A 58,847-nucleotide genomic window follows, 5' to 3' on the forward strand; every position below is an offset into this window, starting at 1 on the left:
GAGGTTAATGCTTTGAATTGTAGGCGCCACTCGAATACTTGTTCAATTAATTCATTCCTCCATTTCTTGTCCACAGGGTGAATGAGTTGGTCCATGGTTTGAATAGAGTGGCCAATTGAATTTGTAGGTACTAAGGGCTATTGTTTGAACTACTCCAGGGGTCCACTGTGATGGCCATACCTGCACTTTATCCAACTTGACTCTGTGAGAACAAGGAAGGGGACTGGGAAAGTGAGGAAGGATGAAAGCTAGAATTTGAGATATTCTTGGTCATATTGTTTCTATATAAGAGGCCGTTGTTGTGGTACTAAAAGCAAATTCAAAATGTTACCATTAAATCAGTAGTTAAAAGATAGTGATAGTGGTAGCATTGTAATGATGTTTTTTAGCTCCACATCAACAAATATACACAAACCTTGCTCCACCCATGAATTCTTGACGCCATGTGAGCTGAAAAAGCTCATTGTGGTGATCTTATCACTATTTTGAGTTAAAATTTAGAACCGGATCTATTAAATAGGTGGGTTACAGCCACTTTGTTCTGGCCAATCCTTGTTGAAAATTTGGATTTAAGACAATTTGAGGCTAATTCATCTTCATTTTAGACTGGTTTTGGTCAATTATAATCTGATACTTCGAGACTGATTTAGATATAACGTTGGGTTTTAAATCATTAAAGGGTTGGCTTTGTTGGTAGTGTGACCAACACTTCTTAGTGAAGAAGTCATGATTCGACTCTCCTTGATGATATATATAATAATTTTTACCCAAAAATATATTAAATTCCCAACTCCAAAATAGACCATCAACGTGGATTTTGGTTCAATTGTAGATTTTATTTCATTGTAGTCAATTGGTCATAAGTTTGATTTGCAAAAACAATGTCAAGGTAAAACTATATACATAATGGTTCACCCCCCGAACCTTGTAATAGAATCTCATGTGAAAGGTGTCTTTATATTTTTTATTATGTTTATAGTGGATGTGCTTCTAGCATAATGGTGCTTGCCTCTTATGTAGAGACAATAAATCCAAAGAGGTTTTAAGTTCAAACTAGATATTGCTAGGTTGGTACATTTGATGTGGTTGTGTTTGTGGTGCCTAACATTGGATGGATGAACAAATGCACCAGCCAAGCAAGATCAGTTCAAACCTCTATCCGTTCACATCTCTCAATGTTTATAGCATTTAACGTATCCGTATATATTAGATTCCTTATTGGCCTTTCCTCTTAGTGAGTTTTTGCAGGAAGCCCACTTAAGTGGGCTAAAGTGCATGGCGCCCACTTTCATTGTTTTGCATAATTCCAAATTGCCAACCCTTAAGGGTCAAAGCTTTGACCGTTAAAGGTTTGTTGTTCAATGACTCATATACCCTTATAGTTGTAAAAAGACCAAGTTCCCTAAGATAAGTTTCCCTCCCATTTTGCTCCTTAGGTGACTGAAGGGATTCTCCCTTTACCCATATTCTTCCTATATCTCGCCGAAAACCCCACCACCACCCATCCCTTGCCGGCGACCACCGCCCTTCCCTTGCCGGAAAGTGCTGACTACCAAAAAATTTACAGCCCTTATGGTCGGAAATCCCTCTCTATTGCTTGGAATCTCCCCCGAGAGCTGGAAATCCATAAATTTCCCGCTTATTTACTCTTTCGTCTATCGGTCTCGGTAGTTCCTAGTTCTTATATTTTATTTCTTTCTTCGAGTATTTGGGCTAGGGTAAGGACTGGGTTTTTTATTTTCTCCACAATGGAAGAGATTACAGAGGGAATGAATAACATCACCATCATCAACTCACACAAGAAGAAAGAGATTCACCAAGGTAAAACCTAAATCTAAATTGCTTTTTGTCTACGATTGACAACTATGGAAAATATTTCTCTCTTTGTGCAAAAAGAATCGGATTCAGGTTTCCAACACTAAGAAGCCCCTTTTCTTCTATGTTAACCTCTCCAAGGTAAAACCTAAATCTAAACTACGTTTTATATATGATTGAAAATAGGAAAAATATTTCTCTCTTCCCCATCGTCGAGTTGCACAAGAAGAATAGAATTCAGGTTTCCAACACTAAGATGCCCTAAACTTCAAATCATTTGGCTATAAAAAAAAAGAAGACTAAGAATAATAGAGCAAATCTGCTTCCAACTCAAGGATTTTGGTGTTTTAGAGCAATACAGAGTGATTATTTGATGGGTTATTGTTTATTTTAGGCCGTCGAGCACAGGTTCCTTTTTTCTTTTGCGAAAAGAATCCCATCTCTAGAAATTCTTGTGTGTTTGAAGTGGGTTTTGTAGTAACTTGGTGGTAGTTCAATGGAAACAATTGATCTGAAGGGAGGCGGTGATCGTCTCCTTCGATTTTTGATTGGCAATGGTAGGAGTTAGAATCGAGAGATGAGAGATGGTGGTGGTGGTTGTCTTCTTTGTCTTCTCGCCGGCTGTAGAAGACAAAACCATGAGGCTAAGGAGTTTTTTTTTTTTTTTAAATTTGAAAATATTATGTGAGATTTTACCTTGGTGAGAGGGCGTTTTAGTCATTTTGCATGGTGAGTGAGTATATGAGTCATTTTTTTTTTTTGGAAGAAGTAGCTGATAATATTAATAAAAGAAAGACTAACATGAGATATAGACGGTAATAATGCAGAGGCGCACTATAAAAAGCTCGCCAACCGGCGGAAGAAGGTACAATCAAAGACCACCTCTCCGGCACGGAAAGAAACCGCCAAAAACAGCACAAGATTGACCTCCGAAAAATGCTTGAATAAACACCCGAAAGCGCGCCACCCCGATGCTCCACAATGCTACCGCCCCACGGCCGAGGACCCCAACACCACGCCCCGGTGGAAGAGCCGGAGATAATCACATGGGAAATGTGCTGGATAGCTTGAACCCCACCCCCGAGCTCGCCCATCGAAGAAAGCCTCCACCAAGCAACCGGAAATAGCAAAAAACACGACCGCGACCGCCAGTACCAAGCCGCCCACTCATCCTCACGGAACCACACAACAAAGATCCACCCAAGAGGCGGCCCCAAAACATGCAAGAGCCAAAGTAAACAACCAGACCACGATGGAAGAACCTAGAGAGGCAGCAAGAACGACCGGGAAAAGAGAACCCGGATCGAACCACAAGCGACCAGGACAACGGGGCCAGAAACCCGAGCCCCCCCAAACCCGAAAACAAAGCACCAAGCTAAACCCGAACGGAGAGAATCCCGAATGGAAAACCAGCGCCCCCCGCCGAACGCCAGAAATCCGAGACCAAGAGTAAGGAAATCACGCCAGGGCACGAAGGGCAAAGAAAAAGGCAGGCTCCATGGACCCGAGCACGGATCAAACACCACCCCAGCACCAACGGTGGGGTAACCCAGGAGGCCGCCGGGAAAAGCAAACCAGGTGAGTGAGGAAAACCAAACAATGTGTTCCAAGAACTTCCACCAGCGCCGAGGCCGCGGGAGCACCCCGGGAGGTAGCCAAGGGGGGCGGGGCCTGCAGCCTCTCCGCCATCCGTCGAGTATATGAGTCATTGAACAACAAACTTTAACTGTTGAAGCTCTCTGACATTTAAGGGTGGATAACTTGAAATTATGCAAAATGGTAAAAGTGGGCGCTGTACAATTTTATCAACTTAAGTGGGCCCCTTGCAAAAAACTATTGCTTTTAATACACTCTTTTACAGTTTTACCCTCGTTCATTCCGGAGGAAATGAGGGCCGCATTGGTATTGGGACCGGTGGAGCGGTGATTGAAAAGTTGCCGGTCCAAGCAAAATTGGCCGATCCAACCAGGATAATAAACCTGATTAAGGAGATATAAGTACACTTAACGATGCTCTTCACCGTTGATATCACGGGAGCTCCGAATTTCTATCCTACCAAGAGGTAAGAGCGCGAAAAGGAGCCGGCCTGAAAAACTAAAACCCTCAACCTCGAATTATAAACCCGCTTCTCTCAAAAGCTGTTCTCTCCTTGCAGTTTACAGGTATTTCCTCTGGTAACCACATTAGGGTTTCATTTCCGAGCTAACATTTTCATTTGCAAAGCTATTCCACTTGGATTTGATTTCATTTTCTTCTGCTTACTTGAGACCCTAATTTCTTGGTCGGTTGTTTTATTTTAGTTGACTGGCAGAATCTGAAACAATTTATCGGGAGTGTCTGATCTGCTAAAGTTTAGGTACTAAAGTTCAAGATGAGGTATGAAATAACTGGTATCTTTACATAGTTGACAGTTGCATACTTGCTCGGCTACCTGCTTTTCCTTTGAGCGTTTTTTCTTCTTCTTCTTTTCTTCTCCATGCATAAGTTATACCATATATAGGTTTTTTAATGGAATTTAGTACTAGCTGTGTGCCGCGATACGGTAGTTGATTCCAGTTATTGGGGAAATCGCGTGTGCTGAGCTCATATGATGTTTTATCCCTGCTATTCTACTTTAATTAGTGCCACAAGAAAGTGAATATGTTGTTTACATCTGTTAATAGCAAGGGTTTGGTCAGTGTTATTTGCCCACTAGTTGTGAATCCGAAGCGTTAATTTTGTTATGTGTCTATATATATACACACATAACAAGTTGCTTCAGTCGGATGGGAGGCCAGCCCAAATCAAGCTGGTCCTGTATGGAAACTACGGTTTAGTTTGGGGAGGAGGTTTCTGTTTTGGGTTAAATGGATCTTAGTTTTTGCTCTGCATTGTATGGTATTTGAGAACTGGTTGCTGATGCTAGTTCCAACTTTGAACCTGCTTTACCATTTGCTGTTATTTGCTAATGAAACTCTCCAACCTTTGACTTTGTGGGAAAGAAAGGTACATGTGCTGAATAGTGTTCTGGACAACAAACTTTGGAGAGATTCCACCTTGTCCTAATCCTCCTTATATGCTTCTAAATCAAGAGTTCTATGTCTATTACATTTGCATGTCGAAGAAGCTTCAGACTTTGGTGCTAGATGACAGGGTGACAAGCTTACAGTCAAGCTTGCACTTGAGGAATATAATAAGAAGACTGGTTCCAATTATATTGTCTGAATGGGTGTGCACTTTGGATAACTACTTTGAGTGGTTTGCCTTTTTTGAAGAGAGAAAGATGAAAATGGCGGATGTAACCAAGGAGGATGGGATTCGTGATGGTATAACACCTTCACTCTCAGTAAACTTTTAGGGTTTTGGGAATGGGATGGGAAGGTTTTGTGGGTCCTGGCAGCCTCTAATTAGGTTGATTCTGCTTGTCTAAGGTTTAGGGGAAGTTTGGGTTAACCGAAGCCTAGAATGGTTGAGAAGGAAAAAGAGTTAGGGTTTAACAAATTGGAGTGGGACTGGAATAGGGTTCAAAATTGAGCGAATGGAGCTAATGGAAGCTTGGCAAGGGTGGGGAGGCTTCTTGCTCAACCTTCTTTCTTCTTTCTCTTTCTTTCTTTTCTTGGTTGCACAAGGCTTTGGGTACTGTTTCTTGGGTTTTGAAGGTGAGGGATGGGCTGGGCTGGTACTGCTGGTCAAAGGGTTTGGGTAGTCTAAGAGGCTGAACTAGGTTGAATTCTTGGACCGAATATGGCCAGGAAGGTTCTTGATGGTTTCTTGATCTGAAATTGCAGAAATTAGCTGCCGCAGCGTAGAGGGAGATATGGAGAAGGAAAATAAATTAGGGTTGGGGTTAGGGAGGGTTTTTAACCTACTGATCTGCAGGTTCTTGACGAAGCAGGGGCTGGACTTGCTTGCTGGAGTGTACAGGTAGATCACAGGCTTCAAGAAAGCTTCCTTGGACAACTGCAGGGTCCTTTTCAAAACGAGCCTACTCGATACCTCTTGGCCGTAAATTCTTCATTCTTTCATTCATCAAAACTGATTGTTGCAGATGTGGACATGGGAATTTATAGACTCTACACAGATTCCAAATAGGACTCTACCTAGGAGACCCAAACTAGACTGATTTGGGACTCCCAATTAGACTAGACAACTACAACTTAAAATAAAAGATCAGTTGGGATTCTATAATTAATTAAGAACCCTACCAATAACATAACAAAATTAAAGAAAATAGACAAAAATACCGCTTAGGGGTTCCGCTGCTGGGCCCTCTTGCTGCTCTTTCTGTGGGCTTTTTGTTGCTTACATCAATGGCTCGTGCGAGGTTGATTGGACCAAAAAGGGAGTGATGTGTAAACATGAGGAAATATTGTACCATCAGTGTGGTGAACCTACCACATATGAGGAGACAAAAGAAATTTTGATGAACAACTAGTAATTCTCTTCCTCTCGGCAAAGTTCATGCAATCAGCTTGATACTATTCATGAAGGTTTGATCACCTTTGAAGTTATGATGGTCTAAAAAGAACAAAAGAAGGTAGACTTGGTGGACACATTAATTGACTCCATTTGGGAGATGATGGTGTGCGGATCCCAGGTTGGAGATGAATGGCTGTTGATTCTGCCATTCCAAAAAATTCCTTAAGTTAGATGTACAGAATGGTTTCAAAATTCATTTCAGGGTGCCTTATCATTATGTCATATCAAAATTTGTCATTTTCTTATACATTTTTATAGTACATGTGTAAACTGTGAATCTTTATTATTTTCCCCTCGTTTGGAAATAGAAATGGAATAGGGGTAAGAAAATAAGGTTGCAAACTTCCTGATACTTGAAGGGTGTAAACAAAAAAGAATCTCTACATATAAATGGGGGGGGGGGGGGGTTGGGGGTGGTGGGGAAGGGGAAGAGCCATTTGTATAGCTATTCGAGAAGCACCAATGAAAATGTCTTGGAAAGAGAGCATTTGACAAAAGACATGTTTAAAAAGACATCCGTAGAGTGGAGAAAGTGGAGTGGGCATTAAATGCTCATCATGACTGTAACATTCTCAACTGTTTTGAAGGAACTCGATCTTTAATTTTCAATTGGTGATATCATTTTCTAGGTGCTTCATTGTTGGGTGTGCTTCCTGATTTCTGGTTAACTTTATGGATGTGCTCAGCACAGAAAATGGAGTTTATTCTGGTACCAAATTGATGCCAGCTTGAAAGGGAGGATCCAAATTAAACTAATAAATGAAAGATTAGTTAGAAAAGACTTGTAAACTGTTCGAGAAAGACATTGGAAAAGGGAAAGTAAATGGATTGGGCATTTAGTGCTTGTCATCTTGACTAAATAAGTAAGAACTTTTAATATGGCTGATAAAGCAGCATGGTTCATAGTTTGCTATAAGCATTGTTATGTCTAGTTTGCTGGGTTAAGTTCAACAGAAGCTGTAAGTGTCTGCTTAAGGAATTCAAAACAGAAGTGATAAGTTTCTGCTTTTAAGGAATTCAACCTAACTATGTTTAGTTTCTTTATGATATGATGAAGTTTCTGCATTACCTTAAGATAATACATTTTTTTAAACATCTTTGCCTTGTGTAGCCTCCCCCATTTTGTAGAATGGATTAAAAAGACTCTTAACAATAGGGAAGTGTGACTTAAGACTGAGGACCTATGGATGTCACTTCTCAAGCTGAAAGGGATCATAGTTGTCTAAATAGGTTGTTCCAAAAGTCATGTTGCAATGTAGATTGTTTGTTCAGCTCAGGGGTGTTTTGGCCTTCACTCTGTTGTAGGCAATTTTAATCCTCCCCCCCCCCGGCGGGGGGGGGGGTCATCTTGTGTTAAATAGTTCCATTCAGGTTCTTCTGGGGTTGTATGTTCATTGATGATGTAACTTTTGGGGGAGCTGGGCATATCGTCTATGCATGAATGCATTTATTTGGTGTCATATAGACTTTTTTCTTAGTGGCATGGGTAGCTGATATGCAGAAATAGAAGTTAATGTATTTATCATATATTCTTCTGACCCTTTCTTTTTTCATTTCCTTTTTCTTGTTGCATTTCCAGTCGGCCTACAGAGGAGGATGTCACTGTAAGCTCTCTTGTCCGGCTATTTCTTCTGATTCTCCTTGTTATCTGTTCTATAATCTTGTGATTAGTTATACCTTACATCTGTTCCTTTTCATATTCTTTTGTTATGGCTTTATTTTGCGAGCCTCTCTTGTTATAAAATTTTTGTCGCTTTGATCGCCAGCATTATTTCTTCCATAAATTCCATATCATGTGTTATCAGGTATTGCAACTCTCAAACTAGTGAATTTCAGTGAGAGTTCAGCTTATGATGAGATCACAAAACTGAATTGAGGAAAAACCAGATAACTCTATTAAACAACTCAGTCATGTGTGAAATTCTGGTCTGATGGTTATTTGTCAAGAATGGTTCAGTTTCTGCTACACATGAAATCCAAGGGAGATTTGATTCCATGTGTTGCAGCATCTGTTATATGAGAATGGTTTTCATTCCGGGACTTGATCCCATTGTCAATGAGAAAGTGTCCTAATGTTTGATATAAAGGTCAGATTTGAAGATATTTTGATGTAAGCTAAATTATGGATGATTTAGCCCCAATAATACCCCCTAAATCAAAATGGTGACCAAGCTTTCACGGTGTCTAGGTGAGTCAAGGGGATTGAAAGTTTAAATAGGTTTGCAACACCGACAAGGCAACCAAAGTGACTAAGGTGGCATTGATAGCTGGGATGCCAAGGTCCTGTCTTGACAACTGTGATTAGCAACTAGGCTGAAACTAGGAAGTGAGACTCTCTAGCCAAACCAGTTGTGAGGACACCTTCAAAAGGCTTGGATGGAGTAGCAATGATGCTGAAATCTCACGTGACTTATTTTTGAATTGGAAAATCTGGCAGCAACTCTCAAGATAGAAACTAAAACCCTGTCAGCCATACAAGCCACCAGTTGGGGCTCAAATTTGAATCAAGTGGAGGCCTTGTGGTGGTGATGATCTGCTGCAAGTTCAGTGTAATTCTGATGGATATAATGGAATGTATAATGGTGGAGTTAAAAATAGAAGGTGGGTTCAGAATCAGAAGGTGATGACTGTGGAACATGGGTTCAGAATCAGAAGGTGATGACTGTGGAACAATCCATCTAGTTGTGGATGTTGGAGCTTGGGATTGAATGGTCTCCTTTGTGGCCTGATGCAACCCTCATAGGGCTCATCAATTGGAGGGTCCTCAATGGCTAACAGCAGAGAAGAAGAACAGGTCCCACTTCAGGGTTTAGGGAGGCTATTGATGGTTCAGATCAGCAAATGGAAGAATGGTCTCTGGTTCCAGCAACAGCTACCTTCGAATAGAAGTTTTCCAAGACTTGAATTAATCCAGCTGTAGCAGCCAACCAGAATTCCATTGCAAGGAAGGAGTCAAGGAGACACGAGAAAGAAGATAATAGATGGAAGATGGAAGGGGTAGGGGAATGGCTCTCTCAGCCTGGACCTCCAGCTATCCCAGCTGTTGAACCCCGGAGGATCTCCCATTATTCTGTTTCATGCATGGCAAGAAGTTCAAAAGCCTGTTAATAACTTAGGCTGGTTCAAACACTAAAACACTAAAAAGATCTAGAAGCTACTATGGCTTTTAAAACTTAAAATGAGGGGCCTGTTAATAACTTAGGCTGGTTCAAAAAGATATAGAAACTAGCATAGTTGTCAAGGCGTCGCCTAGGCGTCGCTTAATCGTCGCCTCGGCGTCTGGGCTCCTTCGGAGCGCCTCAAATTGGCGTCGCCTTATTTTTAGGCAATAAAGTGTCTGTTTTTTTTCTTTCTTTTTTAAATCACGAGAAAGATGCCTAATCGAAGGCTTATATTGAAATACTTATTAGATTCCGATTGTAAAGTATCTATTGTTTGAACCTATATGCATATGTATAATGACGCTACATGTGATCAAATGTTAAAATAAAAATAAAAACAAACAAAATTGAAAGAGATTAAGTTCTTGACTCAAGTCTCACACTCTCACTCTCACTCTAATCCCTAATCTCTTTCTCTCTTCTTTTCTTCCATTCGTGCAGCGACACTCCGGCAAGCAGTGGTCAGTGACAAGCAACTTCTTCTCTTCCTTTTTTCTTGCGACTTTTTATTTAGGACCTATTATGTGTGGTTTGTAGTATGTTGGATGACTTGAGGTAGTCTGATATTAGTCTTTTTATTATATAAGATATGATAGATTTAGAGTGAATGAGATGTACACTAAAAATTTCACTTAAAACGCCTCAAAAGCACCTCGGAGGGCGCCTCGTCGACTCATCGCCTCAATTAGCCTAAACCGCCTTGCATCGCCTCGTCGCCGTGACAACTATGGAAACTAGTAACCTAGCAATTAGTGACTAGAAATAGAACGAATTAAGATCTAGAAGCTACTATGGCTTTATATCTCTGGCTTCTAAAACAAAACAAGGGAGGAAAAGAAAACTCTCACACAGACAAAATTGTGCCTTCTAATAGTCTTCACATGATCTGTTCATGGGCTGCACAACCTTCTGGTAGCATTCAAGCCAAGGCAAAATTAGGGGCTGTGACACCATTCACGTGAACAGTATTTTCGCCCTTCCCCCCACCCAATTATCTTCATGTTTATCCTACATTTATGGGATATTCTGTGAATCACAACTTACTGAAATGGAAAGTCCAGATTTAGGGTCTTTCTGGTGTCACCTTTCATTCTGTTTTTGGCCCATTTAGGGAAAAGAAATTCATTACTGAAAACTCCATCAAAAAGTGGGAACTGTGTGGTAAACATCAGGCATAATAGAGTGTGAATGAAAAACTGTTTATGACTACCTAGGTGTAAATATTTTCGGAGAAGAAGTCCAAACCTTGGAAAGTTAAAAGGAGCCCAAAACACGTGTATGGAAGTTTTAGATGAAGGGATTCGTCCTTCACCAATCTTTAGTAATTTCTTCATGTAATGTCAGTGTACGGGGGTGGCTTTCCAGATTAAAAATGATTCCTAGGACCTTAATATTTTTAGGCGTTCATAAATCACAAGGCACTAAAACGTCTTGCCGGTCACCAACAACTAGAGCAACTGCAACTGCAAATTTGTTTGGAAGGGAAAGAGTACCTCAGTTGCAACTAACAGCCAAAGCATTGTTGTGGGTCGTCTGCAGCTGCAACCCTGAGGCCATCTGCAACCTGCAAGCACCAACCCCTGCACCCGCACAACCCACGCCCAGTTGCTGTGCGTCACTGTGAACTTATATTACAGCCACTGCAGCCCCTGTGCATAGTTTGCTGCAAGAGCAAACAGTGGCCTAAAATTTCTAGAGGATCTGCTGGACGGAACGTAAGTATTTTCATAAGTAAATTAATGCAAAGTCAAACTTGAGCCAGGAACCCACTGGAGATCAATTGCAGCCAGGATCAATATGATAATGAAAACCAAATTAAATAGTTAGAACTGTTTTCTTTTTTCCTTTTTTATATCACACCCTGCTGCACCCTTCCTCTCTTTCTCTCTCTTCCTTTTTCCTTTTGTTCTTCCCTGGCATGTTTACACATGAAAGACTGACATCAAATGATGAGAAGGAGAAGAGGAAGAGAGAGAAAGAGAGGAAGGGCCTCGAAACATCCAAAATCTTTGAATTTCATCCCATGCCTACAATTATCTCAGTTGTTGAACATTGATTTCTCTAACACGATGACGACATGGTCTGCAAATCTGATTTCTCCTGTTGCACATGAAGGGCCTAGTTATAGCTTGGCCACTGCTTTGCAAAATAAAGTCTCAAAAATAGAAACTTCATATGAACTTTTAAGCAGAACCTCCTAAAATTTTAACAAACTGAAATTATATACTACCTAAGATTGTATTCGATGAAATAGGATATGCTTTAAAGGGTTGAACCCAGTGACGAAGGCTTCTGCACAAGCAGTTCCCCCGGGGGGGGGCAAATTTCGTACACAATCTTACCTTAGCAATTTTTGCTGAGAGACTGTTTTGATAAATGAAATATACTTTCTAATTCTAAAACTAAAAATAGAAACCAAACTAATGGCAGCAGATTTTTACATTACATTCAGCCAATATCCAGCTGCTAATCTTCACATCAGATGTCTGTACTTGCTCCCAAATCACTGCTCATGTGAACTCACTCAGGTATGCTTCACATGAACAGTGATCTCCCTCTCTTTCTGTCTTGATAAATTCTCCTCTTTATACTGGTTTGTGTTAAGGGATGCTCCAGGGCATCAACAAAAAACTCGCCACATCATTGGACCGGGCTGCCTCTCACAGCATCCCACAACCTTGGGGGGTGGTTTTGGGGCTTGTTCCTAGGGGTGCATATGGACTATATAACATCAAAAATTTTCTAGAACGTTGCCCCAAAAAAAGAAAATGTATAACATTGAGCAACTGTGAATGGTAAGGCAGATCAGGTTCAAAATCAAATCTAGTAGATTTCATTCGGGGGTAATCAATCTGAAGCTTGAGAAAGATCTGCTCAGCAGGTTAGAAGTACGTTAAGATTGATGGTCAGGCTAAGTAAAAAAGCAGACCTGCCTCAAGCTCGAGTACGGAATGAATTGGTTCAAATAGATTGATCACTCATCACATCAAGCTCTTGCTGCAACCTGATACTCTTCTTACGATGTCATCATCAAACCCCAGCAAGAACCATCACTGAGTCACCCTGCTTGCAACCATTAGCACCATCAAGCATTTATTCTTCCTGCCAGCTGCTGAACCACTCTGGCTGAAATCCCCTTCTGAAATTTCTATTGCTGAAGCACATCATGCCCTCCAATGCAAGCCCTTGAACTCCTGCTCATGGAACCCATCTACCTTCCAAATAGCACCCAACTTCTAGCACAGGTCCAACCCTTGAAAACTCTCGTCTATCATCAATGGCAATATGTGAAAGAGATACCTGCAGGTTGAATTAACTGGGTCGAATTGTTCCATGCCTGGTAAACTAAAGGAATCCTTTACCAAGAAAGCCACACATGGCCGAAGAGCTTTAATAGCCAGGCACCAGTGGATTTTGGAAAAAAAAAAGAAGAGATAGAAATTCTGAGACGAGGGAATAAGAGAAAAAACACTGGGGTGAGGGTAGGTTTGTAAAAGTAGTTTTACTATTTTAGCCTTAGAAAAAGGTCTGTTCAGTGCTCGGGGCAATTAAATGCTACTGCAGAAATGATCAAAGTTGTTTTTGCCTATATTCCATAATATACTTTTGAGTGTATTATGGTTTCTGGTTTTTTCCCCCCCATTTATTTAAAGAAAACAAAGTTTGAATAATGATACCAAACAGAAAAAATAAATCTAAAAAAATTTCAGAAAATGAAAATGAAAGATGATACTGGAATGACCCTTAGTAACTAATAACTAGCAAAATAGAAAACGGGAACAAGAATTGCTTGCCAAACTCAAAATGATTACAAGGTTTGTAATAGGAAACTGAAGTGGCCAGAAATATCAGTGTGTTTGCAGAAATTAGTTACTTGCAGAAAGAGGGAAACAGATTCGAATATGGACAACCAATGTCGGCTAACAAATCAGCTAACAAGCAGAAGCTATATTTGAACCCCAAGACCCTCCCTTTATTTATAGAAATTACATAATTAGAATGGTGTCTTACAAGGTTAAGGAAAGTGCTATTTTGACTCACCTCGTGAAAATTGAAACAAAACACCTAATTTTGTGTTTCTCCAAATCCTTCTGATTTTGGTTTATAGAACTGGCTTATTACTATTTGGAAACCTAAAAGAGAGTGACCCCATGATCCGTATAACCCGTTGACTCAAAATTAAAGCCTATTTACCCATCTTTGTTCAGACAGACTCATCCAATGATCATGGCCTTTTGACGCCTCATATCTATGCACCACCGCAATCAGTGATAACAACTACATTTCCTGGTTCTCAAAATTGAGTTTTCGTAGGATTCAGTGATGTGTTATGAGTTATTAAATTTTTATTTTCAGTTTCATTTAGGTTTAACTTGTTGGAAATCAGCATGCCTTCCTATAGTTGTCAAGCCATGTTAGGCAGAGTTAAAAATTTCTGTATATCCTTGTTTGTGGTGAGCTTAGAAGGAGCTTTGAATTAATTGCATGCAGAGATCGAAGCAAAATCTAAGAATTTATTAGGGAAGCCTGCTGACAGATGTTCATGTTTGTGTGTTTCTACAAAATAGTTTAACTTGTATCAATTTTTCTTTTGGTTTTGCTCAAACAAAGGAATTTCACTGGATTGGCTGGTTAATTTGCTTCTGATATTTCAGATCCAGTTACCGTGATTTGCATTTGGCATTTGAGATTTTCCATTTTAACTCTTTCAAATTCTGATAACCACTGTAAATACCACAAATGTAGAAGGGTAATAGGTGGTCCTCCTATGGCTAAGTAGTAGATAGTAGTATTTTTGCCACTTTCCTGAGTTCTTGTTATGGTTATCTGTCATCAACTGTTTCAGTATGATGCTAAGATATTTCACTTGATAAAAATAGAAACTTTCTTTGGAAGGTTCTTTGGGTAAGCATGATATAATCTGCTTTACTCTCCCCTCTGCATTATCTGGCATTCAGTTTTTACTTTCATGAACTATATCACCTTTTGGTAGTGACAAGTTCGTCCTTCATGCTTGTGACTTTCTGTCACCTGAACCTTATTCATTTAAGAGCATAACAAAGGTGCATAGATTGGTAAGCGTGTACGAGATCCTATTCATAAAATCCACACGCTGAACCAGATAGAGGACTCTGTGAGATGAGAAGGAATGTGGATTGCTATTTCTATTTACTGTATATCATTCTTTGGCAATTGTGTAACTGGATTGACTATGATTTGGAACAAACATTTTGAACCTTTGGATGTATGTGGTCTCTTTGACCTTGCATGGTCCATTTGATGTGTCGAGTGTATGTAGGCATTATGATTTCATTGGATATCTGTGACACATTGATAATCCTATACTTGGCTTGCTATGGTTTAAAAAAAAATCATTTTCTTATTAAATTATCTGGTTACCCATTGTATTTTATTAATAGCATGTGTTACCCAACTGCTCCCAAGGGGGCCTTATGAAGGAAGAATCTATGTGTTGCCTGTGCTTGAAAATATACTTCTATTTGTTCAAAATTATCGCATTAATGATTGAAGTGCTTGCTCAAAATGTCTATGACAGGCCAAGAATGAAGAAGAGGAGTTTAACACAGGGCCTCTTTCTGTTTTGATGATGAGTGTCAAAAATAATACACAGGTAGGCAAGACTATATATCCTTGTACTGATTCAGGTTTTATGCCTGCTGATTCTTCCGATATGATATGATGCATAGACGCATACCTGAGGCTCGAGATTCATGCATGATTCATCAGTCTCGAAACCTTTTTGAAGTCTATTAGGTTTTCCGTTGTGCTGGATTGAACTTTTCTCTTCTGAATTTTCCTGTGTAGGTCCTTATTAATTGCCGAAACAACAAGAAACTGCTTGGCCGTGTGAGAGCGTTTGACCGGCACTGCAATATGGTTCTAGAAAATGTCAGGGAGATGTGGACTGAGGTTGGTAGATGGAATTGAGTTACCACACATCCCTATCTTGTTGCTTTCTTGACTATAATTGCAACTGACTAGATCATCTGGTTTTCTGAAGGTACCAAAGACAGGTAAAGGCAAGAAGAAAGCTCAACCAGTTAACAAGGATAGGTTCATCAGCAAAATGTTCCTTCGTGGAGACTCTGTTATTATTGTACTCAGGAATCCTAAGTGAGAGAGGTTATGGTGAAATTTCAAATTCCCAGACTCAATGGCGTTTCTCAGACTGGTAATGGTAAGAATTGGTTACTACACTTTCAGGTGGATTACACTGGGCTATAAGCAATCTTGTAAGACTTTTTGTTGGTGTGGTCGGTAATGTTAAGCAGAGTACATCTGCGTTAATCTTTTAGATACATTCTGGAATGTTTCTTGAATCTATTGTTGTAGACATGTAGCATTAAAAGTTTTCTTGACTAGAATCATGGTAGATGTTTATCATGCCCAAATTATTGTTATCACAAAATTTGTCTCAAGTAACCAAAAACCCTCCCGAAGATATCTTTTACGATGCACTGCTAAATAAGAATTTCCAACGGATGGTAAAGGACACCAGAAAGCGATATGTTTATGGTGGTTTGCTAGTTTGGAATGGTAGAACAAGATAACAACAAAAGCTGAACTGCTGAAGGGTCTGAATCGGTGAAATCTAAACCTTGGATCCTTGAAAAGGTGCAACGAAGGATGGTTGGTGTCTGGCTTTGCCATGTAAAGAAGGGAAACTCGCAACTCGCTTTAATGATTGTTCCTCGAGGTTGAGGCATGGCCACATTAGTATGGCCCAGCGATTCACATGGCCCATTTTTGTCATGGTCTGAAAAGTTCATTCAAATAATCTGTGGCTTGGGAGAAAACTCTGGCAGTACTTGCTACAAAAAAACTCACCAAAAGGGAGGTGCAAAAACCACGGTGAAACACAAGAAAGCGGACATTGATTTCATCAAAGCTTCTCCCGAGTCAAGTCTCACATGGATTTAACACATTTTAACAGCGATTGGGAGTTCTTACAGATGCCATAAAACCCAAAGAGATTGTATGAGATCATATATAAAAGCTGTGGCTATGACCCATTCATTGCTTGTATTTTTGTGGTGTTAGGACTCCAAAGCCACTTTGTCTGATTGGCATTGCAATACAAAACTAAGGAGCAAGGTTTAAAGTATCGGTATCAAGTATCGCATCGGTTGGTCAGGTGATTTTAAGAGACGATTACCTATCGTTCTGTATCGAGTATTGTATCGTTAATGTATTTTAGTGTAATTCAATGGAGAGTCGTATGGAGATATACCGTTTTTATCAAACATGGATACATACGGCTAGTATCGTATGGTATCGTGAGATACTTTAATCCTTGCCTAGGAGTGAAAAAAGAGTCATAAACAGAGAATGGATGAAGCTTGTTCGTCATGTGATGAACTCTCAAATTTACAAATGGAATCATGAATTGTTGTTTCTGGATAATCAAACACAAGAATTATGCAAACTGGCATTTGGGAGCATGCCATGGTAGCATGGCGCCACCTATATTGATGATATCTTAAAATCTCTGGAATGAAAGAACTACAGAATTACAAAAAAGATAAAACCACAAAAGAAAGAAGAGGGAAACCCATCCAAGATAAACAATAGAAAATTAGCACAAAGGGCAGCAGTCACTACTACAATGTTTCTTGAGAGAGGGATTGCCCAACTGAACTGAACATCTCTCTTTTGCTCTTAAATAATATATTCTGTTTTAGAACTATGAAGTGACGGTACTGTAGAAGATGATGAAGATATCAAGCTGCGGTAGACTGGGTGGAACCACCTTCCTTCTGGTCGCCGAAGATGCGCTGCCGGAAATCAGAAACCATACGAGGGAGACCTTTGCGTAGAGAAACCTTGGGCTCCCAGCCCAAAAGCTCCTTAGCCTTGTTGATGTCAGGCTTCCTCTTATGTGGATCATCCTCTGTATTGGGTCTGAACTCTATCTTTGCATTGGGATCTATAGTCTCCTGAACCACCTGAGCAAGCTCCAGCATTGTGAACTCCCCTGGGTTCCCAAGATTAAAGGGACCAACATGTTCCCCTTCCATTAGCCTTACCAACCCATCCACCTGTGTTCACAAAATCAAACACCACACAGCAACCAAAAAAATCCTCTTCAGCTACTAAGAACACCAAGAAAGACCCCAATTTTATTTTACTCTCTCTTGTGGGGCTTTAATAAGGTTAGCCCACAAACGACAGAAGGGGAGAGAAACGGGGCCCACAGTCCAGTCCCCACCTTCACCAGTCCATTCCAAAAATTAAGGAAAAAGACCCTTCCAATTATTTATTTTTTCCCCTAACATCCAACCTGCAAATATTGACTTTGCTTTGGCACACCATCCATAGATGGCAATTTGAAAAAAAAAAAAAAAAAAAAAAAAGCATAAACAGACAGAGATGAGAAAATGATGAAATCTCACCAGATCGGAGACGAATTGGAAACTCCGGGTTTGTTTTCCATCACCGTACACGGTCAAAGGCTCTTTCCTCAGAGCCTGCATTCATTAATGGAGTTATACTTATAATGAGCTTCTTCACTTAAACAAAATTCACTAAAAAGCAATCAAGGAGAAAGACAGAAACTAAAACCCAACAGATACCCACCTGAGCAACAAAATTACTGACGACACGGCCATCATCGATGCACATACGAGGACCGTACGTGTTGAAGATTCGAGCAATCCTGACTACAACTCCAGCCCCTCTGTGATAATCCATTGCCAATGTCTCTGCTGTTCTTTTCCCTTCATCGTAACAACTCCGAACCCCTGTCGTTGTTCCAGATATTTTTCAGTTAATACCATTCAAATATACAAACAAAATCCAGAACTTTCAATTATCTGCAAATTCCCGAAACTAGTACGACCAGATCCAAGCAAGAAAAAGTGGGGAGAAAGAAGAAAAAAAAAAAAAACCAGAGCAGAGGAATGAGAGAGTTACCAATGGGATTCACGTTTCCCCAGTAGGTTTCAACCTGGGGATGCTGCAGAGGATCACCATAGACCTCACTGGTGCTGGTAAGCAAGAATCGAGCACCAACCCTCTTGGCCAGTCCAAGCATGTTGAGGGTACCCACCACATTGGTCTTAATGGTCTTGACTGGATTGAACTTGTAATGCACAGGTGATGCAGGGCAAGCCAAGTGATAGATCTGATCAACCTCCAACAACAGTGGTTCCACCACATCATGTCGTATCAGTTCGAACCTAGGGTTCCCAAAATGATGCATTACGTTCTCCTTCCTCCCCGTGAAGAAATTATCCACCACAATAACGCTATCTCCTCGATTCATCAAAAAATCCACCAGATGACTTCCCACAAACCCAGCTCCACCAGTCACCACGATTCTCAAACCCTTCCTCTTCAACCCTAGAGGCACCTTCCCTCCCGAATTGACCTGCCCAAAACCCCCTCTCTGCTCATACACCACTCTGTGCGATAACGCATTCGATCCCGATGTAGAGAAATACTCATCAGGGATGTGCTCGTATTGGCGTCCATACATCGATGGGATGGAAGAAGAAGAAGAAGAAGAGGAAGAAGATGGAAGGAACGCGAAGACGAGGGTAGCGATGGCCATACCCACGAAGACGAAAACGAGTCTCTGCTCCCGAAGTAAATACCTAATCGGACGAATCACAGATTGCCATGGCTTCGGAGGTTTAGGCGAGTACAAATCCACCTGAGGTTGGCTCTCATGGCCCCTGAATATCAACTCCGAAGTCATCTTCCTCAGAACACAAAAACAAACTTGAAGAATTTCTCAATCAAATCAAGAAAGGAGAAAAACACGGAGAGACCCTCTACAAGGAAGAAGAGAAGAAACAGATCTTTCAAACCCTTTTAATGGAGGAAAAAGGACATGGGATGGCTTGAAGTTGCAGGCACATCAGTCTCTGTGCAACAATCTTCGCCGGAAACTGAGGTTCCTCTGCGTGGCAAATGGTGCTTCTCGGTCTTGGCATTTAAGACGTGATAGCTTATTAAATAGACCTCTATTTATCACTTATTTACCAAAATGCCATCAAATGGTAGAAAGGTCATAGACGTCGGTTCCGACCTTGCTGGGCCAACTGCTATCGTTCATTTTGACTAGACCACTAAGAACAAAGGCCTCCATAGGCCCACTGGGGTCCAAAAGGGCAAACTGGTCATTTCACACATATGATAATAGTCATTGAAAGCTTCTTCTCAACGAAATTAACAAAATAATAATAATAATAATAATATTCGAAAATATAAAGGCAAATCAGAACTGGAACTTTTCAACTCTTACTTAGTTTCAATTTATAGATAAAATGTCTTTTACCAAAAATAAAGTGCACTTAAAGGTCCACTCTCGTCCAGCCACGTGTAGTGAAAATAAAGAGATATTTTTTTCAAAGTATGGACCCACCCTCTACTCCGATCGGTGGAGCTTTGCGTTCGTTACTCGCATTCCTTCACCACATAACTAGAAGGTGACTCACCTCATAGCAGTAATAAAATAAATTACAAGTGAGTATTCTTCTTAAGTATGTGATGGTAAAGTTGAGAGGAATTTACGATTTTATACTCATTTTATCTCGTTGTGACGGCTTGTTTGAAGGAAGATAATAGATAAAATATTAAGAGTATAGATCCATATGAACCTGGGCGAAGGAGACTAAAATACATGATGGAAGGTGAAGAAAAAAAATAGTATAAGAGGGTTCTATAAGCTTATTTTGTATTTTTCTCAAATTTTTTTAAGTGGGTCATCCTTTTGGCATGAGGTGGAAAAAATAAACCAGGTTTTGAATTCTCACAACCCATGAATCAAATAAACTGAATTTTTAGAATTTCACTAAAAATAATACACTTTCCCTTGCCTTTTTGTCCATCCTATCTATTTCATCAAACATGTCTTAGTGCTTATTAATTGGTTTGATTTGAATTCTACCCAGAAAAATTGGTTTGATTTGAATTGGTATGGTTGGTAAAAGTCTTCCCTACAATTGGAAAGCAAATCCCAATTCATTTATTACATGGTAGTCTTCATGGAAGAGCCCCTAGCTATTTCTGGTTTCTTTAATCTCTCTTTACATGTAGATTTGAGTCTATCTCTAAACTTCTCCCTCTATTTAGGGTAATTTTCATCTGGACCCCCTAAGGTTTGGTCCATGTCACTTTTAATCCAAAAAATATTTCCCTTTGCATATGGCTCCCCTGAGGTTTCTAAAAATGATTAGTTAAGGACAAGTCATAATTTTGATGACCAAAATACCCTTATGGTGCAATGGTCAAGATTGTAGCATGTATGTCATTTCGATCTAACGGTTTATAATAAAAATACAATTTATAATTACAATTTTTATCTTTTATTTTATATTCTAAGTATCTTAAGATTTCAAATTTACAAATTGATACCCTTTGATTGAAACTCAATAAAATCTCATTCCAATGAACAACTCCATCGCTTCGCAGGTACTCTTCCCTGAAATTCCTCTGAATCTCTTTCTTCCATGTGCTCCCCAAATGGATAGGCTTAACATTACAACAGACACCATTTTAATTGTTAACAACCATAAACTAGGTTCCAGCCCTCATTCAACCACCATAACATGCAAATCCAGGTTATTCTTATAAGAAATGAAACCCAGATAAAGAGGAAAAACAAAACCCAAGTTCAAATTTGTGGTTTCCCGCACGATGAAGTAATAAAAAGTGACTAGGGTTTCCCGCCGAGCAGTTGGTTAATTATGCTAGCATTACAAGCTAGTTCACCGTCCGCAGAACTCAAAGCGTTCTTGGGACCTTCCATCAGATCTCCACCACCAATCTCGGTACCTCTGCCACCGACTTCTCTCCATCCATCATAGCCAAAGGCGGAAGACCGTCAACCCTTTGCAAGAACAGCTTAACCTCGAATTTCCTCAACAATACAGGCGGCCACGGCCGCCATTTCATCATCTTAACCACCATTACCTTCCTCCCCCAAAGATTTAGATATCAGGTAGAAAGGGATAATTTTCAGCAAAAAAAACCGAAAAGAAAGATAGTGAAACGAAACCCTAGAGAGTCCAAATACTCACAAGGTTCAAGACTCAGATTCAATACCGGTCAAAATTGCCAACGAAAACTATAAAAACAAATCGAATCCTATGGATCTTTGAAAAACCCAAAAAAGGCAGAAACATCCTATGGATCTTCGAAAAACCCCAAAAATGTAGAAAATTTCCAGCGAGATTCAACCTTACATTCAGGAGGAGAGAGTAATTCTGTATAGAAGATGGCCCCGTCTCTTTTGAAGCTCAATGCAGCTGTAAATTGATCATGATGAAGCGGCTTAGCTATGGGATTTCTTTCAGTTTCAATCGAGGGTATAAATTTGTAAATTTGAAATCTTAAGACCCTTAAATATAAAATAAAAATATTAAATTTGTAATTATAATTTGTCTTTTTAACATAAACCGTTAGATCGAAATAGCATGCATGCTACAATCTTGACCATTGCACTATAAGGGTATTTTGGTCATCAAAATTATGATTTATCCTTAATTAATCATTTTTACAAACTTCAGGGGAGCCATATGCAAAGGGGAACCTTTTTTGGACTAAAAGTGACATGGACCAAACCTTAGGGGGTCCAGATGAAAATTACCCCTCTATTTATTCAATCATATGGGAATGAAATAAAACATAGAGTTCATTATGCTTAATCATCTATTCTCTGTTTATCACAAATTTAGTATCTTGAGTGGCTAAATCCTGTAACTCATGGGATATTCGTTGAGAGAGCCCTTTATGGGGATCTAACTCCACAACTCAACATGTTCTTGGGGATTCATTCTGATCAATTTTGCTGTTGATTCTGATTTTCTGCTTTGTATTCTCTACGCCTCTCTCTGTTTCTTACACACTCCACATCCGTATATGTAAAGAAAATAAATCCATATTCAGGACCAAAGGGTCCCAATTTCATCTCTCAACCAAGAAAGGACAGAGCATTCCTCATGATGGACCAAGTGTTGTCTCTTATCGTATAGGTATTGTCAAAAATGGACCAAATCAAACATGATTGTACACAGTTTCTTTATAGCTGTTTTAATCTCTTGTAAACTTGTTATTAATATTACTTTCTGTGGATATTGTCAACAGGTCACCAGATTCATCAATGCAATCTAATGGATGAACGATGGAAAAACGCTACCTACAGGTATATCTTTATAAAATCACAATGCATGTTCAAAGAGGTGAAAGTTACCTTTTCTGTATAAAGCAAGTTTGATAATCCATATAAAATGCCCACCATGTGTTTGTGAATAGAACTCTGTGAATATTTTAGAGTAGGTTAAAAGCAATATAAACAAAGCTTTTCTTTGCTTATTGAGCAGCCCATCACCTAACCTAATGCAACCCCTAATTTTTTCTTTCATTAAATTTGTCCAGTAGAGGTTGTTATCTTCATTTGATGAAAGCTACCCAGACTTTAACTCATTAACAAGTTGATCATTTTCTGGGTTTTAATATTGTTGATTAACAGAATAGAATAGACTTAATACTATTCTAAAGGGTATAGAAGTTGACCTTAACATGGAGTGAGGATCCAAGAATAGTAAACTGGGAAAGAACAGATCATAATTTTGTATGATAAATGTGACTTTTTAAGTTAATCATGTGGTTAATTGTATGAAGAAGGTGAGACAACTTCAACATAAAATGATAAAACCAAGTTTTCAATAGAACCCATTTGGAAACTTGAAGAGCCCAGAAGAAAACAATCTTTGCTAGCTAAAAGATAATTGGAAGCATTTGGGTATCTCAGTTTCTAATCATTTATTATTATTCTATGTCTAAAAAGGACAGATATGCATCATCAACATTATATCAATGTTGGTGTTCATCAGTAAAGGAAATAGATTTCAATTTTATTGAAGTGACTAATGAGGCTTCAACATTATAATCAAGCCTTGCACGTAATTTGCCAGGCAAACCTTGTTGATGATGTGATATTGCATAGGATTAATTATTGTTTAATTAAAACATGATCAACCTAGTATCTGTTCTTGTAGGTAAAAACTAAGGTACTTAAATGCTGCTCTTTTTTAAAATTATAATGTTTTAATTCAGATTCTAAGGCACAAATGAATTACTAATGATTTAAAAGAGTATATATCAAAATTAATGAATAAAAAAAACAACACCTGGCCCTTTTTATTTTCTTTAAACAGTAATTGACCATTTATAATCACATAAAATACGATAGAAAATTAATTGATCTAACTTTGGTTTCAAATTTTGAAATCAGTTTATTTGGGAGGGCAAGTTTTCAGTTGGGATTGATCTGAACTAAAAATTCGAATGCAACCTCAACTATTATGGACTTTTTCTTTCTAAAAAAGTGAAGGGCGGGCCTGGTGCAATGGTGGAGTCTCTCCATTGTGCACTGGAGGTTGTCTCGGGTTCGAATCAGTCTCTCTGCAAAAAGCAGGGGTAAGGCTGCCTAGAAAGCCCCTTCCCTAGATCCCACAGTGTGGGAGCTTCGGCACTGGGTACACCCCTTTCTTTCTAAAAAAGTGAAAATGAAAGGAAAAACACTAAACTTTGAGATTGGTTTTTATTTTCAAGAGGTTTATAAGTTCTCACCACCTTTTTTGTGTTTCAATAGATTTGATACCTTTATCCCCAACAAGTGATATGGAGAGTGTATCTATAAGAAGTGATAAAAAAAAGGTTGAGTTTTTTACATGTGAGTCTTTTTAGTGGACCATAAACTAATATTGGGTCCCTTCAGTATAATATATTATGTGTGGGTCCCAATTACACTTGTCGCCGTTAAGTATATTCAAATTTCAAACCTGGAGAGACCAAAATATCCCTAATACATTGTGTTGTGACTAAATGCGCTTTAGCTATTTACAATTGGTAACCAATACATATATAACACAATGTATTAAATAACATGAGGGGTATTTTGGTCCCTTCATGTTTGCAATCTGAATATGCTTACCGGAGCTAATGGCGTTGGTCATGTGGTTGGGACCCACACATAATATATTGCATTTAGGGAATCCAACAATAGTTTATGGTCCACTAAAGAGACTCACATGTAAAAAACTCAAAAATGTTTGATATTGTCACTACTGTACTTAGACCAACTGCTCAGATAAAATGCTAGTTTGGGAATATTACACATGTCATTAACATTGGTCGAATTCACAAAGAGACATTGGTCTTACCAATTGAGCAAACCTGTGTTCGCAGACTAAATTGAACTTGAATTTGTTAAGAAATCAAAGGAAAATTTGAGTGGACTGATCGTGTTATCAGCGTGCTACCTTCGATGCTCGAGTCAAATTGTGAGCAACACCAAGGAGCTGGGGTTCAATCAATGCCTACCAATAGTATACTAATTACTGCATTTAGGGTTTAGGATTTAAGATGTGTCCTAGGTAGCTTCTTAGGCTAAAAATTAGCAGTGAGGGTTGTCATCCATTTTCAGGAATGCTTTCTCCCAGTTTAGTTTCTTTTATTTGAAACATCGGGAAGTTCTCGGGCCTTATTAGGTGCATCAGCTGCTTTGTTCTTATGTTTAAGAGGGTCCACATAAGATAAAGTATTATAGCTAGGGGGGGGGGGGAACCGTAATAGTATGGCATATAAGCACTAAATACATGACCCAAAACTTATTGGATCGATTGTTAGGTGGCGCAAGCAGCCCGAAAATGGCTTCACCCCAAACCAATCGAATCTCCGACTCAATAGATTCGAATTCGAATTGGCGACGGGACCAGTGGTCGGCGTATTTTATCATAACAGTTACATAAAAAACAAAGAAGTTAAAGCACCATTGATGTATTGTCATCTTCTCACATGATTTTTTTTTTAATCTACCAAGTTCATACAAGTTCATATAGATTATACCATTATTCTTGATGTGGTGCGAGAGATTCTCCCACCCTTCCTCACTTTTAATAATATATGTTAATATTCTAGGAATAATTACTCTTAATGAGCAAAGAATGGTATTGCTTTTATAAATAAAATTAAATGGTAGCTATGGTTGCCACATCTTTTCGGCCAAATGGAATTATGGAAATGTCCTTTAGTAATTAAATCGTGTGAACATTTTCTAACTTAGTGCTGCCATAATTAAATTACTGAAAGAATCAATTTTTGTAATTGACTATAAAATTATGACACGTGGTTCACATAAAGATTTCAAATCTATGATTTAGTCACAATCAATCTTTCAATTATGAAAATTGAAAAAGCTTATTGTATACAAAACGCAAGGGACCATTTTTCCCCCCTTCTTTTAAGAACATTGTATTTACTTTATGAAAAGTCAAATTGAATTGTGAAAGCTTCTATTTATAAAGTTCTATTTATGTCTCACAAAGTTTAAACCTATGATCTTTTCGATATTGTTTTATTAATGGAATCAAAGTATCCATCTTATCAAAGAGACTAAAGTGAAGGCTTTAGAAGGTAGGAGATCATATCTTTTCGTATGTCACATTGAACTATATCATATAGAAGATTTTAAATTTGAAAACTTTATAAAATGTATGGTGGGAGACCAAGGAATAGGGTTCAAGGAGAGCAGATATGAGCCTAGTTAAACACTGGAAATGTACTATTACTTAAGATAGCTTGCCTAGCCGGTCTCTAGCAGTTTGAGAATGAACAACAATTTGGGGAAGGGGGGGGGGAGCGGGGAACAGGTGGCGAAGGTGTGGAGAGATGAATGTTCGAACTTAAAACGTCCTTGTCTTGCTATCTTTATGTAGGAAGCTGTTCACCATTGTTCTAGAAGAATGTTCACGAGTTCCCTTTTTCTTTTTCTTTTTTTCCTGGAATTGAGATTCATTCGGACAAGCTTGTGAACACCTTGACTACATCCTTCACGAGGTAACTATTACATATAATTTAAACACAATGCAACTCTTTACCCTTAGCTCCAAGATAGATTCAAATTTGACCTCTTACTTGGAAGTGTTGATTTTTTACCAACTCACATATCGGATCTAACAAGGTCAGCTGCCGACAAAGTGTTGCTCAGTGGAATCTTATTCTATTCTAGAATAAGGTCTGAGGTAATAAAACATGACTTCACCTTCTGGTTAAATGATTTTGAGACGCGTTCACTTATTTTAGAATGCTGGAAAACGATTCTTTGAAAGTTGCATTTCACCAAACATCCCCTTGCACCATGAATGTCCTTTTCATACTCTCTCTCTCTCTCTCTCTTTCTTTTTGAAATAGAAAGGAAAATTTCGTAAGAACAATCAATAAGAAAACCATAAGAGAGAAAGGTTGACCTTCATTATATCTAACCATTAAAAGATTGAAGGAAATAAAAAGAGGTTAGGCTTAATTTAGGTAACACTAAGAATAGCAAATACACACATGCCCTAATTCAGTCCTAACCTTTCCTCTAGTTAGGGTTTCTCACCCCAACTCCTGTTTTGACCTCAAGCCAATATGTTCATTTGTTTACCTAAAATCTAAGGTTTATAATCATTTAAGTGACACCATATTGGAAATCTAGGGAAGCCAAGTACGCATTTTTGTAATAGCTGATACTCATTTCAGCTCCGTGCGTCAAAACTAGGGGTATCAATAAAGTCCTGTCATCTTGAACCCAACCAAACCCATTTGCCCCGACTTTTCAATTTGAAAGATGGGTTCGGTTTACAAAATAACTAGCCCTTCAGGATAGGGTAGGGTTCGAGTTTACCTTCAGCCAACCTAATCTAGCCCTACCCAATCCTGTATTAAGTAAGTTAGTTAAAATAGAATTACATATAAATTGACTTTTAATAACTACTTAACCAAGTATCCCACTAATCACTCAAAGGGATTTGAGAAGCTCAATTAGTGAAATTAACATTTCTTTTTGGGGAAATAAGGAACTTTTATAAATGAAAAATAATTCGCAGCCAATAATCTATTGACACTTCTAACCAAACCCACTTAGCTGATTAAGATTTATTCCTAAGATTTCATTCCACGTGTCAAACAAAGATTTAAACCCGGGTCCCACCCAGTTGGCATCGAGAGAAAAGTCAGATATATATGTTATTGGCTTTCAAGCGACGTTGACGCGGCATCTCTCATAAATTTCCCACGTTTCTTCTTTTTTTTCAGTTTCAATGGCCAATCAACGCTTGCCAAGTCATCAACCCACCTCTCGAATGTTTAAGTGTCTTCTTCATTTTCTCTAATTCAGAAAATAAGTGAAAAGAAAAAAAATCTGCCAACCAAACAACCTCCATAGATTCTATGATGATGGTTGGCATCATGGTATATGACAATCAAATCAGCTTTCAGTCGAGTCCGGATCAGTGACCCCGAGGGAGAGAACAAAGTGCTCCCCGACGCTTACTGATCTTTGCGCTTCCTAACCACAAAGATCAGTGGGGCCCACGGTGAAAAATACTTTTTGAAAAAAATAAATTTTTTTTCCACCAGTGGGACCCACTGGTTTTTTTGGTCAAGAAGCCTGTGCTCCCTCGACGGGGAGATGATCCGGATTCCTTTCAATCACCATTGTAAGTTGTAACTGTGACATCGTAGTGATTCTTTTCAAAACAATTACATCAGATGTTCCATTAGAAGAGAATGTCGTTTAGAAACCCTAAACCACAGTCATTCATGAACCTAAACTATAAAGAAACTTTAAGGCCCAAAGAAACGTGGATCTTTTACAGGCTTTAGCGGCGCTGCCCCACACTTCTTCCAGGATGACCTCCCAAGATCTCGCGTCTATCGACAACACAACGTGAAGCATGAGCTATACTCATCACATTTTTTTGCATTTTGACGATTATCATTAATCTATTTTTATTTAAAAAGAATATAAAAACCTTATAATTCATAATAGAGCTAGAATATCATTTACTCTAAAATATTAGAAAAACATATTATTCCATGGCCCACGCTCGTTTCTTTCTTAGATTCCTTAACCAACTTGTAAGTTGCATCCCATTTAAGAAAATACTAGAAAATTATTTACCAAACATACTTTTTATTCCATGATTTATTCTAGACAATAATTACTAAATAAAATTTCATTTTTAATTAAAAATAGTTTTCAAAATTGAATTTTTTTTTTAAAAAAAAGAATAAAAGTAAACATCAAAAAATACCTGGAACTTTTGTGATTAGGGCAAACCAACCATCAAGCCTTCAAATCTCATGATTATGTGTTGAGATTTTGGGATTAAAATAATTTATTTATATTTTATAAACATGTTTGTTAGAATATTAGGGCTAACAACTATCAATGATTGATCAGGTGTAACAAAAATGGACAGTTGCCATATACTAGTTTAAGCTTTCTAAGTACCTAATTACATTAAAAAAATACAAAATGTATTTAATTTTAGTAATTATAAGTTTTATGTTGGTTAAATTTAAAAAAAAATCAATTTTAAATATGCTGCCACTGTACTTTTTCCTTTTGAGTTTTGGTTTTCAATAATATTTATACGTAAAACAAAAGATTGTCCTTAAATATTAAATTGGGTGTGGTTGGATTTATTATAGAATTTAAAGTCATTTGAACAATGTGTTGTGTTAGTTAGATGAAGTTTGATATAATTAATGCTTATGAAGAAAATTTCGTCTATGTAGAATTTGTCTAGTGGCTATCGAGAATTAGGTTTGAGAATCAAGATTACAAGAATACATATTATAATGATTGAAATATTATACGCAGAGGAAAAAAAAAATTTAATACTGAAAAAAATAATAAAAAACTCGAATTATTGGCATTTTGCATCTACTAAAAAAATCATCCAGCACCATAAATTGGCATGGCCTAATTTCTGTAAAAATATGTTAAAAACCTTGACAATCTAAGTTTTGATTTCTTAAAAGCAATAACCCTAAAGTTTGACAATTCAGCTAAAAAATAATATAAGGTATTTGATACGAGGGATTTAGTTTTTAAGTGGAAGAAATATTTTCTATTGAGCCATCATTTTCTTCAAAATGGACCACCTAACTTTTTGGACTATTTGGTATATGATATACTTATAGATTATTGACACATCAAAATTTTGATAATCTGTCTCAATTTTAGACTTTGTCGTACATATCAATTTGTTTCATTTGATTTTTTATATATATCCTAATTTTCAAAGGGCAAGATGGGTCTTTTTAAAATAATAATATCATCAATTTGGATATTTTGGATTGAATAAGAGACAAAGATATGGTATCATTCATCTCCAGCTGTGATTTTTTCTCTTTTTGGGGTAATTGTTGTGAATATGTAAACCGAGAACCCCCTTAAGAGGAAACACTCACCCATTTGGGTTGGTGAATATCACCCCTATGGGAAGAGTTGAAGAACCCCATCGGGAATAAAAACACACCCACTCGGGTAAGTGAGTATCACCCCTTCGGAAAGAGTTGAAGAACCCCCTGGGAGGGAACACACACCCACTTGGGTAAGTGTATATCATCCCTTCGAGAGGAGTTGAAGAGCCTCCTTCGGAAGGAAACACACGTCCACTTGAGTAAGTGTGTATCACCCATTCGGGAGGATTTGAAGAGCCCCTTGGGAGGAAACACTCACTCAATCAGATAGTTGGATAAGACCTTCCTAAAGGATCTATCCATATTTGAGCTAGGCTTGTGAAGTGAGAAAACGTTCAATGCTAAGTCCAAGAATAACGCTGGAGACGACAAAGTCAAAAGGGTTAGTTAGAGATAACTAACTACCCATCGTATCCACTCCGAAACGTGGGGAGGTGGATAATGGAATAACGGCTCTATTAGGCCCGCTAAGGAAGGGAACGTGCTTCCTAAGGCAAATTGCCCACTCTTCAACTAAATAGGCGAAATTTTTGGAGACGCCGCCTCCAGGTAACCTCTATATAACCTCCATCCTAAGATGAAAAAGGTATTGTTGCCTTTGAGAATCCTCTGAAGGCCTTCTATTGTTGCCTAGACTAACTTGAGCGTCGGAGGCGGTTCCTCGACCAACACTAGGTTGGCCCGCTCTTATTTTCTTTGTGATTACAGAAATCTCAGACACTTTTATTCGGCAGCAGAAGTCTTCAAGAGTTCATCCAATTATCCGGCTCTTGAAGAAAGTCTAGACGCAACAATAATCAAAACATATTGTTTTTTGAGATATTCCGAGATTGGAATCATACCTCACATAATTAGTTTAGTGCCCTGTCGAGTCTCTTTCATGCACTCAAATGAACATCTTTAAACAATCCATCAAAGTTATAATGATATACAATTGAAAAATCCTTAAAAGGTAGTAAAAAAATTTGTCATTGGAATATTGGATCTTAGGTGTCTGGTAGTTTAACACTCCCTTCCTGGGTTACTTTCCAAATTAAATCCTTTTTATGGAAGAAGTAGGAATCTTAGGTATGGAAGTTTTATCATAAACTCTCATAAGCATCTTCCAACCATCCATTCCATAAAATTGTTTCTTTTTTGAGTTAACACCCATCCATATAATGAACCCATTCTAAGTCTGGCACAAGTGAGGTTCGACTTTTTAACTTGAAGAGCAAGTTTAGATTATAAAATAACTAGCCCTACCAGGGACGGGTAGGGTTCGAGTTAGCCCTTAGGCATATGAGACCCTATGTTGAATCAAGGCTAACCCAATCCTATCAGGGTAGCTTGGGCTCAGAAGAACCTTGACAAAGTAGAGTTTGGGCTCAGGGTTCTTAAGCCCCAGGTAGGATTGATTATTAGGGTTGAGAGCCCTAGCCCACGTCCCAACTTAGGCCGATGGACATGTTGGGCCACACTATATTTGGGATGGTGCTTTTTAGTGCTGCACAACTAATGTGCAACAATGAGCTGCGTATGGTTCAGATGGAACAAATGGTCGAGGGTGAAATCTCGACCACGCGATATTTGTAAAACTTTTTCAACCTTACCTACTTGTAACAAAAAAATAAAAATAAATACAAAATGAGTGGTTGAGATTTGGACCTCAACCACTCGGGGAGATCGTGGCCATACGCAACACTGAAGTTGAACCCCTATATTTGTCCCTCAATCAAATTGTTTGCCATTTTGCCATCTAATCATGCTTTAGTGCTGCACAATTAATGTGCAACACACTAAGATGCGAATGGTGAAGATCAAAAGTGGTGGTCGAGATTCGATTTCAACCATCCGTTTTTTTTTTCTTTTTTTCTATTTACTTTTTGAACTACACCGACTAAAACCCGAAAAAAACAAGTAAAACGAATCTCGACCACCACTTTAAATCCCAACACTAGACAAGTCAGTGTTATTAGACAGAGAATTAAGTGAATTGTGTAAGGTCAGGTATAATAATGATTAAATTGGAACTCATTCCACAGTGCGTTTGATAATTTCCACATTGTTGAAAATAATCAGTTTTCTTAACAAAAATTTCAAAGCATCATCATGCTTTTAACCTGCAACTATATATGACTGGAGATGGATTAACCATTCACTCCGCGTGAGAACTTAGAAAGCAAAAGCTTCCTTTTAAAATAATAAGAATAAATCAAGTGATATTGGCAAGCTTAAGAAAACCTGCAATAACTAACAGACGAATGGAAGTACCACTTGGTCCTATATGATGGATGTCATTGAAGTTCCTTATGGTTTCCAAATTGTATATGGCTGACAGATATACTTAAATGGGTGCTGCTGGCATTAATAGGCAAAGGAAGCATCCCATGAAACTAGTCACTCATCCATGTCTGTCAGAATAAATTTGTTGATGAAACATGAAAGCTCATTGGGATTATTAATTTTCTGGGCATGTCTTCAAGCCCCATAAGATCCTGGGAAGCCTTCTCAACAAGAGTACTCTTTTAATTAGTAAAACTAAAGACTCAGACAGACCTGATATGACTAACCCTGATTGATTTCAATCTTCACCAGCAAACCAACCAGCTGCAGGTCACATACATGCTGACTTCCCAACCCAACAAGATAAAAAGGAAATTACTGATGGGAACTGTGTACCTTAACAGATGAATTAAGAAAACCATATGTTTATACAGTTGGATTGTATGAAAGAGTAGTTGATAGAGAGGAATAGGAACCCAGTCATGGCTTTTGCAGGTTGGTGCTGGCAATGGAAATGGAAGGTATCTACAGGGTATTATGGAGGGAGCAAAATCAACAAGCGAATTTTATGAGTAAAGTGCTAGTAATGGATTTCAGGTTTGTCTCATATAATTTTTTTTTGGTAATGAATCCCAATATATTGAGATGATTGAGCCGATGTTATAGAGTTACATAAATACTGCAACCAAGGAGTCGATAAAGGCCATTGAGTCGTAGTCGAAACCGACAAGGCCCTCCTTGCTAGGTGGTCTGTAGCATAGTTAACCAACCTAGGAATATGAGAGAAGGAACATTCCTCCAAAGCAGAACTAAGATGTAAAATATTAGAGACAATGAGCCTAATTTCATGGGGTGAAATTGATGACTCATCCGTGATCAGATTAATCACCACTTGGCAATCTGATTCAACTAGGACTTGCTCTACTCCCTTTGCCATCGTGTAGAGTAATCTGGATCGAATGGCCAAAGCGTCACTCATCAAAGCTGATGAGGCCTGTTCCGATTCTGAAACCACAAAAATGGGTTGGCCCAATGGATCCCGAAGGAGAAAGCCCAAACCTGCTCTTCCAGTACTTGTCCTTCTTCTGATATATTCAGGTTCATCTTGTTGTTCAAGAAGTTTTGGTCTTGTTTTGAGTCAAGATATTCTTGGGCCTTAACCATTGTGTGGGTTGCAACTTCAATTGGCTTCCACAGGTGTTGTTTGAAGAGCAATTCATTACAGGCCGTCCATAGGGCCCAACACATATATAAAACCTTGCTAATCATCTCTCTGTATTGGGCCTTCGAGTAGGCTTTATCTATAAATAGATGTTCAAAATTCAAATCACTGATTTACTTCAACTGAAACATCACTTGGGTTTCTGTAACCCAAAGAATGTGATAACCATGTAGCTCGAGCGAAATTGCATTGAAATAGGATATGAGTTGTATTTTCCTTGCTTTCTCCACATCGACTCATATGAAATAGGGTATGCCCCCTCAGATATGATTCAATTCACTCCCTTTTCTCAATATGGGGTTCCTTGGAATGCTTTTTTTGTAATGAATCTTTAAAAAAAAGAGAAGATTGTCGTGTGTTAAATTCATCCATGACATAATAATGATGTTTGTAGCACCAATAATTCAAACCAGAGATTTACAATCAGTTTAGAAGAGAAGGTCAATGCAAAAGTATACTAAGACAAGTCAATCAATAGAAGCCTAACTAGGGACAGAGTTAGGATTCAACATTAAGGGACCTGGATACTAAGAGTTTGGATTATCTCCCCCACTAAAGAAGCACTAATGTTTTTTCACCACACATTGTATGGACGCACTAAAGATCCCACCTTTGAATTATATTATCATGTTTAGACACGGCCCTCACATATTAAAAATATAGGTAACCGTTAATAATGACTTTTTTTACCCTTACAAAATATAAATAAATTATTTTTAAGAAAAAGTAAATTAAAACATGACAATAACTAACAAATAAATATCTTATAAAATACTTTTTTGTTTTAATTAATTTTTTTATTAGAACAAATCTTACAAAGTAAAATTTAAAGAGGGGAAAATGACAAGATAATTTAGGCTAGATGCAACCAAAGGAATCATAATAGTTGGTTACTTTACAAATTCTAAATCTTTAAGTTCACAATATAAAACTCAAACAAAAAGAATAATAAAAATATAATCGAGAAAGAGAGACCATATAAATTCAATAAAAAGAAAAGATAGAATAAAAAATGGAGAAAAAGTAAGAGAATGACTGATTGCAAAGAAGATTTAGGAATAAACTCCTTACCTTCAACTTTATAAAATTTTTCCTAAACCACATGTGAAGAAAGAAGAACAAAGAGAGAATAAATAAGAATGAAAAGAGAGAATAAATAGAGAGAAAATTTAGGGATTATAAATTGGTTTTTAATTAAATTTTACTTTTTCTTCCTAGGGGTTCAATTGTAATCAGTGAATAATTATTGAAAATGATGTTTATGCCCAACTTCTTTATCTTTAAATTTTTTCTAACATTTAGGGACCAATAAATAATATTTCACATATATAAAGATAAAAATTAAAAGAAATAGATAAAGTAACTAAAAAAAGTTTAGTTAGTCATAGTATCATATCATTGTATGGTTTAACTCTTTAGTTTGGAATTGTAACTGAAGTAATGTGTGATACCACAAATTTCACTCACATAATTGCCTGTTGTTATTTCTCTTGCACGTGAGGAGAAATTTTTCTTTAGTGCTACGCATTAAGTTACCTACCGTCTAGATCTAAAGTGGTGGTGAAGATTCAATCTCGACCACCAAAAGTCATTCTCACCAATGGCAGCTGAAGCAAAATCACTGGTGAAGTGCAAAATAAGCGATAAAGCACATTCCCTGAGTTAACCCCCCCCCCCCCCCCCCCCAAAAAAAAAAAAAAAAAACCAACCCACACACAACAGAAGGGAAAAAAGAAGAAGGGGTAAATTGTCTGATTGAAGACCCATGCCTGAAACTAGTGCAAGATGCACTCTTTCAAATAGTGCCTCAGCTGCCTAGACTAACAACTCCAACCCCTGCACCCTAAAAATGCAGGTATATATCTTCCAATACTTTCTTTAAAATGTTTCGTTTAACAATCAGATGAACTAATCAATCAAGTTGGACCAAAGAACTTTTTTTTCTTTTTTTTTTTTGTATGAAACTGAAAAACTTCATTCATGAACTTGAAAGGAAATAAAGACACATCAAAGAAAAGAAAAAAAAAATACAAAAGATAAATGTATGAAAACACAATGTTTGATCCGAACCAAGGATATTGCAAGTACACAAAGTAGTTGGGTCTATTACAACAATTGGCATTTGAAATTCTAAGGATGATGCATATGCTATATAGGTGAACCATTGATGGAGTGTGGTTTGAGTAAACCCCTTAGGTTGATATTCTTACTATTACATGTTATTTCTACCAAAATTGGGACATAAGCTATAGGCCATTTGTTGTGATTCAAATGTGACGAGTAAATCAAGCAGTTCCCTTTCATTGCAATAGATCTCCTCTATTGTTATATTGTGAAATTTTGCTTGGTCTATCCCTTCATTCCACGTAAAAGAGCCTCCATGATCGTTCCCTTATATCAAAATGGATTTCGGATCTGAAAATTAAGCCCCTTAAGCTTTGATAGTCAGACACATCTGAACGAGCTGACTTTTAAAAGCTCTTTCTATACTTCTTGGATTAATCTAATACATATCCATAATCCTATTTTAATGTGTGCTGTGGGGTTCATATCTAAGGTTCAAAAAAAAGGAGCAGATTTCAGGTTATCACTAGTGGATCAGTTCTCTCGGCCAATTTTTCGAAAGCCTTGCTTCACTGCATCTGTTTTGGTTTAGCTCAAGCTCATTGTTTGGGCCTTATCAAGGAGTTTTGGGGTGATGAACAGCAGATCGTTGATCTTTTACCAAAAACCATGCACCCATTCCTGGGGCAGAAAGGACCAATAATGTGAAGAAGATACACAAACTGAACCTTCCCATCATGACTAAGAAAGAGCTAGCTCCTAATAACGACTACAATGATCCAACCTTGAGCCTCCTGTGGATTATGTACAAGCGAATACGAGAAAAAACAAGAAAAAAAGTGTTTGATGAGAAGGGAGAGGATTGTGGTTGATTTTATCTTTAATGGCATTCCCTGTTTGTAGCTTATAAGTATTTGAAGATAAGAAACAGAGTCATGTTGTAATTGTGTAATATTATTCTTTAATTTCCTTATCATATAACCTTGGATTGTTAGGTGTGATTAGCTGTAATGAATCCAGAGGATCATTTTCATGACACATACTGGCAGTGAAGCTTTGTTTTTGTTTGCTATACTTAGCAAGCAGCTAGAGTAGTGCACTGTGAATGATCAACCATCCTAATCGATCATTCCCACATTCCAATCTTGAGATCATTATCATCTTTGGATGTCAGATCCTGCTAAACAGCCTAAACTCAAAAGGACCCAGTTAAGAATCCAGGGCTTGACTAATGCCAAGAATAACACCTGATAGAGAATGGGCACTGGATTCACACATTTTAACATTATATGAAGGCAAAACAGCACTGTGGGGAGAACTGACAAAATCTAAAATATATCTAAATTGTACATCTGCAACAATCATTGCCATCTATTTGTTTCTCAAAGGAGTTGAAAGCAACTGAGCAAACATTTGACCTAAGATAATGTTCTGTAAAACACATAACTGAGCAACATGAAGAATTCAGAGCAGCATTACTAAAATATGGAAAGCTACAAAAGCCAACAGCAGGGCCAGATTGGGATGCCTTCCTCCCCAATACTCTCCTTTATGAAGCCTACGAAATCCACCATCTGATACCAGTCTCAAATACAGCAGCTGGGGGATCCTGTATCACTCTTTGTGTGGCTGTTCAATTCGCAGTAACTTGGCATATCGGTCAGCCTTGTGTCCTGCCTGGTGGTCATAGTACTCAACCACAGCTGCTCCAGCTAGAGCAGCAAGTGTAAGAGCCTGTGCATGCAACCTGTGCATCCAACCAAAATACAAGGTTACCACAAGAGCCATTGGGACAAAGACCAAAATAAGCAATGTAATAAAGTAAATGGGCAAAAGACCAACCTTCACACAAAGCTCGCTAGTGTTCTTTTTCTCATAATTAATTAAAGTAAAAAAACAGCTCGGTATCTAATGCGAAGAGGTTCAGCCCAGCCACTTAAGCTCAAATGGGTCAAAATTTTACTTCATTTCAGTTTATTTTGAGGTCCCTGATATGTATTCCTACCAAGCAAGTGCCCTTCGACTACAACGAGGTGGCATCATTTCCGAATGAAAGATAAGAGAAAACTCCAGTTAATTCATAAAGGACACAAAAAACATAAGATGCTAAAGACTTGGTTTTCGAAAAGGTCACAAGAAATTAATAGGTGAAGAGGTAACAGTTGACCTACACAGCATTGGACATTTAAGAAGAATTCTAAAACAAGAGAAGCAATCAAACTACTAAGGTCCCCAATATGTCTTCCGACCAAGCTGATGTCCTTTGACTATGACCAGGTGACATCATTTCTGAATGAAAGATAAGAGAGACCTTCAATTAATTGATAAGGGCCTCACAAAAAACATAAAATGCTTCAGACATGGTTTTTGAAAAGGTCACAAGAAATTAACAGGTGAAGAGCTTACAGTGGATCTATACAGCATTGGATGTTTAAGAAGACCCAGATCAAAGTTTGGTATCAGAAGGATAAAAGAAGCTAACAAGCAGGAGAACCCACCCCATAGGCCTAGACAGCATTTGACATCTTTAAAGAAGAACATCAGAGAATGGGGAAAAGGGAGGGGGAAAGTAGATGGGGGACAGGGTCAGCTATCTCACCCATGATAACTCAACGATGCCAAGTATCACAGTTTCATCAATGGATATTTTTTCTTCAATCTCTGTAACTTTTCTGTTCAGCCACATGCATGTATTCATAATAAAACTACCAAATCCTAATCTAAGTAGGACACCAATTAATAAAGCCAATAATATAGAAAATAGACTCTTAACAAGGATTTTAATTTTGGGTGGAAATCGGTAACAAGGATTAGCAAGAAAAGAGGGATCAAGGTACAATAAAAAATACAAAACTAAATTAACATCTAATATTAGAATATTACAAACAAATCAACTCCTCTAAACTAGCAGTCTGCAACATCCCCCAATTCACTGTCCACGTGAAACTGTCATGATGTACTGCTCATATGAAAAGTAACTTTTCCCCTTTGGTCTTCTTCAAGAGTCAATCTACGTCATGGACATTGAAGCCGTTTTGTGTTAGGAACGGGACAGACACTGGGATGCCAGTGCACCCAACCCCAGGGACTCGAGAACCTTTACCCCACAAAAAACTAATCAAAATACTCCAAGATTGCAGATCAATCTCCACTATATTCAATGCCTTGTTGTAATCATCATGGTATCCATACCTAAAATCCAAAAGCCTCCTTCCTTTCTCATATGAAAAATGATATATGACAAATGGTTTGTGCCAAGGTGCAAGATGCTGAAGCCTCCCCAGGAATAGATTGCAGTACAAAGCATACAGTTGGGAGGAACACAGCAGACATGTAACTTTCCAAAATGTCTCATGCAGGAAAGAAAGTGATGATAAGAAAAAATGAGTGGCAAAAAGGTAAAGATACCAATGCGGTGGTAATTCTGGTCAACATAACAAACTTTTTGCATGTTCATCAATATCAGGATTTAATCTTAACGGAGAGAATTTGGAGAGTTTGAAAGAATTTTTATAAGGATTTCAACAAGTTTGAGAGAGATTATATCATGATAGAATATAACCTGAATGTAAAGGCCGTCTTCATGGGCTTCTACTCTTCTGCATTCACAGTGTATATCTGAAGGTGCGGAATTTAGCTGCTACCCCTTTTCTCTTCTTCTCAAAACCAGTCGGTGTTTGGACTATACCATCTTCTTAACTTCTTAAGGATGAACTCAGAGAGGTGCATTTGGGCAACCCTAGTTCAGATGGTATTGGAGAGGCGGCTGAGGATGGACTTAGGAATATTACATAGTTCAGAGCCCAGATGCTGCTGACCCCCTAGGGGAAACAAGGATATAATGTTTTCCTTGGGTTGTTGAAGGCAATTCAGAGTGGTCTCTTCAATGAATATGGCATTCCAATGAAGCACAAGAAGCTGGAAATCTATAATTGACAAGATTGTTCCCTTGATGGGGATGACAGAGGAGACATGCAGCTGGGAGCCAGAACTTAATTGGAGCTATTTAGGTCTGGTATTAGTTTTTACCTTATGAGAATTAGTTGCTCAAGTCTCCCAAAAAACAGAGGGGGCAGGGGGTGGAGTGTGAAGCGAGAGATTGGCAACATAAAGTTGAGGAACTCATAGGAATTCTTATGTCCAACTCAAGTACATCAATAATTAAAAAATAAAATGGGTATTGCAAAGAAGTAATTCATGTTTTTAATACCTAGTGCTTAACCTTCAAGGCCAAGCCTAAAATCTGAAAGCCCATGACTCAGGATATTAGAAGAAATAGACATCACTTGATTCCATTGGAAAAAAGAGTAAAACCCATTGCCCCCAACGTTCAATATACTAAAAAAAAATATACAGGTTACCTTGGCAGGGACGTCGTCTATAAAGCTAAGACAACCCAAAAAAAAAAAAAAAAAAAGGCAATAGCCGAAAACCCTAACAAGCCAATACTAAGTATAAGCCATGGAAGCCATCAAAACACGCAGTATAAACAGATACCCCTCGGTACAGAAGTTGGTCTATCGTGCTAAGTGGGAAAGAGAAATTCTCATTCGTCTAACAGATCATTCTCCAAACAAAAACCATCGAAACCAGCGAAACTCGCGTGCTTGCGTTTCAAATAAAATAAGAATTGCTTAGGTCTAAAATACAACCAACAATCTGATCGAGGGGTTTCCTCTTTTCGCATCCTCCAAAATTTCCAAGCCAATTAACAAAAAAGAAAAGTAACGGCATAGAGAAAACCGAAGATTTACCTAGCGTGAATGATTCTGACGCTGGTTTTCATGTTAGGTTGTGACCAATTGTAAGCAATCGAGCCTGCTAGCCCGCTAAGCCAGAGACACCCTTCAGAAAACCAAATCAGGAAACAAATCTAATCACATAAGAAAGAAAACAAAAACAAAGGTCTGAAATTCAATTCAGGAGAAAGAAGTGAGGGGATCCATTACCGACAGCACGGAGCTTGTGATCTACGAGCCATTCCCTAACCGAATCGATCTTGCTCTTGTTTTCCGCCATTTTTGTTGTTGCAGAGGATGTGAAAAAAACAACCAAACTGAGAATAATGCAAGAAACCGCCCGCCAAACCACTTTATATAGCAGAGCAGAGGAGAAAGAGGTTCAGAAAAACACGTAAATCCGTCCTCCAATATTTAGAAGTGGCGTTTCCGTGTAACCGCCTAACCGGTGGGTGCACCCAGCAGTTTTTCGCCTTTTCTGTGGTTTAAGGAGTAAATAATATTTTCACTAAGCCGTAAGGATCACGTGCTTCTCGAGAGATTTTGGACACGTGTCATTTCTCACAGAAACGCATATTGAATTTAATCGCGTTAGGGTTATGACGTGTAAAAGTATGAGATGCATAAAATCTGTAGCAAACGGTCAAGATCAAAATCTCGACTATTGCAGTCGTGAGATGATATCAATATGTATTTTTTTTAATTTATTGAGAGCATTATACTAGTGACAAAGACTACATATATACTTTAAAAAGTGTCGAATACGTGACCTCTTCACTAGGAGGATATTATCACCTCAAGATCGGACTAACACCCTCGTGAGTATCACTTACATGGTCGTGATTGAAGTATTGTGAGCGAATTGATCATAATTATTGACAATGTATTTTGAATAGTTTGATCAAGTTTGTATTCTATGCGAGCGACAAAGATGAACTCAGGTCCTTTTCACTTAAGCGAGCTATCCCTCACTGTCTTTGTGGTTGGGAAGCCGTCGAGGAGATGATCCCGATTCATCAAAAAGTTCTCCCATTCATGAATCATGATGGCCAACGTGTCCTATTGAGGAGTCTAGTATTCATATGCTATACATATATATATATATATATATATACATATATATAATAATATCATTCTTAATATATGTAAGTTGTTAATTTTTTATAAAAATGCACCACTCTTGAAAAATTATTTTCCTTAATAATATAAAATAATCACCTTTCAATTGGGGTGTGAAATTTGTTAGTTCACTCCCTGGCGAACTTTGCAAACATATGAATTTTGCCGATATTTCGGTCGTAATATTGGCCAGGTTTAGCCAAATTCCAACCCTCCATTTCAAAGGTATTTAAAGCCTAAATTTGGTATCTAGCCTTGTTTAATGCCAACAAGCACATTAGAATTGTTAGTTTTGTCTAAAACTTTACCTAAATTGATATTTAAATGAAAAAATTTACAAAACTTCTAGATCTGTGTGAAATCTCAATTGATTATCGCAAACAATGCTATATCCACAAAAAAATGAAGCGAGATCTATTGCTATATGTCGAAGATCGAAAGAAAATATGGTAAAAATGTAAGAAGTAGGAGAAAGAAGCTCATGAAAAATATGTTAGAACTTCGACCAAAATTCGGCGATTTTTTTATTGATACCTCCGAAATTCTCGAGAAATTCAGCAATTTTTGGCGAGTTCAACAACACATTGTTGGTTTCAGTTTCAATTCAAAAAATATTTTGCCAGTGTTGTGGAGATAATATATCCCGAGGACCCCCCTCGGGACGAACGTATACCCCCGCTCGGGATAGAGAAGTCTTCTTAAGGGAAGTCCTCTTAGGAGGATTCTGAGAATCCCTTATGGAGAAAACGCATACCCACTCGGGACTTGATTATTCTGAAGACTCGGGAGGAATAGTGTTCTCCCTTGAGAGGCACAGAAAACCCCCTCGGGCCATGATTATTCTGAAGACTCGGGAGGAATAGTGTTCTCCCTTGAGAAGCACAGAAAACCCCCTCGGGAGGAAGCATATTCCCCCCTTCGGGGGAACATGCACGGAATAAGCTCAAGAAGCCCATTTGGACTAAGTCCAAGAGAGACGTTGAAGAAGACGGCCAGGTCAAGAGAGTTAGTTACAGATAACTACTCAATACGAGCCGTTCCGAGAATTGGGGAGATGAGTCATCAGATAACAGCTCTATCTGGTCCGACAAAGAAGGAGCCGTTATTCCAAAGAGACTCCACTCACTCCTCAACTATGGATCCAAAACTTAAGGAATCGCCGCCTTCAGGTAACCTCTATATAAACCCACCTCCTACATGGAGAAAGGTACGAGAACTTTCATCTGAGTACTTACTCATTATGTTCTTGAGAACTCTCTCAAGAACCATTATTGTTGCCTAAAGTGGTCCCTTGAGCGTGCGGAGGCGGTTCCCCGGCCAAAACTAGGCCGGACCGTTCTTGCTTTCTTTGTGTGTGCAGGCATCCCAGTTATTCCAACTTGGTTGGAGAGCTCTTAAGGTGGTCATCTCAATATCCGGCTCTCGAAGAAGTTCTAGACGCAACAGCCAGTTACCAAACGACTGAAGTTTGACGATATGTCTTACACTCTTACCTAAGGAAAGATATTTTGTTGGGTTCGCTACCCAGTGAACCGGGCGAAAGGGTGAAATATCGGTAATACTTCACCTCAAGTTGCGTTTTAAACTTTTAAAATAATATATAATATGAATATATAATCAATTATATATATAATATAAATAGGCAAACGTTAGTTTCATTGTGTTAAGTGTCAACGGTCATGTTTTAAAATATAAAAAAATAATACCTAATAGTCAAATCATGACTCCCACTCGTCAAGTCAGACAAGAGATGTCAGTAAATTTTTTTTTATAATTTTATGGTCTTACATAAACCACGTGTGTGGTTCACATGATTCAAAATGCATATATTGTTCATCTTCCTCCTCCATCGTTACCTCAAAGTCGTTGATGTTCCATGGACGGGTGGTGTTGCAACCTACAAGTTGGCTTACGACGATGGTATTATTGCCGAAAATCGTCTGTTCGGCGAGAAAAATGCGAGAAATCGGTGATATCCTACCAATCTTGTTTCGGGGGCTCTTTTTGGTTCGGTAATTACTGATTGTTGTAAAACAGAATATCATTATGGACAATCATATAAGACAAATAAATAAAGCAGCAACATAACCATGAAACTTATCTTGTTTCAAATGGCATGAATGATCCAACTGTAGACTCGCAAGTTTGGACGGAGTTGAACCGACCTCGCAGTGGTACTTTCTTTAAGGTATTGACTCGTGCCGAATAATAGTTTGCACACAGTTGACGCTAAAATTGCTTTTCACCTCCAAGATCAGTCCACCCCCCCCTCCATCAAGGTTACAGTCGAAAGCCACGTTGATGGACTAGGGGATCCGTAAGGCTCATATTCACCAATTGGTTCCCAATGACACAATTTAAAGAAAATCCAATGCTTCTCAGGAAAAAAATTTTATTGCACAATAATAAATAAAACATCTCCCACTTTTATATAGAAGAGTAAGAGACACCACTAAAGGTTGTCTCCCAAAGAACAAACCTCTACCCTTAAGGCATGTTTGTTAGCAAAGACACCTATTGGCCATTTAGGTGTCTTTTAGAAAAAGACTCATTCTTTAGGAAAATAAATTGTTTGAATTTTCAAATAAAACTATGAAAATTACCAAATTTCGACAATATATTGTTCCATGTTCTTTCCATGCTTTCGACTTATTATACACAATGACAATGACCACGGTCACACGTCAAACAAGACTTCTAGACTTTCAAGTTCGGCAGCCGGGCAGGTATGAACCGACTTCGCAAATGACTCTCCCCTAGAGTGGACTCGTGATGAGTAATATTGTTTACCAACAAATTGATGAATAAAATTATTTTTTATTTTAAATTTAAAATATATTTTTTTAATAAGGTTAAATAGTCAGAAAGCGACCTTTTTTCCAGGGAATAGGGAATGTATGGTTCATGTTCATCTTGATTCTTGATCAGATTTTGATTATTTTCCCATTTTGACCAGGTGGAGAAAATTTTATTTCTTAATAAATCACGTTTTTTTTTCTGTTCAAAAGTTAGCGTTTGTTATGAATAGGTACAACAGGCAATCACTCAATATAATGTTTAAAAAGGATAAAACATGGTTTTATGAATTAAGATCCCTTGTGTGGGGCATCCCATTGTTGGATGTCATGCCGTGGTATTCGGGATTCAACCCTGATACCCCTGGCAGAGCATCAATTGGATAGATGCTTGCACGAACGCCCTGCTCAGATGTAGAGAATTTGAATCCTCGTTTTACAACTCCAGGAAGCGGGTAAATGAGTGCTGGATATGGGAGCATGGTCTTCACATAATGAAGAAGCTTAAGAAAGGCATGAAATTGCTTGTTTACTGACCCCAAAACCTACTCTGAAACTTGCATATAAACGGTTTTTAACTTTTATTTTGTTAGGATGTCAATTTTTTTAAGAAAATACATCAATTCAAAAATTAGAAAGAAACTTGTTTAGAAATTTAAAGTCAACCTCAAGAGATTAAATCAGTTGGAAAAAACTAAAAACCAACATTTCATAGAATAAGATTAGGACTTTAAATTTTTATGAGATCATGAACAAAGCTTTGTCGTATATTTAAAATTTTAAATAGACATAAAGATATCCCTAGAAAAAAAGGATATGTTACCTTTCATTTACATGGAAAAGAAGCATGTGATTTGCTTTGGCTCTTATATTAGTAAAGGATGTCAATTCTTAAACTAGAATTCAAATTTGGTTAGAATAATCAAAATTGACATTGGGATTAGTTCAATTGATAACGACTAATACTTTATAGTACAAGGTCAAAAGTTTGAATCTCTATCAAGTCAAAAGCAAAACCTGCAATAAATAAGAAAATAAAATAAAATACATACCTGCCCATGAAGATGCACCTTGTCATATGTCTAAATATATTTAAAACCATCCGTATAGATGTAGTCATTGATATAACATGAGTTTTCTCAAAATAAAAAAAAAAAATACAACATGAGTTTATTTTACAAGAAGATCATAATCATGACTAAATCAATATGACATCATATATAATATTTTTTTCTTTTGATGAATCTTATAAAATACTCTGTTATATAAGATCCAATAAAAGGAAGGGAATTTCAAATTAATGCATATAATATGGTTGTAGGAATTTTTTTCTCCTTTTTTATTTGTTAAAGAGGGTTTTTTTTATATATTAGAAATGGAAATATTATATATGCCATTAACAAAAGTAGAACCTATGACCTAATTCATTAAGAAGTGTTAGTCTTACTATTTTGACCAATCTCAGTGTTGGCTTAATAGGAAAATAATTGCAACCAAAAATTTTCATAGATGATTTAATATTCTTCATCTGCCACATCAAAAGTGTTGTACTTCATATTCCATGGCTCTCCAACAAGTTTTCTTCCTCACAATGTTTCAAGATAGCCTGGTAAGCATTTGAATTTTCTGTGTCTTGTGACCATAAAATTTGAAGAAGAGAAGGTTTTGAATTGGGGAGTGGTATGCAGCTATGACTCTGTCAATTAGAAAAACATGGGTTCAATTTTAATTTTTTTTTTTTTTTCATTTTTCTTTTCTTGGATTCTAATTTGAATTTGGAAATAATGGCCACTTGGGATGTCAAATGGTTTTACAGTAGAAATGAAACTACCACATCTAGCCAAGAGGTGCAGGAACTTGGTTGTTAGGCGAGAATGATGGGCAGGACATCGGTGGAGGAGGGACTGGCTTACGGAAATGTAAACTCCACATGTGGTCCTCCAAATGAGATTGGGAACTTGGACCTTCAGGAGATATGTTGGTGAGGAACACCTAACCGCTGGAGGAGGGAGTGGAAGGGAGGGATTGAGCTATAACAGAGTATAATCTTGTAGGGGCTTACGACTTTACTAAATAAGATGGTAGGAGTTGCAATTGGGTCTTCCAAGACTTGCAGTTGGTGATTGGAGAAGGGAGGTTCAAGGGTAGAATTCAGCAATAAGAATATGTACATGTTAAGAGGAACAAAATAGATGATGGTCACTTTTGTGAACTTAAACCTTACTCTGGATAATTTTGTAAATCAGAACAACCATTCATCAACCCTCAGATTACAAGTTTTCCATCAAACCATGACAGCACCACGCATCCACCCAATGATTCATACAGAAACATTTACAAGCACCCTGAAGCTAGCTAATACATCATCCCTTCTGGCAAATATTAACAGTAAATGCACTACCATTTGCTGAATCGAATCCTCCCAACAGAAGTTAGCCAAGAAGCAGTGAAGACTCATTTTCTTCTTTTCCCAGTAGAGGATGAGTTGGTCTGGGCACCAGATGAGAAGGGCCAATTCAATTCTTGGTTAAGACGACCTGCCACGCACTGATGGAAAAGAGGGACAATGATAAGGCAGCCAAGGCTTCATCGTCGAAGAAGAGGAAGTGGCTGAGTGGGAATTAACTGTGAAAGTCCCAAACTCTTCCAAAAGTCAGAACTTTTCTAAAGAAGCACTGCAAGGCTGCAACAGTGCAGTGGCCACAGGGGAGAATTGCCTTCGTAGGGGTTTCAGATTGGAGGCTAACTCAGGCAACTTGAATCAACTGAACGTATATTGCTCAACTGCACATTCGTGAGAGCAGTATGGATGGGATCAAAACTGAGTGGTTGGTTCAAGGATTGACAACTATCTCTTGCGGGGTGGATGGGGAATGGCATCACTTCGCAGCACTGGGGAAGGACAGGTACAAAGAAATACAAAGCACCTTTACTTCCTCCTCTGGTTCCTCCAGAAAGCAAGAAATGACGAGTTGTTTGGCATCCGTAAATGAAGTGCTGAGGATGTAATTCAGCAAGCACACAGAGCAGCCAGGGAGTTGGATGAAGCTGTGCAGAAGACACCTTCATCTGGAAGGAATGAAGAGGGAGAACAAAAGAAGCACCTAGTATGGTCACCAATACGGCTCCCAGGTTTACTTGTAAAATCAACTATGATGCAACTCCTACCAAAACCGGGGAAAGGAGTGGCCTTGGCTTTGTTATCAGAAACAGGAAGGGGAACCAAGACTAGCGAAGTCACCGGGTATAAAATTCCGTGAAATTGAGGTTGGAGAGGCACCAGCCATCAGATAGGGACTTTTGAAGAAATAGGGCAAGGTTTGCCATATTCCACTAACTGGCGAAGAGATCCAATATCTAACCCAGTTGCTTCATCTCTTGAATAAATTGGTGTTTTGACCCCCCCCCCCCCCCCCAAACACCCAAGGAGCAATAAGCCTTGCTGTAGATTGAATAATGGCCTAGGGACAGTCAAACAGAAGAAACATGCACACATCACAGTTTAAGAAATCAAAACCAACCTGGATACCGGCATATGACAGTTCGATGCAATTAATCAGGTTCCCTTAGGCAGAACCTAACCATGCTCTTCAACCCAACCTGAACACCATTTCAGGCCTCAAAATGATATAAAAATCAATCACCATATACCCCACACATCCATAGACAAAATGGAATAAGTTCAAGCATAATTTTATCTCTTTCTTTGTCCAGAATGTACAACAACATATATGTTTGAAGCCCTATACAAGTTCCCCTGAAAGAACGAAAGTTGGTGATGCCAAAGCATCAAAATGATAGAACACACAATACGTCCAGTGTAGAGACAAAGGCTGGAACCCAATAATTTCAGCTGAATGAAAAACAGAAAATACATGATAATAATATAATTAAGGTGAAAAAGAATATCATCTTCTCATATCATTCTCTCTCCAGTCATGCTTCTTACGCCTACACCTGTGATGAGCTTTATGGTCTGAAAATGTGTTCTCCCCAACTATTTCCATGTGACGATCTGTAATTTATGAAGAAAAGAAAAGAGATAATGATAAACATTGCCAGTCCAATCAGATAAAACCAGGGATCTGGAGTACCAAATACCAAAATATCAGACATTATTTTCCAGACATGTACCAGAAGGACACTCCAGCAACCAACACCCAAATGGTGCACAGATGCAAAAATGTGTTATGAAATAAACTATAACCTAAGCCAGCAGAGGAGATGACGCCCCAGCATAGTTCATACAAATGCTGAGAATGACAAGATCCCCAGATGCTGGTGCAAAGAAGTTAGAACTGAAGACCTATAATCCAGCTTTCTGGAGGCTTGATGACAGTCCATTCACTGTCATGTCTTTATCGGTATCAAGAGCCATTTTCTTATTCTAATTTGCTCTCCTTTTTCCTTTTTTTTTTTTTTTTTTTTTTTGGGGGGGGGGGGGGGGGAGGGGAAGGGGTTGAATCAAGTGAAAGAACACATGCATTAAATATATATATATATACATCCATTTGAGCTAAAACGCATAAGTCTTGACAACAACAATATGCTCGAGCATCATTCTTTTTCTCCAGTCCAATCAATATAAGGAGCGAAAAGCAAAGATAAGTTTGGATTCACACATTCTAGCTCAGTTTGCACCAAACAATACAACGAAAAAGAACAATGCATCAACAAACCATGGGACCACCTATATAGATGGGAATTCATGATAGATGAGCATGCAACAGAATATGCATGCAAATGTCATATGATATATGGTAAAATAATGCATACACAATAACATTTCATACCTAAGTTTCACATTAAAACATTGTGTCTGTTTATTAAACTTCTAACATTCAAAATCATAGCCTATCAATACCCCCAACAGCATTAAATCTGTTTATATTAAAATATCATATAACATTATCACATTGACAATAATAACAGCAATAAGAATAACAAAGTGTGTGCCCTGTGCCCAGACACAAGGGGGGTGAAATGACTGCCTCACCTCCCACAGAATTCGCAAATGACACCCCACTTGATGCCTCAATATGTGTGCAGGAGCCATGCTCCCTGAGAGAGCACTTTCCCCAGTAATAATTAATCCTTCATAGTCAATACATTAGTTATCTGGTAGCAGTGGACGGAGATGATTTGGATCCAAAGCCCAGGCCAAGTATGCATATATATGCAGCAATAATAAATACCATAAGCTCTACGTGGATAACAATCATATTGTGGGTAATTGCAGTCCACATGGACAATCACTGACCCTCATAGACTTGGAACACTTATGTTTGGAACAGATTCCTTCAGAAAAGAAGAGGAACCACAACGCAACCCAGGGTTAACAAACTCTGATTCTGGGCAGCTATGAATCCACTAGGATGATGAAATTCCATAATATAAAGATTAATGTCAAATTTGTAATATCTATCAGCACTTCAAGAGTAAAGTTTTCAAGTGAAAGGACCAAACTAGAATTAAAAAAATTGAGAGCGGAGAGCTTACTGGAGTTTAAATGAGAATATACACAAAATAAAACTATAAATAGGGAAGATCACCGAGTCTTGCAATTTTAAAATCGAACCAGAAAAAGAGATACATGTTGTGGAATCAAGAAACATAAGAAGCAAAAAGAAGATGAACAGTAGAAGATAAGAGGCTAAGATAACATAACACCTGGAAAAAGCAGATCATAACAAGAAAGAAATCAGGACTGGGATATCAATCCCATATACACTGCTCAACCACAAAAAAAACTACTGAGAAAACTCAAAATTATTTCTTCAAAACATCCTTAATTGACATGAGGGATGGGTTATATTACATATATAAAAACTTCCTAAACATTTTTAACTAAATTCATAACAAGAGAGACTCTTAGTCACTCTCTCTCCACACACACACAATTAAGTACATAAACTCAAAACAGAAATCTTAAAAACCATTTAGTATTCAATCTTACTCAAACACTTGACTAATAAGTGATGAGGACATCAGTGGGCAGTTCCGAGTTTACCAGCGACGCGTAGAGATCATCCCACGACAGCATCTATGTGGATGGATGACGAGTTTGGAGGTTATTGGATTGCTAGGGTCCTATGGTTCGATGAGGAGCGCAGCTCATAGGCAGTTTGTCATGTTATTTTCCTTAGTCTTAGTGGGTTGGGTAGTATAGTTTGCTTTTGAATTTTTTGAATTTTATTTTTGAGCCTTTGTGGGCTGAGCTTAGAGTGCATTTTGGCCCAATTTTGAATTAGTTTGGGTTTGGGTTATATTTGCTACTTAAGTTGGAGTTATCTTAGAAATTAAGCATGTAGGGTTGTGAGTGATTAATTCTATTATTTAAATCTTTTATGGGACTCATTTTTGGCAGCATGAATAAATGAAAAAAAAAAAAAAACTCTCTCTCTTTTGCGCAGATTTCCCTTGGCGTGAATTCCTCACTCTCTCAGGTAAGTTCTCTTCTCTTCTCCTACTTTCTCTCTTACGTGAATTAGGCTTCTCTCCTTTTCTTTTCTTCTCTAGATGCTATCTTCTCTCTTCTTTCTTTGTATTGTCTCTTTCTATTCTTCTCTTAGATTTTTTTCTTCTTTCTTTCCTCCTCTTTTTCTTCTTTTCTTTTTCTCCTTCTCTATTCTCTATTCTTGTACAACAACCTTGCTGTATTTCTCCTTTCTAACCCTACTGTCCACTCTGGTGTTTCATCACTGCCCAGAAATTCTTTCTTCTATTATTTATGTTCCTTGGTATTTTTAACCCCTGTTTGCAGCCAGAACCAGCAGGTAAATTTATTAAGTCTTTTCTTAAATATTTCTCGTTTTATATTTCTTCCTTTTTGCAATAGTTTCTTTAAAACAAAACTTCCAAGGTTTCCTTTGCATTGTTAATTGCTGAATTCTTTGTTAGAAATCTGATATTGACTAGGATGGCTTTAATTTACTTTAAGTTTCTTAATACTCTTGCATTCTTAGTGTTATGGTGTCAATATCCCCATCCCCTTGTTTCTTTATTGATTCTTGTTTAGTTGTGCTCATCAGTTAGGACTTATTGTGCTTCTTTCTTTGCTTTAACTGTCTTATATGCATGCTTAATCTCAGAATCCAGGTGCTGCAATTCCTTTTTCTTTTATTACCTGTCAAGAATAGGTGTCCCATTCTAAGAGCCTAGTAGTCCACTTTGTAGGTACCCTAGTTTCTAGGTTTCCCCTGCATCAATAAGCCTGTTCACTAATTTCACCCCCAACTTAATGTGCTTGCAAAGTAGGCTTATTACTATGAAACCCCAACAAAGTGAAAGCTCATGATGTAGGATGGGCAATTGGTCAGATCTAGTATGAATCTTACATAAAAGGTAGAGTTGACAGTTCTCCAAGGGTTCCCTCATCTGGGATCCATGTGGAAGAGGATCATGTTGGCCCCATAGGACAGTTTGATGCATTATCTCCCTTCAACCCTCGAGAAATGCAGCAAAAGGAAGAAAAATCCATAGACCAATCCATAGTCTCCATAGGGTAAGGTACGGAAGTTCAAACTAGATATCACAATGATGAATGATAATATCCCATGATACCAAGCCAATTCCAACAAACTTATTGAATGTTTCCCATCAGCATGCATCCAGCAGCAATTGAACCTATGATTTAGTGGATGACGGTATTCCATGATAGCAAGCCAATTCCAATAGACTTATGGAATGTTCTCATTAGTGTGCATCCATCAGGAATTAACCATTCAGTCATCTCAGTAATCAATTGTTTTTGATAGCTCATATACTGTTGTTCTGACATTGATCTGATTCAATATAATCGAAATCATATCAATCTCCACTTCTTTCTTTCCAAACTGACTCATTTCCGATTGAATAACGACAGTTTCTATCTGAGGTAGTTAGTTGTGCAAGCATTAATGATTAAGAAGTAGTCATTTATTGTACAGATTGTGTATCAATTGACTATAACTAGAGAGATGCACCCTTTATGAGTTCCAAGGTATTCTTTTCAGGGATTGATTATTCTAAAGAAACTAGTCTAAATAATTTCACAATTCATTTACGTAGTAATTAGAAAAAAAAAAAAAGGAAATATGAGACATCTAAGTTGTACACGTATATAGAATAAAAGTATAAAACTACCAAAGGTCAGTTTGAGCTCATTTGACCACCAACAACACTGTGTGGGCCTCCCAAGCTTGCAAATGCGGCCCACATAGGATTAATGCCTAATGCAACTGCATCAAACTTTATTGTTTTCATTGACATCAAACGATTTAAAGCTTGTGACGATCCCATTAACTTGTATTTCTCCTGCAAGCATGAGGCTTATCATAACCATTTGGTACTATAGGTTCAAACTAATGACAATACAAGTACCACGCTGATCTAAATTAGCTTGAAATCGTAAAGAGATGGATCCATACAACTAACTTAATGATCAACTTTACCTATGAAAGAAAGACATAAACAGAAATACAGAATACTTAGCTGGACCCAAACAGTTAGCTGGCTTCACCCATGTCTCATATAAAATACTAACTGTCTCCTTGGAGGGTAATCAAATCAAACAGAATTTACCCATGTCTCATATAAAATACTCACCGTCTCTTTTAAGGGTAATCAAATCAAATAGAATAAAAAATTAAAGTGCTTATGCAGGAGGTCTACGTTTACTTTTAACACTGAGGGCCATACATCATGCAAGATGGAATTCTAATAAGCCAACAACTAACATAAACTATGAACTTATTTCACTAAAGTATTTATATAGCATAGCTACCTTGTGCTTGAGAACTACGAAGATATTGCAGATAATCCTGTAAGGATCTTAAGTGAATGTGAATACAGTAGGGAAATGATTGATGAGGAGTGAGGAATTAAAATCTGTACTTGAACAAAAAGAAAATACAAATATTTACTGAAAAAATTTAGGCAATAAACAAAAAATTTTAAGTACCTCCAAACCGATTGTCCCAGAACATCAGCCGCCCATCATCCTCTTCCTCGTCGAACTCATCACCATAGCCAAATTCCGCATCCCCTCTGTAACCAGGTTCACTTCCATAACCAGATTCATTACCTTGAGAATCAAAAACCCCAGCTTGCCAAGAAGTATAACCCAAATTCTCTCTTTCCCCATTTACACTGTCCCTCAGATCCTTTCTAGAAGGCTTATTAGCCTCACTAACATCCGATGCCCAGCTACCTTCCCCATTATGCACAAAAAACTCCCCACTCGAATCAGTGCCAGCAGCAACAGGGAAGTCAGAGCAGGTCGCATAAGCTGCGGAAGCTCCGACCGAGCAACATCGACGGGTCACACTCTTGTCGCTACTCCGACCGGAGACGGATCGAGAGCCACGGCGACGCCGTTTCCGGGCCAACCAGGGAAAGTTACTTCTCTTGTAAGGACCCCTTGATGTCCTCTCGTCTTCAATCAAGTTCATCTTGGAGATGTCGAGATTATCGATCGAGAAACTGGTGGAACGATCAGAGAGGCAAGGCCTCTTGCTGTGAATGACGCCATTGGGAGGGGTAGTCACGGTACTGGAAGTGGAGTAGGGTTTGGGAGCGTACGGATCTGGCTCAAGGGTTTTGGACTGAAAGGGCTTCCAGCTATGGAAGTGGAAAGTGCAGGATTCTAGAGCATGGCGTGAATTCAAGGAGGATTTGTGAGTCATTTTGGCAGAGATTTTTAAACAGTAAACATCTTTTCCGCTTCAGTGAGCTGAAGAAGAGATTTTAAGGATCGACTGGTCAGAGTGGAGATTCGAAGAAAGCTCGAAGCATTTGCTTTTTGAAGTCTTCAAAGCTGTGTTTTCTGCAAGCGATCTTTCACTTCACCTGAGAGTCTGAGATTACCCATTTTTCTGGAACCTCGCTAGCCATGCCTTCGCAGTTCGCACACACAGACGGTATTAGTTAATATTGGGAAAGGGATCTCTCTTCACCATCTAAGCACGGCTCTCACGGTCTCACGACTCTCATCTCATTCTCACCCAACATGGCGGGAAATGACCATCCCGCCCCAGAAAATGCATATTCCACCCGTGAAGGATTTTTTTTATTCTTTTTTGGGTAGTCCGTGAAGGGTGATTTTTAGGCTAGTGCGCTGATGTGGTTGTTCATCAAATCTTGAGGTTCATTGGTATGAAAAAGGCATTAAATCTTATTTCAGTTTTTTTGAAACGAAAAAGGCAAGTTACCTTAAATCAAGAAATGTTTGTAAGATCGTAGTTCAACTTTCTCACTCCAAGGCTTTTTAAAACCCCCACTAATTTGGTGGGATTTTGTGAAAAAGTTTAAAAAAGTGAAAAGTAGAACCCACCACTATCACTTTTCCACAAAACTCTTTCTTTTCATTTCTTTCTGTCTCACTCCATTGCACATGGGACCCACATGTTTTTTTTTTCCATTCCTTTTTTCTCATTCTACCTTTGCAAACAAATGCTGCCTTTAAGATTGCGTTTTGTTTGCGAAATGTGGGGTGGAAAAATGGGTAAAAAGAATGAAGATAAATACTGTTCCTTACATGTCAAAGTGGTAGATTGTTTGAGTTGAAAAGGGTGGGAAAGGGAGAGTTCAAGAGATAATGGTGGGTCCCACTTGATGTGACTTTTCCCAACTTTCCCACCAAGTCCCATTTCAAAAACCCTGCATATTTTAAATGACTTTGTGAGAAACTTGAAAAAAGTAAAAAGTGGGACACGCCACTATCACTTTTCCACCCCAAGCAACCATAACTTTCTACCATTTTCTTTTTTTTCCAGGCCCCACTAACAAATGGGACCCACATGTTTTTTTTTTCTCTACCCCATCTTTACAAACAAACGTAGCCTAAGGGAAACACAATTCTCTACTCTCATGATAAAAGACCCAAATTCGATTTGAGCCTCAAAAAAAATGTTCTAACCCAAAAAAGTCTAAAGGTACTTTGGCTTCGAGAAAACTTGTAGTCCAAACGAAATATAGAAATAATCTTTAATATCTTAATTTCTATACTTATAGGATCTATTCTAATATTCATTTTATTCACAGGGAATAAATGATCTTTTGTCACGATGGCAAGATTATTTTTTGGGTAACTCATGAGGTTTGCACCTTTGTGGAGAGAAAAAAAAAAAACTAGCTAAAGAGATGATTTTTGGTAGAATTAGCTAAAGAGATATGAGCGAACTGAAAAAATTAGGAGATGGTGACAACTTGGGAAGGAATTCCAGAATAACATAAAGAAATACAGAGTTTTGTGGTACTTACATAATTTGTGGACCTAGAGATAATTTTTAATTTAGAGAGTTTCTTCTAAGTCAAATACTTAGATGAGATAAGTGATTGACTTTTGCAGGGCGTTGGGTATTAGTCAAATATGTCTTAGCATCAATCCCAAATTAGATAGTTGAATGCGTTTAGCTTACCAAAATAGGTTTATCACAAGTTGGTCGCTATAGCTTGTAGAACTCTAGCATAGGTAGGAAGTCCAAGTCAACACTTGTTAGCTGGGACAAAGCATGGGATGTGGTCTTATCTCTTATAAAGGGTTGGAATTCCGCTAGGTAAAAGAGCATAATAAAGGTTTACTGGAATATGCTTGGCTTACTGGAATATGCTTTGCAGTTGTTAAATGTCTCTCCATCAATTTAGGCTAAAGTCTGTTTTTTTGGGAATAGAGGCTTTAATATTGGAGATGAGGATATTGCATATGTCATCAGCAGGGGCCAAACCCACAACTTCTTCACTAAGAGGTATGAGTCTTACCACCTGACCAACCCTCCATTGACAAATTTAGGCTAAAGTTTTGATGGAAAATTATTTTCCCTTATTTATTCCTTTTTATGACCACAAAATTCATAATAGGAGAGGCTCTCACATTTCAAACAGTATTATATCTGTGTCACAAATACTTTAGGATAGAGTAGTGAGGAAAGTTGGAAATATCTTTCGAATTGACCCTTGGGGTAAGGGTATTCTTAAATAGGATTATGGGTATTTAGGTAATTTTACAGTAAAACTTAATTGTTGATAACTTATAATTTTTCTAGTAGGTGTCATATAATTTCCAACATAATGGTGAGTGGTCACTATTTTTTTTTTTTTTTTTTTGGTGAATGGGTGATCACTAGTTTCACCCTAATAATGGTGGTTGTGGTGTAAAAAAAAAAAAAGACGCTCTACTAGGGACTGCAAACTACTACAATTTTAGACTTTAGCATTCACTTTATTGTCATTGATTCCTACTTTTTTTCGGAGGAAAGGGTACTTATATTGAATATTGGGGGGCCTACAATCTGTAGAATCGTTGACCTTATCTCCCTTTATTTACAACGAGAGCAAGGCGATCAAGGAGATATACTAGGGTCAAAAGCAATTATTTGTTCAACATTAAGCAATCTACAAGCAAATCAACACACCTATTAATCTCCCTAACTCCATGGCGGATAACACAGTTAGTGAATGATCCCGTCAAGTCTACAATTTATTCAATGACGCTAAGAGTGGACCAATGGGTTTGGTAGTCTCCCCTAATGGAATTGACTGCCACCCATAAATCAGATTGAATGATAATACTGGGAAGCTCTTTGAGAAGCAAATAACAAACCAGTTTTAACGACGATCATCTCAGAGAAGTTCTTCAGTCCACCAACAGCTGTGAAGACAACGTCAACATTAGAATCTCTTTCTATTGCACCAAAGCCACCAAAATCCCCACGCAAGGATCCATCACAGTTAACTAAAACTATACGAGGTTGAGGGGGAAGCCAATAATGGATGAGATCCCTACTGAGTGTGAAATTAACTTGAATATCCTAGGAGGAAAAGAAAGCTCGATGGTGAGGCGATTTGACAACAAGCATTGTAGTATTAGAATTACGAGTTCTAACTATGTTAGTAATGATTTGAAAAACAACATTCAATGTTCAATCCTTTCATTGATAAAGTCTTCTATTCCTCTAAAACCAAAGAAAATAGATGGTAATGATCAAGCTGAAGTGGGGTACATTGGCTAATACATCATCTCTAATAAAGTGAGTGCATAACCATTGAAGCTCATCCACCCAACCAAAGACTATTGTTCTATGATACCCATGAAGGTGCAAGACTTGTCGCCATATTACAAATGAATATGAGATTCGAAAGAAAAGATGTTCATGAGACTCACACTCCATTTTACATAGAGACAACAAGGATCAGTCGACCAACCCGGGATATGATGCAATATTTAGTTGAGAGGCATTGAAGGCATACTAGCCATGAGATAAAGGCATAGCATTTCAAAGAGAATTGAGGTTGAACTTTGGTCCATTGAAACTTCATCCGTTCCTAACTGGTTAGAATACAACCAGAAAAAAGGCTTGGTTCAATTGGATCTCCAATGCCCAAGAAATGTTTTGGTTTCAGAAAGCTAGACAACAATATATTGCCAGTGGTGATAGAAATACTAGATTTTATCATCTCTTTTCGTGTATTAATACCAGAAAAAAAAAAAAATTTGAGTTCAATGCATCCTATAAGATTTTAGCTAAAATACTAGCTCGTAGATTGAGACCTTTGCTAGGTGACTTCATCTCTCCTTCTCAAGGCTCATTTGTTTTAAACTAAACATATTTATGATAACATTATGATTGCGCATGAAAATTTTCATTTCATGTCTCACACTAGGGGAAAGCAAGGTTATATGGCCCTCAAGCTTGATATGTCTAAGCCCTATAACAAAGTTGAGTGGAACTCTCTTATGAAAATAATGCAATGCTTAGGCTTTCATTCCAATTGTTGTGACCTTATCTCTACTATGATCTCTTCTACTACTTTTTCAATCAAAATTAATGGTTCTTCGATAATAGAGGACTCCGACAAGGATGTCACCTAAGCCCATGTTTGTTCCTCCTTGTCATGGAGGTTCTATCCAGATTACTCTCCAGTTTTAGAAGTGGCAATGTTTTTCAAGGTTTAAATATTGTCAGGAGTGTCCCTGAGATCTCTCACTTGTTTTTTGCTAATGATACATTCTTGTTTTGTAGAGCCAATGTGGAGGGTGCATGTGTGTTTCAAGTTATCCTTGATTTATTTTCTAACATTACATGACAAGTTATTAATATGGAGAAGAGTGAACCCTTCTTTAGCAGGAATGTGAATCAACATACTAAGCATAAACTTGTTGGTATCATGGGAATTAAGCAGTTTGGCAAAAAAGGTTTCCTAACTTGGTATTGACCTTTTCCATTCTTGATCTAGAATCAAGGATTTGCAACCTCTCCTAACCAAAATGCAAGGAAAATTGAGTGGTTGGAAAGCTAGCTCTTTATCTTATGTTGGGAAACAAATTATTGTACGATCTGTGATAGCTACTTTGCCTATTTATCTCATAGAGTACTCACTATTTTCCAAAGAAGTTTGCAAAAAAAAATGGATTATTTGTATCACAAGTTTTGGGTTGGGCATATTGATTTAGGTACACACTTCACACTTATAGCTTGGAATAAGTGTTGCATGCCTAAAGAGAATGGGGGCTTAGGGTTCAAAAAACTTGAGGATGTTAATCGTGTTCTACTTCTTAAGCAAGGGTGGAGACTGATTAACGAACCTGAATCTATGAGGGCTAAAAGTCTTAAAGCTAAGTACTTTCCAAGAACATCTATCTTTGATCCTAAAATTTATCAACAAAAAATGGCTTTCTTGTTTGGGATGGGTTGAGAAAAGTTATTCCCGTTCTTGCAGGATTGGTGTTTAGGAAAGTGGGGAATGGACAAACCACTTCCTTTTGGTTTGATCCTCGGGTGGAATCAACACAGAACCATGTCATCCCAGTGAGTTCAACTCCCATTTCCAACCTAGGAATATTAGTTTAGCCAAGGTGATTCAACAAAGATCTTCATTGACAAAAGAAATTAGGTCATCTTTGTCAACCCTATCTCGATTAGCCATTGATCATATCTTTCTTAAT

At 38.0% G+C, this 58,847-nt stretch overlaps 4 protein-coding genes across 4 annotated transcripts; 1 reads left to right on the forward strand and 3 right to left on the reverse strand.

The window, feature by feature from the left end:
- The first annotated feature begins 3,832 nt into the window (after nucleotides 1-3,832).
- On the forward strand, nucleotides 3,833-15,820 carry LOC149010742 (Small nuclear ribonucleoprotein family protein). The gene is made up of 6 exons (XM_089160641.1): nucleotides 3,833-3,977; nucleotides 4,116-4,191; nucleotides 7,853-7,877; nucleotides 14,992-15,066; nucleotides 15,261-15,365; nucleotides 15,457-15,820. The coding sequence occupies exons 2-6, from the start codon at nucleotides 4,187-4,189 to the stop codon at nucleotides 15,571-15,573; spliced, it is 327 nt and encodes a 108-aa protein (XP_089016767.1). The 5' UTR covers nucleotides 3,833-3,977; nucleotides 4,116-4,186; the 3' UTR covers nucleotides 15,574-15,820.
- A 1,052-nt stretch (nucleotides 15,821-16,872) lies between these two features.
- Nucleotides 16,873-19,388, reverse strand: LOC149010743 (UDP-glucuronic acid decarboxylase 2-like). Its single transcript, XM_089160640.1, has 4 exons — nucleotides 18,369-19,388; nucleotides 18,033-18,196; nucleotides 17,849-17,923; nucleotides 16,873-17,494 (listed from the first exon to the last, which is right to left on the reverse strand). The coding sequence occupies exons 1-4, from the start codon at nucleotides 19,153-19,155 to the stop codon at nucleotides 17,177-17,179; spliced, it is 1,344 nt and encodes a 447-aa protein (XP_089016766.1). The 5' UTR covers nucleotides 19,156-19,388; the 3' UTR covers nucleotides 16,873-17,176.
- Nucleotides 19,389-36,578: 17,190 nt separating this feature from the next.
- LOC149010744 (Hypoxia-responsive family protein) lies at nucleotides 36,579-40,415 on the reverse strand. Its single transcript, XM_089163926.1, has 3 exons — nucleotides 40,221-40,415; nucleotides 40,026-40,116; nucleotides 36,579-37,018 (listed from the first exon to the last, which is right to left on the reverse strand). The coding sequence occupies exons 1-3, from the start codon at nucleotides 40,288-40,290 to the stop codon at nucleotides 36,886-36,888; spliced, it is 294 nt and encodes a 97-aa protein (XP_089020052.1). The 5' UTR covers nucleotides 40,291-40,415; the 3' UTR covers nucleotides 36,579-36,885.
- Nucleotides 40,416-47,377: 6,962 nt separating this feature from the next.
- On the reverse strand, nucleotides 47,378-53,853 carry LOC149010745 (LYR motif protein). Its single transcript, XM_089163326.1, has 2 exons — nucleotides 52,866-53,853; nucleotides 47,378-47,939 (listed from the first exon to the last, which is right to left on the reverse strand). The coding sequence occupies exons 1-2, from the start codon at nucleotides 53,587-53,589 to the stop codon at nucleotides 47,833-47,835; spliced, it is 831 nt and encodes a 276-aa protein (XP_089019452.1). The 5' UTR covers nucleotides 53,590-53,853; the 3' UTR covers nucleotides 47,378-47,832.
- Nucleotides 53,854-58,847: the final 4,994 nt, after the last annotated feature.

The sequence above is a fragment of the Hakea prostrata genome, chromosome 7, assembly GCF_041222555.1.
Source record: "Hakea prostrata isolate BN-2017 chromosome 7, UWA_Hpros_2, whole genome shotgun sequence".
NCBI classification, from domain to species: Eukaryota; Viridiplantae; Streptophyta; class Magnoliopsida; order Proteales; family Proteaceae; genus Hakea; species Hakea prostrata.

Bases quoted from the DNA above. Each gene is read 5' to 3' on its own strand.
- LOC149010742 (XM_089160641.1), top strand. The intron at 7,878-14,991 runs GTAAGCTCTCTT...TGTCTATGACAG, and splicing joins CTACAGAGGAGGATGTCACT to GCCAAGAATGAAGAAGAGGA. The intron at 15,067-15,260 runs GTAGGCAAGACT...TTTCCTGTGTAG, and splicing joins GTGTCAAAAATAATACACAG to GTCCTTATTAATTGCCGAAA.
- LOC149010743 (XM_089160640.1), bottom strand. From the start codon at position 19,155: ATGACTTCGGAGTTGATATTCAGGGGCCATGAGAGCCAACCTCAGGTG. The intron at 18,197-18,368 runs GTAACTCTCTCA...GAACAACGACAG, and splicing joins GGGAAACGTGAATCCCATTG to GGGTTCGGAGTTGTTACGAT. The intron at 17,924-18,032 runs GTGGGTATCTGT...TAATGAATGCAG, and splicing joins TCAGTAATTTTGTTGCTCAG to GCTCTGAGGAAAGAGCCTTT.
- LOC149010744 (XM_089163926.1), bottom strand. From the start codon at position 40,290: ATGGCGGAAAACAAGAGCAAGATCGATTCGGTTAGGGAATGGCTCGTA. The intron at 40,117-40,220 runs GTAATGGATCCC...GGTTTTCTGAAG, and splicing joins TCACAAGCTCCGTGCTGTCG to GGTGTCTCTGGCTTAGCGGG. The intron at 37,019-40,025 runs GTAAATCTTCGG...TTGGATGCACAG, and splicing joins GTCAGAATCATTCACGCTAG to GTTGCATGCACAGGCTCTTA.
- LOC149010745 (XM_089163326.1), bottom strand. From the start codon at position 53,589: ATGACTCACAAATCCTCCTTGAATTCACGCCATGCTCTAGAATCCTGC. The intron at 47,940-52,865 runs GTACTTAAAATT...CATAAATTACAG, and splicing joins CTGGGACAATCGGTTTGGAG to ATCGTCACATGGAAATAGTT.